This window comes from Callospermophilus lateralis, chromosome 2 (assembly GCF_048772815.1).
Source record: "Callospermophilus lateralis isolate mCalLat2 chromosome 2, mCalLat2.hap1, whole genome shotgun sequence".
Classification (NCBI taxonomy): domain Eukaryota; kingdom Metazoa; phylum Chordata; class Mammalia; order Rodentia; family Sciuridae; genus Callospermophilus; species Callospermophilus lateralis.
Window position 1 is genome coordinate 199,951,560 of NC_135306.1, and position 60,948 is coordinate 200,012,507.

General features: G+C 38.8%; 2 protein-coding genes and 1 pseudogene across 3 annotated transcripts in view; 1 reads left to right on the forward strand and 2 right to left on the reverse strand.

Annotated features, from left to right (window-relative positions):
• Positions 1-781, reverse strand: part of LOC143391886 (membrane-spanning 4-domains subfamily A member 6B-like) — an 11,315-nt gene extending 10,534 nt beyond the window's left edge. The window contains exons 1-2 of the mRNA XM_076844657.2: positions 693-781; positions 1-63 (exon numbers count right to left, since the gene is read on the reverse strand). The exon at positions 1-63 is cut by the window's left edge and continues 100 nt beyond it. Of these exons, the coding sequence (XP_076700772.1) occupies positions 1-47 (47 nt within the window). The 5' untranslated portion in view covers positions 48-63; positions 693-781. The remainder of the gene's footprint in view (positions 64-692) is intronic.
• Positions 782-10,786: 10,005 nt separating this feature from the next.
• Positions 10,787-36,883, reverse strand: LOC143391887 (membrane-spanning 4-domains subfamily A member 4A-like). 2 transcript variants are annotated; one of them, XM_076844658.2, is made up of 7 exons: positions 36,714-36,883; positions 24,730-24,889; positions 18,733-18,852; positions 16,336-16,392; positions 13,882-14,037; positions 13,099-13,200; positions 10,787-11,082 (listed from the first exon to the last, which is right to left on the reverse strand). In XM_076844658.2, the coding sequence occupies exons 1-7, from the start codon at positions 36,731-36,733 to the stop codon at positions 11,011-11,013; spliced, it is 687 nt and encodes a 228-aa protein (XP_076700773.1). In that variant the 5' UTR covers positions 36,734-36,883; the 3' UTR covers positions 10,787-11,010. The 2 variants fall into 2 exon arrangements, with proteins under 2 accessions (XP_076700773.1, XP_076700774.1); XM_076844659.2 differs by having other exon boundaries at positions 24,730-24,920.
• An 813-nt stretch (positions 36,884-37,696) lies between these two features.
• Positions 37,697-37,912, forward strand: LOC143391888 (protein kish-A pseudogene; annotated as a pseudogene).
• The last annotated feature ends 23,036 nt before the right edge of the window (positions 37,913-60,948 follow it).

Sequence of the window (60,948 nt, forward strand, 5' to 3'; positions counted from 1 at the left end):
GATGTGAGCACAGCCACATTTGCACTGGGCACAGGTTGTGAAATCATGATGGTGTTGCTGACACTGGAAAAGAAAACAAGGCAGCTCTTGCAAGCGCTGGACTCCCAGGTTCTGTCTCCCAAAACTATAGGAGAGGACTTGCCCCTTTGTCCAGATTTGGACCCTCCTGCCCTTTTTTTTAGGGAAAGAAACTGATAGTACTGAGCAGTGAAAACACAAAGCCTTGGTTTCCTAAGGGTTTTCCTGTCATGTTTGACACTGATTGTACATAATCAACACATCAAGGAAGGCATGAGCATGAATCATGAGAGAGGTCCCCATGTTCAGAAGCAAATGTTCACAGAAAGCATTCAATATGTAGCCATCTCCCTTTCCCCTAGTCCTACCAACAACAACTGCATCGCTCGCTGTGTGATGAATTTCAACCCCAATCTACCCTGCCGGTCATGATTTATTAGGATTCAGCCTTCTACCTTTATGCCATTCTTTGCCCATGGGTTGCACAAGTTACCAATGGCCTGATAGCATTTGAAGAGAAAAATGTTCGGCTTCCATTTATCATCATGTGACCTCAGCTAAGTGCCTCACCAAGATCATGCAGTCAGAAAATAGCAGAAAGAGTTAAAATCCCCTGTGCCCATAATGTCACAGCAAGAGCGCTGGGTTGAGAAGAGTCTTCCTGCATTGCCTACCTGTGCCCGTGGACCAGTGCCTTGGTCCCAGCTGACTCTCAGAAACCCCCAGGACGTGGTAACTCCGGGTTCTCCAAGTCTGATCAACAGTTCCTACTTGTCGCCTTCTGAAAGTCACCAGCCCTTCCTGAGCCCAGCGTTTACAGCTGCACAGGATGTGATACTTGCAGCGCGGAGATTTGTGAAATGCATCTGCACTTTCTGACTTGTGAACTTCTGGTAACTTCAGAAAAATCACTAATTGAATTACCAACGTTGGGAGTGGGTAGGCATCACAGAGCTTTCTGTGTGAACTGCCACTTGAATACTTACCAGCTCCACACTGTTAGACAGGTCTATGTTCTTGAAGTTGCATTTTTTTCTAATCCATACCAAAAGTTAGGTCCTTGTCCCTGATGCTGATCCAATAAGAAGGACAAGATTTTGAGAAAAAGGAAAAAGAAATTTTATTGCTTTACTAGCAAAGGAGACTTCATAGTGCACATCACACCCAAGAGGCTGAGAGTCTAACTGCCTGGGGGAACAGTAACCTTTTATAGAGGAGATTCAAAGGTTACTGATGTGCCCTGTCAGGGAACATCATTCATGTGTAGCCTTAAGAGATACACCTGCAAGTGCCAGCCCCAAAGTTTGGATTCTTTCATTCCTGTGGTCTGTGAACCAAAGCTCAGATAACTTGGGCTAAGATAAGAATAAATTTCACCTTGTTCTCCCCATGGTTAGGGACGGGCAGAGGAACAAGAGGAAAGAAAAAAGAAGCCTATCACTTTTAAAAGAAGCCATAGTGGCCGAGCAGCAAGGGTTATATTCAAAGCATGAAGTGGACCCCTGTTACATAAACTGTTAGAAAACAATACTAGAAAATTGTTATAGAGAAGATATAAAATATTTATGAAAGGCCTATACTGCTTCTAAGCAGCATTCAATAATATGTAGCCAGTTCTTTTTTTTTTAAATAAAAATTGATTTTAATTGAAAAACAAGAAGACACAAAGGAAACTTCTGATAAGAAGGAATTCTTTTAGAAAATACAACAGGAAAAAAAGTGGTTCAAGGAAGCAGATGATAAGAAGCACTCAGGAGGGCTGTCCTTGATGTCTAAAAGATAGATTCCAGAGTGGGTAGTGAACATGGCTAGGATGCTCATCCATTTCATCTTCCTGCTCACTTGAAAGCCTGACCCAGAGACATTGTACCTTACGTTACATACCCTTGTTTTTTAAGTACAGTTGACCCTCCATCTCTGCAGACTGTGCATCGGTTAATTCAATCAATTGTGGATCAAAAATATTTGGAAAAAGTGCCTCTATACTCAACATATACAGATGACTTTTCTTGTCATTATTCCCTAAAAAATACAGTATAACAACTATTTACATAGCATTTACATAGTATTAGAAATTATAAGTAATCTAGAAATGATTTGATTTGTATTAGAGGATGAGTATAAGTTAAATTCAAATACTTCACCAAGGACTGAGCATCCTTGGATTTTTTTATCCATGGGGGTCGCAGAACCAATCTCTAGTGGATACCAATGGTCGACTATATATATATTTATACTGCCTTCTTCTTCAGAGATCAGCTATTATCTACTAAACCTCAAAATATGAGGCAGTTCCAGTCTCTCACATTGTACTGATATCTTGATGCTTAGAAGGAGATGGATTAGCCTGCCCACTTTACTAAGACTCAGCCCAGAGGGGTCAAAGACTGGGAGATAGATGTCATTTGCTTGACATTTAGTCTTCTTCCTGTTTCCTCATCTGTTGTGGAGAAAATCTCTCTGGATTATTTTGCTGTAGTCCTTCTCCTGACCATGATTTCCCTTCATTTTCCTCAGAGCATGTCTTCCCCAACATCTTTAAACTCATCTTCAAATGAAAATCTTTCTTCCAGAAGTCCTTCATAGCCAGCTTCATCTCCTTCTAAAACTTTTCCTAACTCTCCCCAGACCCTCTCCCAGTCTCATTTAATTTTCCCCTGATCTTTCCCTTTAGGTGTAGCCAGTTCTAATAATAATATTACTAGTAATAGAAGGATGATAAATAATAAAGTATTTTATATTATGTAGCTAACCATATAATAATAGTAATAATGCCTATGTAGCTTTCAAGGCACATTCAATAACATGTGGCCAAAAATAGTAACAATAGAACATAGAAAAATATTTTTTTGTTATTTTGCTATCTAAACATATACATATTTATATTTATATATTTGTTGTTTATAAATAAATTATATATATATATATATATATATATATATATATATATATATATATATATTTTTTTCCCCCCCCAATTCCACAACTAGAAGCAGACTTTCAGGTCTTGTTGCCTACTTGCTGCCTATTCTAAAGCCACCTTCCTCCCCTGGCCACTTTCTCTACTAATGGACTTCAGGAAAGGTTGGGGACTTCTATGGAAGTAGTGAAACTGGAAGAGGTACCGATGGGGAAGATTGAGGAAGACCTGAACCCGCTCAGCAAACACATGCTTAGAGGGGAGTGGTCTCCTGAGGGCAGAGGTCCCTGAGACCCTGCCGCCCTGGAGGGGGCTCTTCTCTGGAGCTGACTTTGATGCACCGGGCAGGGGAACCCAAGCCAGCTGCAGACACAGCTGCACAGCTTCCTTCCTGCTTTCCTTGGGTGGGGGGTGCTGCCAGAAGGAACCCAGGAACACAGCATGAGCCACCATTGTCCCCAGGGAGCAGTGGGCTCTGCATGAAGGAACCCCATTTAGAAGGTTGTCTTTGCCTTCAGGGCCAGAAGGACAAGAGGTTACTGGCTAGATAATTCCTTGTGGTAGGGGACTGTTCTGTGCTCCAGTAGATTGTTTAGCAGATTCCCTGTCCGCTACTCTCTAGATGCCAGCAGCAATCCCACCTCAGGTATGCCAAAGGTCCTCCAACAGAGGGGGAGCAAAATCCCTTCACCCCATGTTGATAACCATTAATCTGGAGATGGGTCTGAGAGAGAGGATGGATTCTCCCAGAAGTCTGTGGCAGGGGGCAGAACAGCCTCCACCCTCACCCTCCTGTCCACCCTCACCCTCCTGGTCTCCTGGTGCCCCTTCCACTTTCTCAGGTGCCCGCTGTCATTTCCTCATCACATCCTGCCCCCTTATTGCTATGGAACAATTCAGTGAGTTAGTGGGGTGCAGCTTTCCTCCTGAGCTTGACCAAGAAGTGGGTGGGCCTCTTAAGGGACAACCACAGCCACTTCCCTTCCAGGAAATTCATCAATAAACCAGTTGAATCTGCCCACCCTAGCAAAACCTCCCTCTTCCATCTGTTTCCTCTTTAGCATAAATTTAAAAGAAAACTTAGAGAAGTTTGAAGGATTCAAACACATGTAATGTGCTCAGCACAGAATCCTGCAGAGTGGCCCAAAGTGGTCCATGTACTGCCTTCCCTTCTTATCTGTCCCACTTCTTCCTCCCACCCACCTCCCCCTCTGTCCCCTCCCCCACCCCTCCCCATCTCCCTCCCCCTCCCCTTCCTTCACCCTCTCCTGTTTATTTTTTTCTTTTTGGGCTTCATCAACCTCTGAACAAGGCTCCGCTCTCTAGTGTCTCAGCTGAGTTCCATTCAGTGTTTATATTATCAGTTGTTTACAGAGTCTGAACCCCACCAACCTAATCAGGAGGGGAAAGACTGATATAATGATAACACATGCTGATTAATAGTCTAGGACAGGGTTTCTCAAAAGAAGCTCCTAATAATCACACATTGGCTAGATAATTCCTTATTGTAGGGGACTGTTCTGTGTTCCAGTAGATTGTTTAGCAGATATCCTATCCGCTACTCTCTAGATGCCAGCAGCAATCCCACCTCAGGTATGCCACCCAGGAATGTCACCAAACATTGCCAACGGTCCTCCAACAGAGGAGGAGCAAAATCCCTTCACCCCATGTTGATAACCATTAATCTAGGAGCAAAAGGGTTTTCTATGACTTCTGTGTATAGGTGGGTATGTAAAAATCCAGATATTTTTTTCTTTAAAACAATTTCTTGATTTTGGCTTTTTAAACTTTTAGTTATAATTAAAAACTCACGTAATTCACCATCTTAACCATTTCAAGTGTAGAGTTTGGTAGTATTCATTATAGTCAAATTGTGGCACAGCAGATCTCTAGGGCTTTTTCTCTACTGAAACAAAACCTTTGTAGCCATTGAACAAACCACAGGCTCTTTTTCCCTTTCTCCCTGACCCTGGCAACTACTTTCTGCTTCCTGTGACCTCTAGGATGACTTGAGACACCTCTTGTGATCACAGCATTTATTTCAATGTTTTTGGCAACTGACTTGCTTCACTTAAAACGATGCCCTTGAGTTTCGTCTATATTGTAGCATTTCTTTCTTTCACGTACATGCCACATTTTCTTTTTTTTACCCATCAACAGATGCTTGGGTTATTCCACCTCTTGGCTTTTGTGAAGAACGCTGAAAAAAAAAAAAAAAACCTACAAGTATGCAAACATCTTTACAAAGTCATATAATTTATAGATCTCTGGGCATTTTTTTCTTATTTTTTAAATTAATGTATTTTTATTAGAGCTTTATGGTTACACACAGTAATTGGGTTTCATCCCGACAAATTCATACTTGCATGAAAATGGATTTGGGTTCATGATGCTCCCCTTTTCAAACCTCCTGGCCTCCCTCCCTGCTCCCCTTTCCTTCTTCTGCTCTACTAGGCTTCCTTTCACTCAAGACATCTGTTTTTTAGGGTTGATTTCTGAAGATTTATTTTATTCCTTTGAAATAGATGTTTTTCTGTTCCTCTGTATGCTTGGTGCTCTTTTGCTGAGATTTACGTATTTTTAAAAAAACAAAAAACTTTTCCAGTCATTACAGATTGGCCAATCATATAAAGAGGAAGACTTCAGCAATCAACATAGCTAGAGATTTCAGAGGCCCTCAAAACTTTGAGGCCGGGGTGTTCAACCCTGGGATTAAATGTGTAATTGTCCAGTTAAAGAGATTTGCCGGCTTATTCTCTGGGCTTGTTTTCTCTTTCTCCTGCTGGTGTCTGGCTGAGGTGCTACAATCTCTCTAGAACTGAAACCAGGGTGCTCACCTGTATTCTTGGTACCCTACCACGGTACCCAAATTGTGCCAGTTCATGTCAGCACTTGGAGTCAGGTGAGATAGAAACCAGGCCCCCAGATGACACCCCCAGAACGCAGAATGCTGGACGCGTGGTCCACTCATCTTGCCCTTCTGATGTAAATGTTTGGAGTTGGGTGCCAGGGTGACAAAGAGGCAAGGATTGGTAAAAGTGCCATGAACTTCACCGCCCACCTCGATGGGTGTCTTCCTGGCTGCACTCCCCACCTGGGCGCTCGCTCCTTTGCCTCCTCCCTGAGTTCTTGCAAAGGCAGTTTGGTCAATATGTTGTTAAGTGAGAAACTTCAGGAGGAATGAAGGCTGGCGCTTCCTATTCCACGTCCTGCAGATGGCACTCAAGTTAATTTCTTGCTACTAGATCCCGTTTGACTTAGCTGGGAACCACCATGTTCCTTTGGCAAAGCCTAAGAGCAGATGTTTATATGTGGCAATGAGGGAGTTAGGACTAATTTTACTGATCATTTAACTCTTCATACAACTCTGTGCACAGACTCCAAAAATAATACGCCTTATTCCTGCTGGTCCATGGGTTGTTCTTTTCCACCCTGACCTTTCTTGGGCTAAGGATCTCTACTTGGAAAATAAGACGGCCCTAACTTTTGGACCCAAAATGACCACTTGCCTAGTTTGTTTGTTGGTTTTCTACCTAGATCCTGTTTCCCAGGTCCCTTCTGCATCTCAGCTTTTATCATCTACCCTTTAAACTTGCTTCTTCAAAACCACAGGAATCTTTTTGAACTTTTTTTTCTTTTTTTACACATCCCCAGTCCAATTTAGTATTTTATTTAGAGACGGGGTTTTCACTGAGTTGCTTAGCACCTTGTTTTTGCCGAAGCTGGCTTTGAGTTCGCCATCCTCCTGCCTCAGACACCCACCCAAGCTGCTGGGATTGGTTGCAATTTTGAGGATATCTGCCCTTTTCCTAGTTATCATCATCAGCTCCTCTATTCCAGGTCACTCTCCTAGGCCTACAGTAGGAACTCTTTTCTACTGATTTTCTGTTTCTGTTTCTATTTCTATTGATTTCCATTGAAGCACTTGCCATAATCTTTTTAGTGGAATATTCTTATTATTCTTTGGAGTTTTGCAAAACTCCAAAGTAGCTACTAGACCACGTCTCCTTTTCCTTCATCCATTTGTTTTCCTCTTCCCTTCCACTTTATATGCATTCTTAGGAAAGAACTTGAAAAGTCCTATATGCTTGAAAGAGAGAAGAAAACAAATGCATTGTTTCGCAAGAAGTTGCGTTTTTCATAATGTCTTGTGGATAAATTGCGGTTGGGAGAATGGGGAGTCTGCCTGTAAACATAGCCTGGCCATCTTCTCCAGGATTCAGCGACCTCAGAGAAGACGGGAAGGTCATCACCAGCTGTTTCACAAAACTTTCTGGAACTTCTCAGAGAAGTGAAAAACTTCTTCCCGTTGTGGAGAAGAAAAGGGAAGTGTCGCACAGAGCAAAGAGAAAACATTGTCCTACAGCTGAGATTTAAGCAAAGTAAAGTAAGCAGTAGGTTCTCTCTACATGGGAAAAACTAACAGCTAGGAGCAGGTCTCTGGCTGTTTGATCTCTGAGAGTATGTGGATCGTTATAGTTAAAGCAACGTCCTGGGGTTTCATAAATTGACTTCCAGACCACTCACATGTAATCGAATCAAGCCTTTATTGAAGCACACCCTCGGCAACTGACGGGGAACATAAAGTCTGTTCCGGATCAGCCCCGAACAATTGTAAGGGCGTTCCTTTTAAGCTTGAAAACCACAAAAGAAATGTTTGGGGGTTTAGCTAATGCAAGCAAGCCAGGTTACAGAAGCGGGAGATTGCAGTTAGGTGGCGGGAAGCTTAGCCAATCACAATTAGCCCAGTCATCCCAGTTACAGAAACAGAGCCCAGTTAGATAGTTCTGTGTTCTTGAGGATTTTCACAACCAAAAGAAAACCAACCCGTCCCAGTCATGACCTTCCTAGTTGACATGGCTGTTTTACAAAATGGAGATACTAGACAACATGGAGTCACTACAGTCAAGACTTCTGTCTCATCACAGGATAAACCCAAATGAGGAAAAAAACCAAAACCATTCTTATATGTAGAAGTAATAGCCTCACGTCAATTGATTCCTATTTGTGCCTCAGACATATTATTTGAGCATTCTCTGGCTCACAGGTGGGGGTCCTCCTGCTGTGTCCTCCCCTGGTGGAAAGGAGAAAGAAAGTTCCCCCTGGTCTCTTCCAAGGGCACTAATATATTCAGGAGAGCTCCACCCCCAGGACCTGATCCCCTGCCCAAGGCCCCATCTCATAGTGACAGCCCACTGGAAGTTAAGATTTTAGCCTACAAATCTGGGAGGGACAAAAACTCAGTCCATAACACCACTTTCACCATGTGCTCAAAGTGGTTAAAGTGGTGTTAGCATTAGCAAAAAATGGAATAAACTGATAGTATATACCTCCTTATCTGGTAAAATAGAAAATTAACAAGTAAATTACTTCACCTATGTAGGGCTCTTGCTAAAAATGTTAACATGAACCTGTGGGGGGGCGGGGACAACAAAAACAACCAAAAATTTCCAGGATGTGAGACATTTTATAAAGTAACTAATACAGACTTTAAAAACATAGATTAATGCAATAAAAGACCAACACATATAAAATCAAACAAGCTAACAGGGTGGGAACTGATCTAAAAGTCTAGATTATAGGAATCTTAAGAGACAAAGTAATTGTCATAACAACGTTTCTGTGTCCTTAATTTACTAAGTGTTAAGTTCCAGAAATGGAAGGTGTTGGCCAGGTGACCAGTAGTGGGAATTTGTCGATTATGAAATGGAGGAATAATGTCAAGGTAGTCTGGGGGGTAATGACAAAGTTTTAGTGGTGAATTTCTATGTTTGGTATGTACATTCACCTTTAAAACCAAAAAGTCACATGTTAACCTGGTACAAAGTATTGTCTCAGCTTTATGCTCCAATTAAAAAGAAAAATAGTTGAGTTTGAATTGTTACTCTATAATGTACTGTTATAAATACTTTTCTTTTAGAAAGGGTTAATTATAATTACTCTTTAAAACTTCCTTTGGATATTTATAAGTTCAAATTATATAATAGAATCATCACCAATGAAACATGAAAAAATGTATAATTAATTCTAAAAAAATCGTTGAGAAGTTTATTCAAAATGCTTTCATTTGAGCAAATTGTGCTTATAATTTCTTAATTTACCAATATTATTACTAAAATCTACAAATAAACTTGAATTGCTTGAGAAAAAAATATGTGTGTGTATGTATATGTTTTTGTGTGTATATATATATTCACTTGTATATTTGGCTACTTTGTTTCTTTTTCCCAGAAAAGTAATTATTTTTTTTGCTAATATATACATATATATATTTGGGAACAATGGAGGGCATTTTAATAGAAACTATGTAGTATATTAGTATGTAACTACATTTTTTATGTTCATTTTTCATTTTATATTCTTTTTTCCCATTTAACTTTTTAATTGCTTTTATTTTTTAAATACATGAGAGCAGAATGCATTACAATTCTTATTACACATATACAGCACAATTTTTCATATCTCTGCTTTACATAAAGTATATTCACACCAATTCATGTCTTCATACGTGAACTTTGGATAATTATGTCCATCACATTCCACCATCATTGCTAACCCTCTGCCCCCTCCTTCCCCTCCCACCCCTCTGCCCTATCTAGAGTTCATTTATTCCTCCCATGCTCCCTCTCCCTACCCCACTATGAGTCAGTTACCTTATATCAGAGAAAACATTCACCATTTGTTTTTTGGGGATTGGATAACTTTACTTACCATTATCTTCTCCAACTGCATCCATTTACCTGCAAATGCCATGATTTTATTTTCTTTAATTGCTGAGTAATATTCCATTGTGTATATATGTAACTACATTTTTAGGACACAATATAGTATTCAGGTTGTATAGTAGAATGTTATTCCTAGGAAACATATACTAAGGGACTTAGGGATCAATTATCATGAAGTCAAATACTTTTCTTTTTTTATAAATTTCACTGTACATATTTGTTATACAATGTGATATTATGAGATACATAAAACAAAAATGATTACTACAGTGAAACAAATTTATATGACTATCATCTTACAATTACCTGTGTGTGTGTCTGTAGAACAGATGAAATCTACCCAAATACGAAGTCTTCATATTGTACATCTCTACATATCTACTATGTTGTATCCTTTGATCTTTATCTCCCCACCTCATTCCTTCTCCCCTCCCTCCACCCCAAATAACTACTGTTTGGTTTTCTGCCTTCAACATTTTTCTCCTAAATGAGATCATATACTTTTTTCCTTTCTTTGCCTGGCTTAGACACGTAGCAAATAAAAGAGATAAGATTTTCAAGATAAAAACCCTAGGTTGATAGTGGAGAAAGCTCACATTCTTTAGCACATTACTCTTTTTTCTGACCTCAATACTAAAGTCTCTTGTCACAAGTATGGGCATCTGAATGGGAAACAGGTAACACATGAATGAACTGCTTTTAATTTTATTTATTTTTGCTCTGTAATAACAAAATCAAGTATATTTGATGAATATTTATTAAAAATAGTGTATTGTATAATTCTGTGTATGGAACTGGAAACAAATCTCATTAAAATTTAATCCTGCCTAGTAGGAAATAGCAGGAGAGAGGGAGAGAAAATATGAGTTGTATCTGATCCACACGTACTTATGCTCAATACTCAGGCACATGCAAGGACTGGTTGTGCTATCCCATGGCACTTTTCATGGGAAAAAAGAAAGAAAAAGTGGGGAGACACATGTATTCAAATTTCTTGAAGGAAAAATAATCTGTGTCCCAGCTGTCTCATTTCGGCAGCAATCACAGTTTCTTTGCCTGTTTAATCCCTATATGTCAAGTCTTGAGAATAAATGAAAACGTCCAAGTTCTGCTGACCCTTAAATGCATGCTTTATTTATTTAATTTCAAATATTCTGATAAAGATACAGAGGATTGAGTTGTCAAGTTCCTGGAGAAAAATGAGCACATGATTCTGAATTTATAAACACACACACACACACACACACACACACACACACACACACACATCAGAGTGGGATTCTAAATTGCGTTCTTGAGTTAAAGTAAGAATAGATTTTCTGGAACATTTTTCTCTTGATGGTGGCATTACACCTCCTTAAAAGGTGCACAAGCCGCTGTCTCTGTCACAGGAGGATTTGGTGGCAGAATTACCAGGGCCTGTGAAATAAATGAGAATGCCACAGGTGAGCGACCAAACCACCTCAGGTCTCCCTTCCCCACCCACTTATGTCATCTGCAGTGTCTACACCACCCTCTCTGAATTCCATCCAGAGCAGCCTGGTGGACTCTCAGGCGTTCCTCAGACCAGGCTAGATCCAGGAGCCTCACCCAGGGATGCTCTGGGCCTGAGATGCTGATGGCTGGGAGCCTTAGGTTTAATCCATCTTATGCAAGAACAATGGTCCCTGAGGAGTTACCCCTAACCAAGGTGCTATGGGAAATGCAGGGCTGCTCCTCCAAACCAGGTTACTCGTGCTGATGACAGTGCACATCCAAATCAGGATCTGCTGCCACAATAAAGCCCCACTGAACCCACACTGGCCCAGGGTGGCAGGAATTATCAGGAAACTCACACTACTTGGGCCTTAATAAGGCAAAACCCACTATGAGACTTCAGGTGATTTAGCTCCTGTCTCTTCTGTGGGGGAGTTTGCTGTGGTGTTACCTTGGAGCCTCGAAAGAAGGCAAAGAGGCACAAACAACAGAAATGAGAACCACAAGAGCAGTCTCGTTAAACTGTTGTTCTATATTTGTCTGTGAGTTTTGCTGCCCCAGGGCCTTTGTATAATGAAGCTAATGAGCAGCTGCTGGGTTTCATTTGTTTACTTATTTATTTTTTATTTGTTCTTTTTAGTGATACATGACAGTAGAATATATTTTGACATATTATACATACATGGAGTACAACTGCCTCTTCTGGTTGTACATGATGTGGAATTACATCAGTTGTGTGTTCATATATGAACATAGGAAAGTAATGCTTGATCCATTCTACTGGCTTTCTATTCCCATTCCCCCTAACTTCCCTCCAATCCTCTTTGTCTAATCCAAAGTACTTCTATTCTTCCCTACTCACCCCCCTTCGCTTATTGTGAGTTAGCATCTCCATATCAGGGAGAGCATTCAACCTTTGATTTTGAGGAATTTGCTTATTTCACTTAGATGATATTCTCCACTTCCATCCATTTACCAGCAAATGACATAATTTCATTCTTCTTTTTGTCTGAGTAATATTACGTTGTGTATATGTACCACATTTTCTTTATCCATTCATTTGTTGAAGGGCACCTTGGTTGGTTCCAATAGCTTAGCTCTTGTGAATTGAGTTGCTATAATGTGGCTGTACCACTACAGTATGCTAATTTCAAGTCTTTGGGGTATATGCTGAGGAGTGGAATAACTGGGTTAAATAGTGGTTCCATTCTTAGTTTTCTGAGGAATCTCCATACCGCTTTCCAGAGTGGTTGCACCAATTTGCAGTCCCACCAGCTGCTAGGGTTTTACTAGCCACTTTCTTTCTGGAACCCTCAATGTTTAGAGGAAACCCCCGATCAACCTGATGGCTGGATCTGGAGCATCTCCCCAAAGGCTCAAATATTGAAAGCTTGGTCCTCAGTACAGCAATATTCACAGGTAGATGTTTTAGGAAGTGATGAGATCCAGGGAGCTCCAACCTTATCAGTGGATTAGGCTACTGATACATTCATCATTTGAGTGGACTATAGGGAGATGGTGGAAACTACCGGAGGTGAGATCTAGTTGAAGGGAGTAGGTCTTTGAGGGTGTGTCCTTGAAGACTATACCTTGTCCCCAGCCCCTGTCACCAGCCCCTGTCACCACCCTATTCTTTTTAGGACCTCTTTCCTGGTCTCTTCTCTCCATTTCTTGCCTTACTCTCTGTGTGAGTCATTATTTTCTGGGAGAGCCGAAGACAGAATCTACTGCAGGTCTCAAAAATGGATAAAGAAGTTTAATCCCTGGAATTTCTTCAGTAGTCTAGGGAAGGTTTCTGTAAATGACTAATGAAACAAAATCTGGCATTCTTGGAGGACCTCTCCATTGTGAAGAAGTGTCTGATCTAGACGCAGGATACCCTACTAGCAGGTCTGTGAAGTCAATCACACAGCAATAGAAAACTGGTAGAGACACCTTCAAAGGAAGGCCAATTCTCACCTCACCGGGGCTGCAGCAGATCACTTTGCATCCAAAAGCAGAGAGGGACACAGCAATGCAGAATTCCAGCACACTCAGAATAAGCACCACACACTCCAGACCCTAAAACAAAGCACAACAAAGGAACACAGGAATGGAGATGAGAGGGTCCGAGCTTATTTGCCCCAAATCCATTGTAAGTGGTAAAAAAAAAAAAAGTAGTCAAGATAGACAACCAAGATGGAGAATTTGCCGGGAGCTGGATGTGGAGGCTAAAATGTCCTCAGAAGGATATTTGAACATTGGGAATAATGTCAAGAGATGTCAAGAAGGTTGCTGGATTTATCACCACCTGTAGGATAACGTTCAAGACAATTTTCAAATATTACTAGAGGACCATGGAACTTCATCAGGCTCCCTCAGGAAGCCCGAGGACCTATAGAAACTGACATCCGCCCTCCTTTTTTTTTTTTTTTTTTAAGTGGACATAATAGTATACACTGATCCGTGCTTTAAAATTAAACAGGAAAAATGGTGCAAACATGCTCATCTCAGTAGCTATTTAATGAGTATGTGCTCTATCTATCGATATTGCTTTCTACTCGTTTGGCCTCATGCTATGTAGAGGAAGAACAAAGAGCAATGAGAGGTGAACCTGGTGGCTAAATAAAAGACCGTTCTATTTCTCAGTCACATCCAAATTCCCGAAGTGCCTCACTCATTAATGGAGGTTGCTTTTGCCAAGGTCAGAGCCCTGCGTACTTCCTTCCACCCTGGTATCCCAGGAAAAGAGGAAGCACTTACCATTAAAGTTTTCATGGTCCCACAACGATCTGAAATCTCATTGTAGTTACAGTAATAGTAAAATCTGGTAAAAATAACCACATTAATTACAGTGATGATCATCCCTGTGGAAGACAACACAGAGCTGACAATGTTCAGGCCTAGACTGCTTCGGACCTAGGAAGCAATGAAAATCAATTAAACAACCCACAACATCCCCAGATAGATCTCCATCAATCTCTTTCAACCTCCACCTCTTTCCCATCCCATTTCATCCTCTCAATCTTCATTAATAATCTCTTAAATCGATTCTTTTCCCTCAGGACTTTCAATTCTAAATTTTTGCCAAAACAAAAATATGATCTTGTTCTTCCCAAGAATAAATCCTTCATAGATAAAGAACTTGAAACACTTAACACCAAAAACCCCAAATAACCCAATCAATAAATGGACTAAGGAACCAAACAGACACTACACAGAAGAAGAAATACAATCGACCAAAAAAATATGGAAAAAACTTTCATCATCTCTACTAATTAGAGAAATGCAAATCAACACTACTCTGATTTTCTCTCACTCCAGTCAGAATGGCAGTTATCAAGAATACGAGCAAAAATAAGTGTTGGCGAGGATGTGGGGGAAAAGGTACACTCATACATTTTGGTTGGACTGCAAATTTGTGCAACCATTTTGGAAAGCAGTCTGGAGATTCTTCAGAAAACTTGGAGTGGAACCACCATTTGACCCAGTTATGTGGGTCAAATGGGTTTATAATCAAAGGACTTAAATTCAGCATACACAGTGACGCAGTGACACAGCCACATCAGTGTTCATAGCAGCTCACTTCACAATAGCTAAACTATGGTACCAACCTAGGTGCTCTTCAACAGAAGAATGGATAAATAAAATGTGGTACAAATGCACAATAGAATATTACTCAGCCTTAAATAAAAATGAAATTATAACATCTGCAGGTAAATGGAAGGAACTAGACAACATCATACTAAGTGAAGTAAACCAATCCCCAAAAACAAAAGGCCAAATGTGTTCTCTGTTAAGTGGATGCTGAACCATATTGAGGGGAGGGGGCCTTGTAGGGGAAGAATGAAGAAACTTTGGATTGTGCAGAGGGGTGTGAGGGGAGGGGTGGGGCTGTGGGGATGAGATGGAGGGTAGAATGAGACAGACATTATTACCATATATATGACTACACTACTGGGGTGACTCTGCATCATATACAGACAGAGGATGAGAAGTTGTGCTCCATTTGTATACAATGTGTCAAAATGCATTCTACTGTCATCTATAACTAATTAGAACTAATTTTTTAAAAATAGAAGGGAGACCAGTAGAATAGAAACAGGGAACCAGGGGGGAGGGAGGGGAGGAAAGGGGGAGGTATTAGGGAATGAAATTGATCAAATTATACTGTTTTATTGGTGTGCATGTATGAATATATCATAAAAAATCCCACTGTTATGTATAACTATAATGTGCCAATCAAAAGGAAAAACAGATTAAATCCTTCAGATAACTCCTATGGGCACAAGAGACGAACTCTCAATCCCCCAGGAGAGATTTCAAAGTCCCTTATACCGTTCCTGCGTCCATTTACTCCCCTGCTCTGCTACAGATGAGTGACCTCTCATCATTTCTAACTGATTCTCAACTCTCATGCCTCTATTCTCATATTATGTCTCTCTTCTGTGTATGCTTTTGTTCGTATTCTCTTCTCATGGAGAAGGTATGGAAGCTTTTTATAGAAATAGAAATTGCTCAGGCAAGTATGAGGTTTGGTGTGCGTGTCGTGCAAGGTACATTTTAATGGCGGTAGCTGGTAGAGAAGGTAGGAAGGTAGGTGGAGGACAAATTTGGAAAGACTGTATTTATTATGCTCCAGAATTTAAAATTTATCCTTGAGCAAAGAAAACTCAAATATGGCCCTTAGCCAGTAAAATGTTTGCTGAGATCTGGACTTTTGCTTTTTACATGCTGACCCAAGAGTTATGTTTTAAATTCACTGCTTCTTATGTAATAGTGCTTGAGGAACTTCCTTTACTGCAAACTCAAATCCTTCCTGGATACAGTTGGAATACTCATTTTCATCAGTAAGTTAATAAAGATTAGTCCACTCCAATACTTGATGTTGTCATTGTGGGCTGGATCTCAAGCTTCAAGACTTGGATGGCTGAATCCACCTGACATTTCTTTTCTAGCATTCTCTATATCCTATATCTGCATAACAATTTGTGCAGCAACTACTCTGCCAAAATATCTGGTCAATGTCAGTAACTCTATCATCAGCCAATTATTCGCCCACCATTTTTGAAAGAAAGATCTTTCTAGGTAAAATTCATAATATCTCTTGATGTTTTTAAATCAAAGAAACAAACTTTGCTTTCTGTTCTGGAAGAATGCACATTTGACTAAATCCTTCCCCTTTCAATGCTGAAGTAAAATGAAAAGAAATATTACCATTCCTTTTGTAGTTCTTTTTCCTGCTGCAATTGAAAAGGAGCCTGAAATAATAAACTAGGAATAAGAGGGAAAACGTGGTTAAAAAAACTTTAAAGATATATCAGAAATTATAACTTACTATAACTTATTAATTTATTAAATTTGTGGTATTAAGGGAAAAATCACATTAATTGCTACTGTTATTTACAATGTTGATAAGGCATTTAATACAATTCAAAATTACTATTGACTTAAACATGGTTAATAGAATGTGAAGAACTGTATTTTCTATAATATGATAGAATGTCTGTTTTCACCTAAAAGTTTTTATCATGTTCAGTGGGGAAATACTAGGGTGTCCTCCTTAAAATGAAAATCAAGATAATGATATGGATTATTATATAATAGTATTCTGAGTACAGTAACCAAAATACTTAGGTGAGAAAATATTTGAATAATTTGTTAGACTTATTCACATATGAATATGATTTATATTTGAAACATCCAAGAATATCATCTAAAAACTAATACTAACTATTGAAAGTTCAGTCAGGCACATGGAAAACATTATATATTATATATGTTGTACACAATATCAGATATGCTGTGCCAGAAATTATATATGATTTATAAATATTTGTCTATTTGTACGTTAAAAGATAAGACTTAATGAGAAAATGTCATGAAGCACAGCAAAAATTATATATAGCATCTCAGAAGACTAGACTTAACAAGGAATGCAAAAGATATACATGAGTAAAACACGACAGTGTTCCAAAGGAAATAAAAGCAAGCTTGAATAAATAGACCAAAGTGGGGATAATGCTCCAAGATTCTCATCAAGATCCATAGCTGTACTGGAGACCTAAGAAAACTGTACAATTGGTCTTTGAACTTGTACCATATAAAGGAGAAAAGGGAGGCACTTTTCAACTGAAATTTGGAAGTAAGGGTGAGAAAATAATTGAAGGTATCAGCAAAAATGTTTCTCATGACCAAGCAAAGGCTTGTCAGGTGGCAAACACCTGCAGTCCTCTGATGACAGATCCTGTAGGTCCCAGTGAACCAATGAACATGCGGAGAAGTCATGAACTGGGTAAGGTGGTTTCCACCCTGGTCTTGCAAAAAAAAAAAATGAAAGTGGAAGTGTAAAACTAGAGTGGTTAGAGTGGTATGTGATTCTAGAACTGGACTGATGCTTTTCAAGTCATGATTCCGATACCAAAAAGATCTTGGGAAATTTCCTTAAACCCTGTAAGTCACGATTGCTTCATCCATGCTATGAAGACAGATCCTCCCTCAGAAGTTGGTGGTGATTACTTGGGACAGGACTGTGCCACTCAGCAGGGAGCCCAGATTTGTGGAAGAGTTTCATAAAAGCTCTTTTGGCCTTGGTATTATTAAATAAAGTGTAGCTCAGCTTCCAAAAGATCTGCATTTGCTGTTCTTCAAATCTGGCCCTTCAGCTGTCAACAGGACAGAAAAATTAAAAAGGCAAATATCTCACAAAACTCTAAACTGTCTTATTCTCAATTTTATAGATACGTGGATATCCTTTAACACTTGAATATGTTCCCTGGTTCTAACAGAGACGCATTTTAGACAGTTTACCTTTCTCTTGTCAGTAGACAAAAAGATAATTTATACTTAGTTTACACTTTCAATTTGCTTAAAAAAACCAACCAAACAAACAAACAAACAAAAAACTCTTCTTGTAAATGTGGGTTTTTTAGGGAAATATTTCTAAATTTTCTTAAATTCTAATATAAATTATAGTTACATGTTCATTAAACTTGTGAAACAAAACTTATCTAACAGCAACTCCGTTTTCTAAGATGAGTTCGACAGTACAAATTGCCTATCAGTTACGTATTCTCTTCTTCCTTTCTAACAACACCCTCATTTTGTTTAGACTCTCATGAGCTTCAGAGCAGGGTGAACAGACACAGAAATGATTCTAGATTAGTCCAAGTTAACACTAGCAAGTGCATTATTATTGCCCACAGCTGGTTTAAGAATACACATATAACACATTTGTGAACATGAGATGTGTCAGCCAGTCAGATAAATTCTTACCCTACAGGATACCAGCTCTGGAACTGACTAGCCTTTGCACTTTTTGTGGTCTTTGCTGTCTTTTGCTGTCAATCTTTGATTTGAGCCTGTGGTTACAGGCTGGTATGCTCTATCCTAATAGATGCATACTAAATATTTGGTAGATCCAACTTTCCATGAGTTTTGTATTTTCATTGACACTTTAAATATGAAAAATCTGAGTCATCGGAAGGTTGAATATACCTTTCTCAAAGTTCTAGAACTACTAGAGAGAGTTGGGGTAGGATTCCATGCAAAGCCTGACCTTATTAACAACAGTGTTAAGATACCTCCAGTTATTCCAGAAGATATGCTACTCACCATCAGTGACCCCCAAACTGTGTACCCCGAAATTATAAGTGGTCCATAAATGAACCACTCAAGAGTCATCATTATTATCCCGAAGATGAAGATAATCAGGGCAATTATAATCTGCACAACCTAGAAATGACAAAGAAAGTTAAAAAAGATCATCCACCACCAAAATTGTGACCATGCTCTCTCATATCCAAACACTAAGTGACCCTCATTCTCCATCTTTTGATATAGTCTGATGAATTTCCAGATATTCTTATCACTTTTTTTCTCATCAAGAACTATGGATATTCTAACTTATCAAAATTATTCCTCAGAATATTTATCATTGACCCATTAATTTCAAGGTTAGAAGGAGCATGCCAAAACCTGCTCAGGGCACTTTTCTGATACTCTTATTGCTTCTTCTACCACAATGGCTGTTCTCTTTGTCACATGCTCAAACAGGAGTCATACAGGACATAGGAAGCAATCATTCTAGCAAAAAGAGGTAACCTGAAGGAAAAAAAAAAAAACTTAAATGGAGGCAGAGAACAAATGTGGCATTCTTTTGGGATCTGAGGAAAGAATTTGTGTGGGAGACCAACCTTGCACATGACTGAGTCACACTCCCCAGCTGGGTGCTGAGGTGCTCAGTCACAGAAATGTGACAGAGCTTTCCCCACCCTTCTTGGGTTCGAGGGTCGATGTCTTGTGCATGGGTGTGTCTTGCTACAGCCCCGTGGGTGGAGCTATGCTCACCTGTTCCTTTGTAATATAACCCCTTGTCCTGTTTAGGATAGAATCTTCCATGGAAGTGCCTTGTGTGTGTCCCCTTCTCTTACTGTGCCCTTGGGTGTGGCCTACCCAGGTGTCAGTCAACCTGCTGACAGTGGACATCATGAAGATAGACTCAGGCCCCTGAAACCTGACCCCTTGCCTCATTTGAATAGCTTCTCCTCAATAAAAGGGGTCAACGCATGCTCTTGCTCTCTCTCTTCCTGCGGACCCTTAAGGTCAGAGGAGCCTTCATAGCGACCCCAAACAAAAAGGTATTTGTGTCTTTTGTTGATTATTTTGCGCAGCCCAGTCAGCCCAGTTCAACTGGAGTGACCCCTGAGCCTTTTAGTTGTGAGAACAGAAACCCGACAAATTTGAGTACAGTAAATAAAAATGAGGAATTGGAGTTCAGTTGCGCAAAAGGTATTAAGAAGGAGTTGAAGAAAATGAAAATAGTATCACAACCTTGGGGATGTAGTGAAGGTAGTGTGTAAAGGGAAATTCATAGCATGTGTGCATGCATAAGAACAGATGAAAGACCTAAAACCAATCCCCTGAGCTTTCATCTTAGGAAACCAGAAAAAAAGAAGAACAAATTAAGTCCAAAGGAAACAAGAAAAAACAAAAAGCATAAGAGAAATCAATGAAACTGAAAATATGAAACCAATAGCCAAAGGCAACAAAAATAGAAAAACTGTTTTTAAAGATAAATAAAGCACCCAGAAGGAATGCTTTCAAATCAATTTCCTTTTAGCCAGTCTATGAAAGAAATAGGAGAATACCAATTAGAAATATTAGATATGAAATAAGGAATGTTATTGCAGAACCTAGGGCATAAAAAGGTTAATAAAGGAATACTATAAGAAACTCTGTACCCACAAATGAGATAACCCAGATGAAGTAATAAGTCCTCAAGGCATAATGTACCAAAACTCACAATAAGAAATAGCTGATCTGAGTAGGGTTATGTCATTAAATAAGATGACTTCATGATTTAAATATTCCAAAACAGAAAGTACCAATTACAGAAGATTTCAATAGCAAATTCTAACAAATTCTTAAAAAAGAAATGATACCAGTTCTCTATAATATCTTCCAGAAAGTATAAATAGTGGGCATGCATTCTAACTCATTCTATGAGAGAGGGCAATATCATAATAGCAAACCCAGACAGAAATTACCCCAAATAATAAACAAATAAATAAATAAGAAGAAAGAAAACTAAAAGTCAACACTTTTGAAATTCTTACTAAAATATGAATACAGATACTAAAATCCTCAACAAAACATCATTGAATTGAATCTAAGAAGGTATAAAAAGAACCATCTTCTGTAACAAGTGATATTTATCCCAGGTAGGTAAGTTCAACATTTAAAAATAAATTAATCTTAACTATCACATCAATAAACTGAAGAAAAATCATGTGATCATATCAATAGATGCAGAATAGGCATTAAAAAAAACTCCTAGTAAATTAGAAATGGGGAGGAACTTCCTCAACTTGCTAAAGAATACCTACAAAAATCCCACAGCTCCCTTCATAGTTAACAGTGAGAAACTCAAAGATTTCCCACCAAGATGAAGGGCAAGGTGCTTCTTTCAACACTGTGCTAAAGTCCTACCTAAACTAACATTAAAAAGTAAAGGAAACAAGAGAAATATATATATATAACTAGGGAAGAACTAAAAATGTTCATAAATGACATGATGGTCATGTAAAAAAGTCTGAAGGTAAAATAAAACAAAATACTCCTGGAACTAATAAAACTCATAACTGACTATAACAGGGTTTGGAGGATATATGATTCTGAATGTTTACCTCTAAATGTGACCTGACATTTTTCTCTTAAAGCTTTTATTTTTTCCTTGTTTTGTATGTTAAGCATTTTAATTATAATGGGTCTTGAAGAGCCTCTTTTTTGATCTGCTCTATTTGAGGTTCTGAATTCTTCCTGTATCTGAATGTCCACCTCATTCTGAAGGTTTGGAAATTTTTTCTATTATTATTTCCTTGAAGAGTTTATCCATTCCATTAGCTTGCACCTCAGAGCCCTCAAAATTCCAGTGTTTCTTAAATTGGGTCTTTTCATGTTATCCCAGAGTTCTTACATATTCTTACCATGTTAATTATTTTTTTCCTTTGATACTAGCTGAATATTCAAGGCTGGCCACTTTGTCTTTCAGTTCTGAGATTCTGTCTTCAGAATGGCTTACTCTACTTAAATTAGTAACCTTAAAAATTACATACTTAGGTATTGATTTGGGATTGTTATGAATAAATCTGAAAAACTTGTACAAAACCTGTAAGGAAAACTATAAAACTCTGATGGATTAGATCAAAGAATTAAGTAAACCTGAGAAGATATTCTATTCCTTGTTCATAGACAGGAAGACTTAATATTGTCAAGATTTAATTTCTTCCCAACTTCATGTAGAGATTCAATGCAATCTAAAATCCTAATAAGTCGTTTTGTAGGTATGAACAAACTGATTCTGAAGTTTATAGCAGATGTAGTATTGATGAAGAACAGAGTAAGAAGACTAACACTATACAACTTCAGTGCATATTAGAAAGCTACATTTATCAAGACACTATGGTATTGTAAAAAAATAGTAAAACAGATCAAGGAAATAGAATAGAAAGCTCAGAAACTGGCACATAAACAGCATCAACTGATCTCTGAAAAAAGCAAAAAAAAGTGATACAATGAAGAAAAGATAAGTCTGTCTTAGTTCATTGAACATAATGTTCTCTAGTTCCATCAAGTGACATAATTTGGCTCTTCTTTATGCATAAATAAAACTCCACTCTGTGTATGTGTGTGTGTGTGTACCCATAATGCAGATTTCTTTGACTTAATACACATTAAGTTTCCTCCATTTTTTTTTCCTGGCTTGATAACTTGTTTCAATTAGCATTGAAAATATTCAATATGTATGTGTACACACACACACACACACACACACACACACACACACACACACACCTATTCTTTATCCACTCATCCATTTATGGATACTTCAGTCCCCTGATTGTATTGCTCTAAACATGAGTATGCATGTATCATTATGGTATGCTGACTTTAATTCTTTTGCCTAGATCCCAAGAAGTAGAATAGCTGGGTCATATGGTGGTTCCATTCCCAGTCTTTTGAGAAATCTCCATGCTGATTTTTATATGGTTTTACTAATTTACAATTCTACAGTCTATAAGTAAATCCTTTTTCCCTACATCCTCACCAGCATTTATTATTATTTGTATTCGTGATAAAGGAATTCAGCAGTTTCTTACAAAACTGAACAAATTCTTACAATATGCTATTATTCGGATATAGTTTGTCTTCCAAAGGTTTGGGTGGTAGAGTTGAGGTGGCAGGACCCTGAAGAGGTGAGGCCTTGAGAAAGGTAATTAGTTCAGGTGTAACCATCCATGTAAGGGGCTGAGGAGAGGGGTGGCTCTCACAAAAGCAAACTGTTATAAATTCAGGTGCGGCATGTGCTTTTTCTTTATCCTCCTCCAAAATGTCTGGATGTAGCCAAGGGACTCTCACTAGAATGCAGTACACTTTTCACTTTTCATCCACCACAAGTGTAAACCCTATAAACTCATTTCTTTTTTAAGTTACCAAACCTCAGGTATTTTTTTCTAACAACACAAAATGGACTTGAACACCATATACTCCAGCAATTGTGTTCGCTCCAATGAGCTGAACATTTATGACCATTGGAAACCCAGACACAGATATTCATAGCAGCTTTATTGACGTTTGCAACCAAAATATCATTTTATAGAAGAATGTGTAAAAAGGAAATGTGGTACATTCAGAAAAAGGAATATTTCAGTGCTAAATTGAAACAAGCTATCAAGTCATAAAAAAACATGGAGGAAACAATGTATAAAGGGACAAATGGTCTGTCTACTACCGGTGAAGGAAATCTACATTAAAAGGCTAAATTATCTAATTTGCCATTTAATTAAATCATTAAATTTAAATTGATATTTAATTCCAGTAATATGAGTTTTAGAACAAGGCAAACTATAGAGGAATTAAAACAATAGCAGTTTCCAGGGGCTAGAGAGGAAGGAAGAATGAGTACACAGAACATGGGGGATTCTCAGAAAAGGGAAATTACTTTGACACTATGAAGGTGGATATGTGTATTATTCATTTGTCCAAAGAGAGAATCTTAATGTGTATCACGGACTTTGAATTATAATGATCTGTCACTGAAAGTTAATCAATTGTAAAAAATGTACTGGTGGGGGAGATTGATAATGGGAAACTATGTATGTATGGGCACAGAGTGACTATGGGATATATCTGTGTTTTCCTCTCAATTGTTCTGTCAAACTAAAATTCCTCTTTAAAAAATCTGTTTAAGAATACTTACTAAGCCTGGTGTGGTGGCACACTCCTGTAACCCCAAAACTGAAGCAGAAGGATCACAAGTTCGAAGCCAGACTCAGCAAAAGTGAGACACTAAGCCTCACTTTTGAGACCCTGTCTCTAAATAAAATACAAAGCAAGGCTGGGGAGTGGCTCAGTGCCCCTGAGTTCAATCCTTGGTACCCCCCCCAAAAAAGAACACTTTTTAATAAATTAAGAATAAACATTGCATATGTCAATATAAATAAGCATTTTCCAAAATTGAAAAAATTTGAATAAGGGGGTAGGGGAGAATATAAAGTACAATTGGTTGAGCCCAGCTGAAGTTGGGATAAAAATAAACCTCTGTATTCAGCATCCCTTAACCTGCCCTATAGTGGCAATGTTTAAACTCTCCTTTTCTTTAGCCACATCCATCTGAGATTCCAGGTAAAAGTGTTTGGAAGATAAAATATTCTTTACCATCTGAGAATCAGGCTAAGTAAAGGAACCAGAGAGACAGATAAAGAGACAAATGGTCTGTCTACTACCAGACAGGCCAGTGGCGAGGACCTCGGCTAGCCCATTAAGCCCTTTCTGCAGCTGTTCTTCCCCTGGGCTGAAATAGAACTCTCCTGGATGACCCACCACCTGGAATGGATCTGAAGTCACCATACTTTAAATGTAGCTGGATCAGAAACATGATGTGACAGAGTACCATAACAATTTTTTCAAATGATGAGACCTGAAAATTAAACACTGAAGACTCTAGGACTGGTGGGTAAACTGCAAGGTTCCTGGGACAGTATTGGGCACTGGGTTGATCAGGTGTGAGTTTACACCCCTGGTCTTCTCTCACACAGGCGACTGACTTACCCCGAGAACCAAGGGTTCACCCTTCAAGAACTTCCTCTGCATCCTTTTCCACACTTGGGAGCGTAGAGCCGTTGCCTGCTCCAGGAACTGCAGAGCAGGGCCACCCTCCCCGGAGGTCTGTTCCGGTCCTCGCATGGTTATCACGGCAGCAGAAACAGTGCTAGAATAAGAAATTGATTCAGGATAAGGACCTGGATGGGACAAGAGAGGGACATGGCAGTGTGAGTCAGCTTTCTCCCTATGGGGAAATTCTGAACTGTATTATGATAGCTATTTAAGAAAGGAAGGCATAAAAAGGAACACATTAAGAGGAGAAAAGGGGAGAGAGAGAGAGAAAATCTAAGGACCACGTGATGTCAAGATCTTAGTGTTGAAGACAAGAAAATGTGGAGAGAACCGAGGTAAATAGGTTGGACCGCCAAATTAGGAAATTTTCTTCAATTTCATATTTCAAGAGTGATTGAATTGATCTCTATCCATATTTTTCCTATTCCATTGGTTATAGCCACCTCTCCATTGAAGGATCACTTTAATATTAGTAGTTAGCTACCCAGAATCATCAGCATTACCATTTATGTATAGTATCTTATAGTCCCCTTTTTCTTATCGGAACATAGGTACACTCTCAGAACTAGAAGTCTTTCCACTGTCTGTCTTTAGTGAGTATATTTTATGGAACCTTGAATTTTGTTCTACAAACTGCAGACTTAGAGGATGGAACTTAAGACTCAGAATCATACCCTTGACACCACATTTTAAATCTCTTGTCTTATTATAGTGCCTTAAATCTCGGGCCCGGGATATGGCTCAAGCGGTAGCACACTCGCCTGGCATGCGTGCGGCCCGAGTTTGATCCTCAGCGCCACATACAAACAAAGATGTGGTGTCCACTGAAAACTAAAAAATAAATATTAAAAAAAATTCTCTCTCTCTCTCTCTCTCTCTCTCTCTCTCCCCTCCCCTCTTTAAAAAAAAAAAATCTTGACTTGCTGATGCATAGTGAAGATCCCCAACCTGTAGGTTCAAGCTGCTAGTTTGTCCCTCAGGGTCAAAGACCCCAGATTCATAGGCAATCTGCATCTACTTGTGCCTCAGTGAGAGAACATGTTCCTAAAGTTTCAAGAGACACAGTAGTTTTGTAAGATCCTGTTCAGCTCCACACAGCTGAAGCAACTGCATGAAGCCTGCAACACTACCTCCAACCAGAGCTTCTTGCCCAGCCCACCAGCTCAGACTCATGTGCAGGTGAAAATCTTGACCTTTAAGAGTACTTTGTAAAGTGTGGAGGATGTGGATGCTCCAAAAGTTGTGCAGACAGCCACACAGATACACAAGAAATGTGAAAACGCAAGGAAATACAGTACTTTCCAACGAACGCAATAATTCCTCAATAACTGACTCCAAAGAAATAGAAATACATGAGTTTCCTGAAAAGGAATTAAATAGACTTAAGGAAATTCAGAGGTACAAAATAATACAGGTAGACAATTTAGACAATTCAATGAAATCAGAAAAACAACTCATGATCTGAACAAAAAACTAAAGATATATATATAATATATGTTATATAATCTATTGTATAGATTATATAATCTAGTATATATTAATGATATATTAATCATATATTCATGTTATATATTAATATATTATTATATAATATATAACATATAATATGTTATTTTATATTTGTTATATAATATATTATATGTTATAATATATATTATCTTATATAAAACACCATATATATATATATATATATATATATATATATATATATATATATATAAAACAAAGAACCAAACAGAAACTCAAAACTGAAATCTTCAATATCAAATAAAAAATATAAGAGATTTCCATGAAATTCATTTGTAAAAACAAGAGACCCAGAATAGCCAAAGCAATCTTTATCAAGAAGAGTAAAGCAGGAGGCATCACAATACCAAACCTTAAATTATCCTACAGAGCAATAGTAGCAAAAACTGCATGGTATTGGTAACCATACAGACATGTAGACCAATGGTACAAAGCAGAAGACAGAGACAAAACCACATAAATGTGATTGTCTCATACTAGAAAAAGGCACCAAAAACATACATTGGAGAAAAGATAGTCTATTCAATAAATGGTGCTGGGAAAAGTGGAAATCCAAATGTAGCAAAATGAAATTAAACTTCTATTTCTCACAAAAATCAATTCAAAGTGGATCAAAGACTTTTGCACTAGAACAGAGATCCTGCACCTAGTAGGCCAAATGTTCCTGATGTCAGCTTAGGACATGACTTCCTTAACAAGACTCTTAAATGCAAGAAATAAAATCAAGAATCAAAAAATGGGATGGATTTAAACTAAAAAGCTTCTCTCAGAAAAGGAAAAACATCTTCACCACATGCTCCTTAGATAGAGCACTAATCACTAGAATATATAGAGAACTCAAAAAACTTAACACCAAAAAAAAATAATAATAATAACCCAATCAATAAATGGGCTAAGGAACTGAACAGACACTTCACAGAAGAAGAAATACAATCAATCAACAAACATATGAAAAAAATGTTCATTATCTCTAGCAATTAAAGAAATGCAAATCAAAACTACTCTAAGATTTCATTCACTCCAGTCAGAATGGCAATTCCAAAAAATACAAGCAATAATCAGTGTTGACGAGGATGTGGGGGAAAAGATTCATTGATATTGGTGTTGGGACTGCAAATTGGTACAACCACTCAGGAAAGCAGTATAGAAATTCCTCAGAAAACTAAGAATGGAACCACTATTTGACCCAGTTATCCCACTCCTCATTTTATATCCAAAGGACTGAAAATCAGCTTACTATAGTGCTGGGAGCCACAGCCAATTAATATGATGCATGGCATTTTTGATTGAAAGGTGATGCCAGCTAGCCATTGAGATGATATGATTATGTTAAAAATTACATTCATATGGATACCGGACTCCTGCTGCGGGACTCCTGGAGAGTTCCCATTGGTTGGGAAAGTGCAGTAGGAGGGAATTCCGGGGAGGCGCTTGCGCTAGAGTTCCGGGAAGGAACCGGCAGAACGCCGCGTGGGTGGATCGGGAAGCTTCCCGGGCGGACGTGTTATTGGCGGTTCTTTCAAATAAAGTTTGTTCCTGTTTGAGTGGCTCGTGATCTTGTGCCCAGCCAGACAGCGGCAACTGGTGGCCCTGTACGGGGAGCGCCTGAAGCTTGGAGGTGAGTAAAATTGCTCGCCCCTGAGGGAAGGCGACAGAATGGGTGACCATTTCAAAAAACAATGTGTTCTTCTTTTGATTTATTTTGTTTTTGTTTCAAGCTGCCTATCCCTAGAATTTTCTCAGGCAAACTGGGAAAAATGGTTGGCTCAAGGCTTGAAGTTGTTTGGCCCGGAGAAAGAGAAAATTGATACAACTATTCTTTGCTCCGTTTTTGTTTCATTCTGTTTCGGCTTTGTTTTATGCTACCTTACTGGGTTGCGTTACCTTTATAGTAGATTAGAAACTAGTAAAAAACAAACCGAAAAACTGTTAAGTAAATTGTTAGAGGTCCAAACTGTGGTAGAAAACATGTCAGGTCAAGCAAAAGAGAAGGTCTCTCCAGCTAGTCAGACAGAGGAAAATTTGAAGAAAGAAAGCTTAGAGGAAAAACGACCATCAGTTGGGGAGTTACAACAGGAGGCTGCTACTAACTCCGTTCTATCACCAGAGGGCGTAAGAGCTGAGCGGCCCTCAATTCCTGTAGTTAATGCACAAAATCCTAAGGCAAGATCCCAAAGACTAGCATGCCCTGTACTTGAGCAGGCAGGAGGGCAACGAATTCATCGCGCTCTAGATTTCAAAACAGTAAAGCAATTAAAAGAGGCTGTAACAACCTATGGCCCGCAAGCACCCTTCACCATAAGCATGGTTGAATCTATTACCAACTTAGACATGACACCAGCAGATTGGGCTAACATGTGTCGATCTGTGCTAAATGGAGGACAATATTTGTTATGGAAGGTTGCCAATGAGGAATTCTGCATGGAGACAGCTAGGCGAAATACAGCAGCCGGTTACCCTCAAAGAAATCTGGAGATGTTGTTAGGAAAGGGACCTTATGAGGGTCAACGGCAACAAATTGAATATGATCCTGGTGTATACGCACAAATTGCTGCAGATGCAGTTAGGGCATGGAAAACTTTACAGGGGCATGGAGATTTACAAGGACAGTTATCTAAGGTAATACAAGGAACTAACGAACCTTACGCTGAATTTGTAGATAGGCTTATTCAGACAGCTTCTAGGATATTTGGAGATGTAGAACAAGCAATGCCATTTATAAAACAACTGGCTTATGACCAAGCAAATCGTTGCTGCAGAGAGGTCATTAGACCATGGAAACATGAAGATTTAAACACATATATTAAATTATGTAGAGACATTAATGAACAAGGACAAGTCTTAGCAGCAGTACAACAGGCTTTAGATGCCAGGCCAAAAACATGCTACAATTGTGATCAGACAGGACATTTTAAAAGGAATTGTCCCATAGGAGGAGGGTTTAACAAAGCTAGGTATCAAAGAAATAGAATACCAGGTATTTGCCCACGATGCCGTAGAGGGAGACATTGGGCTAATGAATGCCGTTCTCAAACTACCATAGAGGGCACTCCGTTATCAAAAAACGGACAAGGATCAAGTGTTTACCCACGATATCGTGGAGAAAGGCATCAGGCTCCATTGCCAAAAAACGGACTGGAGGGCCCAATGCTCCGGGGCCCAAAACCACAAATATACGGGGCAATGGAGGAACCCAACAGCACCATCAAGGTAGTGCCCAGGACACATTATCCATTAAATCCCTCATCAGACAAACTAGAGGGAGCGCAGGGCTGGACATCTGCGCCTCCGCAAGAGCAGTACTAACTCCAGAGATGGGAATTCAAATTATTCCCACAGGAGTAAAAGGACCTCTTCCCCAAGGAACGGTAGGCTTATTATTGGGACGCAGTTCTTCCACACTAAAAGGACTTATGATAAGTCCCGGGGTAATTGATCCCGATTATGAAGGTGAAATAAAAATTATAGCTAGTTCTCCAAGAGGCATATCAGTTATCTCACCAGGGGATAGAATAGCACAGTTACTAATAATACCCAGCCTACATGATAAATTTTCTAGTCGTACTGTAGAAAGAGGTACCAGGGGATTGGGCTCCACAGGTGTAGATTGGGCTATGCTGTCTTTAAATTTAGATTCTCGCCCCATGCTAAAACTAAATATTCAAGGATACGACTTTAATGGGCTACTGGACACAGGTGCAGACCTTAGCATCATATCTAGTCAGGAATGGCCAAAACATTGGCCATTACAACAAGCCACTCAAACGCTTCAAGGCCTAGGAGTGGCTACTAATCCCCATAGAAGTGCAATGGTATTAGATTGGAAGGATCCTGAAGGATGTGAGGGAACTATACAGCCATATGTATTGGATCATCTTCCTATAAATTTATGGGGACGAGATGTCCTAGATCAATTAGGTTTAACGTTAACAAATAACATCAATCCTAATGCGCCCACTACTAGGGCTAAACAAGGTTTTAAAAAAGAAAAAAGATTAGGAAAACAAGGACAAAATATAGCAGCACCAATTCAAATAGATCAAGGAACAGACAGACATGGGTTGGATTTTCAGAAAGGGCCACTGAGACAATAAAAATTACTTGGAAATCAGAAAGACCAGTGTGGGTTCCTCAGTGGCCCCTGACTAAAGAAAAGATACAAGTAGCCCATGATCTGGTTAAACAACAATTAGCGAAAGGACATATACAACCTTCCATATCTCCCCATAATACTCCCATTTTTGTTATTAAAAAGAAATCTGGTAAATGGAGATTATTACAAGATTTAAGAGCCATTAATAATGAGATGGTTATTATGGGACCTGCTCAATCAGGGATTCCCCAATTGTCTGCTTTACCAAAAACCTGGTATGTTTTAGCTATAGATATTAAAGATTGTTTTTTTTCAATTCCTATTCATCCTGAGGATAGTCCACATTTTGCATTTACTATCCCTGCACTAAATCATGAAGGTCCTGATCAGAGATATGAATGGAAAGTACTCCCTCAGGGGATGGCTAATAGTCCAACTATGTGTCAAATTTATGTTAACAAAGCAATCCAACCACTTAGAAATCAAAATCCTGAACTACAAATATTTCACTATATGGATGATGTATTATTGGCACATAAAGATAAAAACATATTGCTGGAATGTTATGCCACACTTACAAACTTATTAAAAAATTATAATCTAGAGATAGCAATAGATAAAGTACAATTAAATCTTCCAATTAATTATCTAGGAGTCCTGTTATCCTCAACCATGGTCCGTCCACCAAAAATTCAAATACGAGTAGATCAACTCAAATCACTTAATGACTTTCAAAAGTTATTGGGAGACATAAATTGGATAAGGCCTTATCTAGGCATACCAACAGGAGAGCTAGGACCTTTATTTGATATCCTAAAAGGTCCATCAGATCCAAATTCACCCCGCATGCTAACGCCTGAAGCAAGAAAGGCATTAAAAATCATTGAAACATATATGGAAAATATGCACTTGGATAGAATTGATATAAGTTTGCCTTTATTATTTATTGTACTACCAACAAAAAATATTCCTACAGGAGTATTTTGGCAAGAAGGTCCATTATTGTGGATACATTTATCTTATTCTCCTAATACTATTCTTACTAGATATCCTGAGGCTGTAGGACAATTAATACTCAAAGGAATAAAAGCAGCAAAGGGAGTGTTTGGGATTTCTCCCAATAAAATTATTACTCCATATACTATGGATCAAATTGATGAGTTAGCCAATGAGTTAAATACTTGGGCAATAATCATGTGTAAATCTAATGTTTCATTTGATAATCACTTGCCATCTAATCCTTTGTTGTCTTTTTGGTCTAAGCATCCTGTAGTTTTTCCAAAAATGACAAGAAAGACCCCTATCATGAATGCTCCAAATATATTCACTGATGGGTCAAATAATGGTACAGCAGCAGTAGTTACCCCTGATCAAACTTTTACATTTTTAGTACCCAAACAATCAGCTCAAAAGGTAGAGCTTAATGCAGTATTACAAGCTTTTATGATGTTTAAAGATTCTGTATTTAATTTATTTTCTGATAGTCAATATGTAGTTAATGCTATAGTATCCCTTGAAGATGCAGGTAGGATTTCCCCTTCTTCTACTGTTTTCTCTTTGTTTTCCACTATACAAAGTCTAATCTGGGACAGAAAAGATCCATTCTTTATAGGACATATCAGGGCACATACAGGATTGCCTGGAGCCCTTAGTTTAGGCAATGAATTAGCAGATAAATCTACACATGACATACATATTTTCTCCACAATAGAAGAAGCTATAAATTTTCATAAAAGGTTTCATGTCAATGCTAATACTTTACAAAAACGTTTTAAAATAACTAAAGAACAAGCCAGACATATAATAAAACAATGTCAAAATTGTGTGACATTTTTACCACAAGTTAATCTTGGAGTCAATCCTAGAGGACTGATACCTAACCATATTTGGCAGATGGACGTCACACACTTGCCAGAATTTGGAAAATTAAAATATTTGCATGTTACAGTTGATACTTCTTCTGGATTTTTGATGGGCTCCCTTCATGCCGGAGAAAAAACTAAAGATGTTATAGCTCATTGCTTACAAAATTTTGCCACTGTGGGCGTTCCAAAACAGTTAAAAACAGATAACGGTCCCGGTTATGCTTCTACCTCTTTTAAACAATTCTGCTCATCATTTGGCATTACTCACATAACAGGAATTCCATACAATCCACAGGGACAAGGCATAGTTGAAAGAGCTCATCAAACTATTAAAATGTACTTATTAAAACAAAAGGAGGGAATTGGAAAGGGGTATATATCCCCCAAAGATAAACTTAAAATAACCCTCTTTACTCTAAACTTTTTAAATTTGGATTCATCAGGACTTAGTGCTGCGGAAAGGCATATGTATCCAAAAAATGTGCATAAGCCTAAAGTTCTTTGGAAAGATATTCTAACAGGACAATGGAAAGGTCCTGACCCAGTAATTGTCTGGAGTCGGGGCTCTGTTTGCGTGTTTCCACAGGGAGAACAGCAGCCGATTTGGATTCCAGAAAGACTAACTAAAACGATTTCTACAGATCAAAAAGAAGATAATTTGACTCAAATCCATAACAGCTGATATCCAGAACTCCAGCTTGGCCATTCTTACATCTGCGACTGATTAACCAGGATGCTTTTTTCAATATCTATTTTATTATTGCATTTTTCCATATCATAGGTTCTATTTTATTTTTGAGCTCATACAGACCTAGGTTGATGTTTTTCTGATCAGTTTTATTTTTTAACTGTGGAGTTTTTAACATTGCAATGGAGATTTCACCTAGGCGAAACTACAAGGCCTTTACTATTGTCTTATGTGTTGTATGTTATATGTGCACACTTCTGTTTTGTGTTATGTGTCTATATGTGCGTATGTCCATAGATCATATATGAGGAGTGCTCAAAAAAAAAAAAAAAAAAAAAAAAAATGGATCCAAGTACTTTTTATTATTCACGTAATTTTAATGGTTTAATTTAAATTGGGTAAACAGCTGTTAAAAATTATTTTAATATGTGTACAAATAAGCAGGTTAACAAATCTGTTTGTTTATTTTCATCTTTCCTTTTCATTATATTTAATAATTCTGTTCAAGATAATGTAAATTGTTCTAAAAAAAAAAAAAAAAAAAAAAAAAAATGTTTTCTTAGTACCTGTTAAAATGTTACATTTTTTTTTCTTTTTCTCTTTAACATCATTGTCAGAATTCTTATTTTTCATCCCAGTGCCGGTGAAGACAAAGATAAAACCAAACTACAACTTCTTCGATAATTATCACAACAAACTGTATAAACTGATATATCAATGATCTTGGGAGGAAATGGACATATTGATAGATTCCTCCACTTTGAACTGCTTACAAAACTTGCCTGGACTATGTATCACTTGTATGCACTGTGATCTATCTGTTGATACAACAAATTATGGTAATGCTGGCGTATCTTTGCTGATGTGTCACCAGTGATGCAATTTTCCCTAGGAGTCGTCAATTGATGTGGTGTTGTGGCATTTCTGTATCCTCCTCCCTTCTACTAGTGATGGTCTAATTTTGGGGGCCAACAGAGGTGAGGCAAAGAACCTCACCCCCCCACTGGCACCAAGGCCAAATCTGGGGGCCAACAGAGGTGAGGCAAAGAACCTCACCCCCCCACTGGTGCATAGGCCTATCCACAAGTATGGCTATTTGCTGGACCGGTAGTCAGTGACGGGTATGATCCAATTGCAATGGTATCAACCTAAGACAGGAGGCTGACGCCTAAAGGTCAGTTTTCCAATGACGGGTAAGAACCATATGTTGAATTGGACAAACCTAACAGGCACGGTCCCTAGCCACATTACTTGTTTCTTAATTAAACAGAAGGGGGGAGATGCTGGGAGCCACAGCCAATTAATATGATGCATGGCATTTTTGATTGAAAGGTGATGCCAGCTAGCCATTGAGATGATATGATTATGTTAAAAATTACATTCATATGGATACCGGACTCCTGCTGCGGGACTCCTGGAGAGTTCCCATTGGTTGGGAAAGTGCAGTAGGAGGGAATTCCGGGGAGGCGCTTGCGCTAGAGTTCCGGGAAGGAACCGGCAGAACGCCGCGTGGGTGGATCGGGAAGCTTCCCGGGCGGACGTGTTATTGGCGGTTCTTTCAAATAAAGTTTGTTCCTGTTTGAGTGGCTCGTGATCTTGTGCCCAGCCAGACAGCGGCACTATAGTGACTCAGCCACATCAATGTTCATAGAAACTCAATTCACAATAGCTAAACTATGGAACCAACCTAGATGTCCTTCAACAGATGAATGGATTAAAAAATGTGGTATATATACACAATGAAATATTACTCAGCCTTAAAGAAGAATGAAATTATGGTATTTGCAGGTAAATGGATGAAACTAGAGAATGTTATGCTAAGTGAAATAAGTCAATCCCCCAAAACCAAAGCCCAGATGCTTTCTCTGTTAAGAGAATGCTAATTCATATTGGGGGGTGGAAGGTAGGAAAGAATGAAGGAGCTTTGGATTGTGCATAGGGCCATGACGGGAGGGGTGGGGCTGTGGGGGTGGGAAGAATAGTGAAATAAGACAGACATTATTACTCTATATACATGTATGATTACACTACTGGTGTGACACTATACCACGTACAGCCAGAGGAATGAGAAGTTGTGCTCCATGGGTGTACAATGTGTCAAAATGCATTCCACTGTCAAAAAAATAAATAAAATTAACCACCACCACCCCCAAGTACAACAGATTTTAACAGCAGACTGGATCAAGCAAAATTTTAAACTTTGTAAACTTGAAAACATCTTGGAAAATTAGCCGTAAGGGGGAAAAGAGTGGGGGGAAGCATAAAAAATGTGAAGAAAATCTAAGGTACTGGTGGGATACCATTAACAAATTTTCACATTATGGGAGTTCCAGCAGGAGAAGAGACAGAAAGGGATAGAAAGCTCACTTAATAAAATAATTGATGAACAGTTCCCTAGTCCAGGGAGAGAAATGGACATCCAGATCCATGAAGCTCAAAGTTCCCCAAAGAGATTCAAACCAAAGACCTCCTCTCCAGGGCATATTATAAACAAAACATCAAAGTCAGAGACAAAGATAGACTCTTACAACAGCAAAAAAAAAAAGCAAGCCAAATATAAGAGAATCTTGATTACACATCAGTGAATTTCTTGACCAAAAATATCCTGAGGGCCAGAAGAGAAGAGGATGAAAAAGTCAAAGTGCTAAAATAAAGACGATAACCGCAACCCCAAAATAGTATAACCAGAAAAAACTCTCCATCAAGGAAAATAAAGATTTCCTCAGGTAAGCAAAAATAGGGAACTTATTACCGCCAGACTTATCCACAGGAAGTACTTAATGGAGCTATTCAAGCAGATATATATTAAAGGATAAATATTATCAGGAAAATATATGAAGGTATTAAAAAACCACTGACAGAGGTAGACATATAGTCACATTCAGAATAAACTATCATGGTGGTGTATACATCATTCATATCACCCATATGCTGGGTAAAAATTAAAATGGTCAAAAATAACTACGGTGATGCAAGTTGCAAAGGAACACACAATGTAGAAAAACGTCAATTGTGATATAAAAATATACATCATGGGAAGGAGGGTAAGGTTCTATTGGTCACCTTCTTCTTTAAAACACTTCCTTTGTATTACACTAGAAATAAATAGTTAAGCATTTTTAAAGTTGTTGATAAGAGAAATTCAGCTGATTCTGTCTACCTTTGTTACCCTAACCTTATTTTGAACTTCTCTTCTCATTTATGTACTTATTTATTCTGTACTTATTTATTATGTACTTATTTGTCCTGTGGCAGGACCATTGTAAGTGTATTTGGCTGAGGACTCTGCCTTGACCCCAAGCCCTCTCTCCACCAGATTCAGCATGTGGCAGATCTTTTCTTTAAATGTCACATTATAAAAATGACAAGTTTGGAGCCAGAGAATGAAAACTACAGAAGGGGAGTGGTGTTTTAAAGGTACATAAAATGATTAATCAAACATTGAAAGTATTGCTCACAGTTTTTTGAAAGCCCAGAAAGTTAGAGAACAAAAATAACTAAAACTACCAACACACACCCAGCTGTGGACTTTAGGAGGTGGTTGACTATCTTCATCTTGTGCTGCAAACCTACTCCTCAAATGCACCAGATGTACACTTCCAGGTGCACTCAACCCTCCCCGATCCACAGTACCAGTATGTGCTATGTGAGCTGTCTCATTCTTTCTCCTATTCCCAGGAGTCTAAGAACCAGTAACTGAAAATCCATCAGTCCAAAAGCCCAGGAAGGATGTCCCTGGACCTACCTTCTTCCAGCCTGCAGCATGTGCTGTGTCTGATGGGGTCCAGGCTCCAGAGAAGTGCCTCGATTCTCTGTGAAGCTAGAATCACCTCCTCCCACTTCACACCTGACTCAGATTAAATCTGCACTTTTTTTTTTCTAGTGGCTTTTCTGAATCCGAAAGGCCGTGCTGAGAATTTCTGAGAATGACAACTAGTTCCTCTTTTATTGTCCCTAATATGGGAGTGTCTATCTATTGTGCAATTTGCTGAAAAGCAATGATCACGGCTTACAGTGTCTTTCATATGAAAATAATAGTGGTGACTATTTGTGGGGGTCAGCGTGAGGATGCGTTGTGTGCCCAACTCTGTTGAAAGGTCTTAATACACACAAACGAATCTAATGGCATTTAGAAGCCTTCTGAAGGCCCATTTTCACAATTTCATACAGCTCCATGTTATTTTCAAACTATACAATTTAAATATGTTATTTACATGAAATTACACTGTTGGAGATTCATTGTGAAAGTCCATAAAATGGCAACAAGGTATCAGGGCACTATGACGCATACCTTTAACCCCAGCTACGTAGGAGGCAGAGGCAAGAGGATGGAAAGTTAAAGGTCAGCCTGGGCAATTTAGCCAAAGCCTGTCTTGAAATAAAGAGTGAAAAATAAAATAAAATAAAAAAAGTTCTGTGATAGAGTTTCCCTGCTACTTGAGAGGTTGAGGCAGGAAGATAACAAGTTTGAGGACAGCCTCAGCTATTTAACAATACTGTCTCCAAAAGAAAAAAAAAAAAGAAGTGTGAGTGTAGCTCAGTGTTAGAGTGCCCTGGGTTCAATTTGCAGTGCTCACCCCCTAATTAGAACAAGTTGGCGGCATAGCAATAATTAATACAACACCTTTCAAAGTCAAAGAAGAAACTGGAGTAAAAGAAAGAACTTGGTCTTGCTCTTCCGCCCTGGGCCTGGAAGGGTGACGTGGCTGGGGCATTGATGGCCTCACTATGTCTGCCATTTTCAATTTTCAGAGTGTGTTGACTGTAATCTTGCTGCTTATATGCACTTGTGCTTGATGGTCCTTGGCATCCAGCCTCCTGGACAGAAATAAAACTGGACTATTGGGAATACTTTGGAAGTATGCCAGAATTGGTGAATGAAAGAGTCCTTATGTTTCAGTATTCTGTGTAGCGATGGCCTTCAGCATCCTTTTCATACAGTAGCTTGGAAAAATGCCAGAATTCAATTGCCATCAGACTTCAGTATGAACAAGGACTTATCTGCAGAAAATAATGGCAAGAATGGTTAACCCTTTTATCTCTGAACAAGGAATGAGAGACATTTCCAAAAGGTGTTCTCTATTTTTATGCTATTGGACCAATGTTCTGTATAAATAACTAAGATACAACCATTTGATACACAGAGTTTCATAATCTGTTATAATCAACCTCAGTACTATGTCTACAATGTTACATTCTGTGCAAATGTCATTCTGTTGTGTCTGATATCAGTTATTAGTAGGGTATCTTTTAAGGCACATAGTAGAAAACAAAATTGGTGAATTACTCAAGTTCCTTTCACTGTGGTGTGGAAAAAATGAGTCTTTATACAAGGACTAGCTTTAATTGAGAAAATAGTTCAATTTTGTGTTAGTAAGGATTGCATTCATATTCAATAACACTTGCTTTTCCTCTGGCCACACCAGTTTGATCATTAACCAGAGTGTCTCTACTCTTAAAAATTTTATAGTTTATTACAGGTGTTTAGAATATTTAAAACAAACCCATGCAGTCCTTAATGAGGAAGATTAATGGAATGTGACTTAAAATCAGTAAATGTTCATATTTAATATAAGAGAGTTTATAGGCTACTGTTGCCATAGTAGCCTATGACATATCTGATCAAATATGCACAAGGCTTAAGCATGAGTTTGACTATCTAGCTGTTGTTCTCTGAAAAAGATAACATTCTTAGTATGAAAAGAACAAAATAAAACAATTTGTAGAATTATAATTCTGTGTTTTATATTCTTTTTAATGTTGACTCCTCAAAATGTTCATTTATTTTAGTTGTCCCCCAGATGCACTGAATTTTGTTAAATGTTTTGTTTTTTTTTTTAATACAGTACTTTAAATCCAATTTACATTTTGCCAACTCGAATTAGAATCTCTCATAGCTTTATAAGTTTATACAGATCTGTTTATACAGATCTCATATCTACTATCTACATTAATGGCATAAGTACCTTTGAGCTTTGATATCAAAGGAGGACTAAGAACTTTCTATCCCTTTCTGTCTCTTCTCCTGCTGAAACTCCCATAATGTGAAAATTTGTTAATGGTATCCCATCAGTACCTTAGATTTTCTTCACATTTTTTTATGCTTCTCCCCACTCTTTTCCCCCTTATGACTAATTTTCCAAGAAGTTTTCAAGTTTACAAAGTTTAAAATTTTGCTTGATCCAGTCTGCTGTTGAAATCTGTTGTAGTTGTCGGGGGGGGGGGGGAGTTTAATCTTATTTATTTTTTTTGACAGTAGAATGCATTTTGACACATTGTACACCCATGGAGCACAACTTCTCATTTCTCTGGCTGTACGTGGTATAGAGTCACACCAGTAGTGTAATCATACATGTATATAGGGTAATAATGTCTGTCTCATTCCACCATCCTTCCCACCCCCACAGCCCCACCCCTCCCCTCATGCCCCTATGCACAATCCAAAGTTCCTTCCTTCTTTCCTACCTCCCACCCCCCAGTATAAATCATCAGTCTCTTAACAGAGGAAACATCTGGGCTTTGGTTGTTGGGGATTGACTTATTTCACCTAGTATGACGCTAGTTCTCTCCCTTCTGCCTGGGGTGGATCTGGGTTGGTTGGCACCTTGATTAACAATTGAATTTTATACAATTTCTTTCCTACTGCCCACGCATAAGTATCTTTTTCCATAACACATGGAAGCAAATTACAATGCCAATGATATGTTAAATAGCAACAAGTTAACTTTGCGTCAGTCCCTTGGACTATTGCGCACCCCCAAGACTGAAGGTTTTCCCTTCACATGCTTGAATTTCCCAGGTGGTGGTCTAGCTTTCTCACTTGTGATTACAAGATGGCCCAGTTTCCTCCCACAGGAAGGGGTTTAAGGTTGAGTGTTATAAGGGTTTGGGGTGGAACTGAGAACCTTAAAGTGTGGTCCCTTCCCCATCGCTATCTCCTACCTAACACAAAACAAGATGGTCCTGGAAAAACATAGCTAAGAAAAACATGATTCTTAAGAAAGCACTCTTACAGTCCTAAACCCCTAACCCCAGACACTGGTTCTTATACATGTTAAAATACAAGAAATGCTTTCTTTGTGGTTCACAGGCATTTCAAAGCCCTACGATTTCATGTTGCTAATTTCACTTATTTTGAACATTGAGTTTCACTGACAATAACCATCACCAACTGTTTCTGGCAAATATTCTCTGAACACTTCCATTTTATTGAGGTATAAAGTCATGTTTATGGTACATTGAATTTGATCTTGTGACTTTGGGGCAGGAAAATAGCTTCCACAAAAGGATAAATAAAATCCTAGCAGTTCTTCAAGTCTAATTTCAGTTTACTTAATATAAAATTTTTCACAGTATCATTTTCTCCAAATTCTGAATAAAGAATCATAAGCCATTCCAAGATTCCTATAGCATGTTCAATAGTGAGGAACGAATATTATTTTTCAGTAGTCATTCAGTATCATTTGCCTTAGCAAATTAGTAGATGAAATAAAATTTTTTCTAAACATTTTGAAAGTCCAATGGACCTTGATTCAACAACATCATAGTTCTCTCTCTGCTTCCTAAGAAAAGGGTAGTAAGATTAAGCTCTAAGAAGGAGCACAATGGTCAATGGCAACGTGGGATATCAGGACAAACAGAAGCTGGAACCCTCATCACTTTAGTAAGAACTCTTTGCCATGAACACTGTCTGGGGAGCAAGGAGCCTGAAGACAATCAGGTACATTTACTGAGAATGAGACGACCCAAGTTTTAACTTCAGCTCAGCCTCTACACTCAATATGATTAGAGTGGGACTTCGGGGGTTTTCTTCATCCTCTAAGTGACAAATTGAAAGAGGTAAGTTCTAATGACCAGCCAGTCTGATCTCCAGTGATTCCACACCTGGTGGACTCTCCCCATGTGATGTTCTCACTGTCAACATGAACCAGCTCAGTTGAGACCCACCTCCCTTCCCATCAATACCACCTGCCATGGGCATCCCATGACTGTTACATATCATGACTGTTTTTGCCAGCACAAGGAGATCAGTCCACAAAGCCCAACCCTAGAGATACACTGGGCTCCATGGAACATGCTGACACTGTTACCCTGGGAGAGTTTGCGTTGAACTGTCTGTAGTACAGCAGCACATGCAGAAGAATCCCAAGGCTCAGCAGTGTCTCCTGTAACAAGATAAGAGTGGATAGTGCTGAGCCTTTATCCTTCCACATTTTGAATATTTAATTCAACTTTCTTCTTGCTGGATAATTTATGAAGAAAAGCCCAATGTAACTTTCTTCCTTTTCCTCTATAAATAAGCTCAGCTTTTTCACCCCCTTCTGTGTGGCTGGTTGGTTTGTTTTTAAGATTTTCTCTTGGTCTTTGGTTTTCTGCAGTTTGAACCTGATAAGCCTAGGTGTGAATATTTTGATATTTATTATTCATAGAAGTCTTTAAGTTTCCTACATCTGTGGTTTGGTATCTATTACAGACTTTGGAAAGATCACCATCGTTATTTAAACTTCAAATATGTCTTGCATTCCTTTCTATCTTAGAGTCTTTCATAGTATTTCCATTATATGTGTGCTATGGCTTGGATATGTGATGTCCCCCAAATGGTCACGCTGCAATACAGGATGTTCAGAGTGAAAGGATTAGATTAGAGGAACTGCGATCTAATCAGTGGATTAATCCATTTGCTGCATCAATAATTTGAATCAATTACTGAGTGGTAACTGTAGGCTGGTGGGTGTGGCTGGAAGAAGTATGTCATTGGGGACATTCCCTTAGGGCTTGTATTTTTCCCTGTCTCTTTCCTTGCTCTGTTTCTCTGCTTCCTGGCCGTCATGAGTTGAGCCTCTTACTTCCACCATCCCCTGCCACCATGATGTTCTACTGCACCTCAGGCCCAGAGACACAGAGTCAGCTGACGATGGACTGAACCTCTGAAACCATGAGCCCAAAAAAACTTTTCCTCTTCTAAGTTGTTCTTGTCAGGTATTTTGGTCACAGTGATGGAAAAATGACAAAAATGTGTGCTACAGCTTTGGCAGTTGTCCCACGGTTTTAGGGGACAGTTTTCCTTTTTTTTTTTTTTTTTTAAATTTCATTCATTTTTGCTCTTGGCTTTTCAGTTGGAGAAGTTGCTACTGACAGGTTCTTAAGCTCACTGACCATCTACTCAGCTGTGTCCAATCAACAGCACTGAAAAGCATTCTAGAACTTCCATCAATTCTGCTTTAGACATACCATCTCTCTGTTTATATTATCCATTTTTTCTGGCCCTAGAATATTCATTATGATTATTTTTGATCTGTTAACTCTAAAATTCCTCCCATATTTGAGTCTTGTTCTGTTGCTTTATGTTTCAGGATAAGGAACATATGGGATCAGGTGAACTTTGCAGATGAATTCTTTTTCTCCCTCTCTCTCCATATTCTCCTTCATCCTATATGTGCTCAGATCTTTCAGAACAGGAATAAAATTGGAGAAAGGAGAAAAGACAAGAGTACATGACAGATGAAGTCCAACAGACTCTTCTTCAATTTCTAGAATACAGAGTGGGGTGGTGGTGCAAGGCACAGACACACACACACACACACACAACACTCTTAAAGTATTATATAATTCTATCATCATAAATACATATCAGCTTAAAAATCAACTTCATGTCAAGCTTTTAATATTCAATCTCAGTTATCTCTTCTACTTTTACTTTTGGTTCTTCTTAGTTACACATGACAGTAAAATTCATTTTGATAAAATTATAGAGCCATGACATATATGTTATTCTAATTAGGACTCCATTCTTGTGGGTGGGCATGATGGTGGGATTCACTTAGGTTTTTTTATAAGTGTTCATAGGAAAATTATGTTCAAATTATTCTACTATCTTCCCTATTCCTATCCCCTCCCTTCCTTTTGTTCCCCTTTGTCTTATCTACTCAACTTCTCTTCTTCCCTTTTCCCTTTATTGTGGTTTAGTTTCCAACAGTGAAAACATTCAACCTTTGGTTTTGGGGACTGGCTTATTTCACTTAGCATGATAGTCTCCAGATCCATCCATTTACTGGCAAATGTCATAAATTCATTCTTCTTTATAGCTGAGTAATATTCCAGTGTGTGTATATACCATAATTTATTTATCTATTCATTGTGAATTGAGCTGCTATAAACATTGACATAGCTGTGTAATGATAGTATGCTGATTTTACATGCTTTGGATATGTACCAAGGAGTGGGATAATTAGGCAAATGATGGTTCCAGTCCTAGTTTTTTTGAGGAATATCCATACTGCTCTCCAAAAGGGTTGCACCAGTTTGCAGTCCCACCAACAGTGTATGAGCATCCCCTTTCCCCCATATCCTCACCAACATTTGTTGTTACTTGTATTCTTATAATTGCCATTCTGATTGGACTGAGATGAAATCTCAGTGTAGTTTTTTAAAAATTAAATTATTTATTCTAATTTGTTATACATGATGGCAGAATGCAATTCATTTCATATTACACATATAGAGCACAATTTTTCAAGTCACCGATTGTACACAAAGTATTTTGACACCCTTTGTGTCTTTATACGTGTACTTAGGGTAATGATGTCTAACTCATTCCACCATCATTCCTACCCCCTCCCTTACCCTCCCTCCCTTTACCCTTCCTCTATTCCTCCCATGCTCCCCCCGCCCGCCATTCCCCATTATGAGTCAGCATCCTCATATCAAAGAAAACATTCGGCCTTTGGTTTTTTGGGATTGGCTTTTTCACTTATCATATATTCTCCAGCTCCATCTATTTACCTGCAAATGCCATGATTTTATTCTCTTTTAATGCTGAGTAATGTTCCATTGTGTATATATACCAAAGTTTCCCTATATCCATTCATCTACCGAAGGGCATCTGAGTTGGTTCTACAATTTAGCTATTGTGAATTGTGCTGCTGCTATAAACATTGATATGGCTGTGACCCTGTAGTATGCTGTTTTTAAGTCCTTTGGGTATAAACCAAGAAGTGGGAAGGCTGGGTCAAATGGTGGTTCCATTCCAAGTTTTCCAAAGAAACTCCATACTACTTTCCATATTGGCTTCACCAATTTGCAGTCCTACCAGCAATGGATGAGCGCACCTTTTCCCCCACATCCTCGACAACACTTGTTGATTGTTTGTATTCTTGATAGCTTCCGTTCTGACTGGAGTGAGATGAAATCTTAGAGTAGTTTTGATTTGCATTTCTCTAATTGCTAGAGATGTGAAACATTTTTTTCATATATTTATTGATCATTCCTGTCTCTTTTTTTGAGAAGGTTCTGTTCAGCTCCTTTGCCCATTTATTAATCGGATTATTTTGTTTTGTTTTGGGTGTTAAGCTTTTTGAGTTCTTTGTATATCCTGGAAATTAACACTCTATCTGAGGTGCAGGTGGCAAAGACTTTCTCCCATTCTGTAGGTTCTGTCTTCATGCTCTTATCAATCTCAATTATCTTTACAAACACCTTTCAATATACCTAATAATATCTTAGCTAAAAAAAAAAAACCAAGGCTCAGAGGGATGAGTTAATTTATCTTCTATATCCCCAAATGATATGGAGTAGAAATGACATGCAGCCCAGATCTCGTACCCAATGCTAGAGGTACATTAGGACAGCTTCTCTTGATAAGCTCCCTGAAGGCACTGGGTTTAGGAGAGAATTCTGAGAACCAATTTTTTTTTGCCCACTGGCTCCCTCTTGTGGTCTTCCTATTTCAAAAATAGGAAACTATGTACAACAATCTCCAAGTTCCCCTGTCTCTAATCCTCTATATTTATACCATATATGTCACATTTCTCTGGTACAGTCAAAGTACCTTTCTATTAGGAGAACTGTGACTCATGTGTGTGTGTGTGTGTGTGTGTGTGTGTGTGTGTGTATTTACTTAACCAGCTTCTCAGTGTGAGCATCTCTATGACTTTACCCTTGCCTCTAGCATGGAAAAGAAGCTGATGTGTGCATGGTTGAGTCCATCTGGTTTATCATGCATTCACACAAGGGCAAACCAGGGCCATCTGAGGCATTGCCCAACCTCAGGAGCCTGGTTAAAAATTCCAACAAGTGCAGGAACCAGGATTTGGGTTTAGATTTTCTGGTTCCAAGCCCAGATGCATTCTTCCACTCATGTCTCTACCAGATTGAATAAACTTAACATAATGAGCATCACCAAAGACACTAAAAGGGCACGAAAGGATGGGACATAAAGGGTAGTTCAGGGGATGTGCCAGAGAGAGCACCCTGCCAGCAGTTTGCAGGTGGGTCAAGAATATCTTAAAACCCTAGTAGATGACAACAGTCAGGAGTGCTGAGCAAACAGTAGGTTCTGTCTCCATGTGCTTATCGATCTCAGTTCTCTTTACAAACACCTCTCAATCTACCTAATAATATCTGCTAAAGATGTGCTCATCTTTCTGGGCGCATGAAGGCCATGCACTCTTTTCATATGTTTGTCCCTGATGCTGCACAGGTCATGGTATGAGCGCCAGGAGAAACCCCCTGAAGCCAGGGTTTGATATTTCCATTTCTTTGCTCACTTCCTGTGGGGGCAAGGGAAGGGGTTTCAATCGGAGGGACGGGCGGGCTGCAAAATAAAAACTATGAAAGTCGTGCCACGAAATAAACACGAAAGCCTAGAAATATATTTTTCAGAACAGGGGCAGTGATGGGTTAAACCAACCAGAGGTGTATTTGTCTAACAAGAGAAAGAGCCCAAGGTAGGAGCGGTAGGAGTGGGAGCTAGGGCAAGGAGCTAGGGCAGGGCGCCACGTGAATCAGGCATTCTCCAACCAGTTGGTTCCCACTGGGAGTGCCTGAGACCACTTATGCTGCAACATTGCTCAGTTCGATGATGGCTCATGGATGGATTCCTGTGTCCATTGTTCCTCTATCCTAATTTATTCCCAAAGACATGCCACCCTTTTTATTCTTGCTGGGAAAACATCTGACTTGCATTTCTGGGACAACTTGTCCCCGAGGATTTATGACTTCAAGCTAGGTTCTGAACTGAGATTGTTACCTCCTCTAGCAATGTGAAGCTGCCTCATGACATCACAACCTCTTCCCTGTCCTAACGGTAAAGGGTGTAACTTCAGTAGCCTATTGTGCAACCGGGCCCCACCCATTGGCAACAAATATGAAGTTATAAAGACAATGCCAAAGTTTTTGGCATAAAGCCTGCTCAGAAGAGAAGGCAGGTGCAGGGGCAGGCCCTGTGCCTCATGACTCATTACTGATAGTAGAATCCAAAGTCTTTCGTTGTATTGGGAGGATCCAGGTTCATCTAGAGCAGTGGTTCGCAAAGTGTGGTCCCCACGCTAGTAGCATTGGTATCACCCAGAATGGTTGAAATACTGGGACCTACCCTCTATCTATTGTGTCAGAAACTCTGGGGCTACAATCCATGTTTTAATAAGCCCTTGAAAGTGAGTCTGAGGAACAGTCAAGTTTAATATCTATGGCTTTAGGGCAGGGACTGGCAAGTCTGAATACAAGGTAGAATCAGCTGGGACCTATGTAACATCCACAAGAATGGGCCCCTAATTAGAATCACATATGTTCCATGCATGTATAGTTTTACCCACGTGGACTCTACTGTCATGTACAACTAAAAAGAACCAATAAAATTTAATTAATTAACAAATTAATTGAATGTATTTTGACTCCCCAGTCATAATCTGGATTAATTAAATCAGAATATCTGATGATGGGTCCCATGCATTAGGACATTTTAGTTTTCTCAAATGATTCCACTATTTAGACAAGAACAAGAAACATTGTTGCGGAGGTGAAGGTAGATTTCTTGGAGTGCCCTTTTCTTCTTTCTCCACCATTTCAATTAACAAGGAAAGAACCCCAGGACTTTTTTTTCACATTCACCTCTGTTAAGTTGAATTATAGTCCCACCCCATGTTTGTGCAGGTAAGCTGGCTTTTAAACCTAAGTTTGGAACTTTAGTTTTATCAGATTGAATTGGATCTGCAGGTCAATTCTCATTGTACCATCTCTTTGGAGTCATTATTTCTTTCTATCTTTCTTTTTTTTTTTTCTAATCTGATTCTATCATTACACTTCCCACTTTTGGATTCTTTGCAAATTAGATCAGCAGTTAAGTTTTTGATGAAAAGAACTTAACTTAGCAACTGAAGATTCAAACCCATAACTTCATATAGTTTAATATAAATACTTCCTGTGTGGAATTTTTGCCAGATACAATCCACACGGCTGAGCTATATTTGAACCCTCACTTCTCCATCTTACTCTCAAACATCTTACTCTAGCTGTAACTAAAACTCTTTGGCTGAAACCAAGGCAAGCTCTGTGTAGGAAATCTTCCTGTACACTTACTATTTCCACCATTACAGAAGATTAATTCATTGTTTCAAGTACTTCTCTGTGTACAATAATTCCTTTTATTTTTAAGTGACTTATGTTAAAGAACACCTTATATTTGTCTCATGCCATTCATTTGTTTCCAAGTGTCCACAGATTACTTATTAAATATGTTGTAAAAGATATCCTCAATGTCAATATTTTTTACTCTTTTGATAACTGGGATAGAATGTGCTAATTATTAATCTCTTTGAAATTTTGCAAAGAAATCATACTTGGTTGAAAAGTAATGAAAGGCAAGAAGAGAAAGAAAGTGGTAGGATAGGTTTGAAACAGGAATTCTGAGAATGGCTTCACCATTGTCCACTTACACCACCCAAGGTATGTCAATTAATCCCACTATGTGTCTAACCATATAGAAAATGGGATCCAAAACACTTGATAGCCATTCCTTCTAGGTTCCCGTGAGGCTCACAGGATGCAGGAGTGGGAAACCACCTGGTAAATGATTCGGCAACTCTACCAATGTTCTGTCAGTAGGTTTTGTCAGGAAGCTCAACCTTGGCCTCCTAAAACGGTTTCCACTTCACATTCATATGACTTAGAGGAATGGAGTGAATTTCTGCACTCTCTCAGTGGTCTTTAGAGTAAACTGGTCATTGTGATGTTGCTGCGTACTCAGGCAGAGAAGGAAAAATTGGGGGTGAAGCGTGGGTAAGGTAGGCAGCTCTTCTGAGTTTGGCCTGGCTCTCCTCTATCTGAGAGATAGATGTGGAAACTGGCCAACTTGAATAACGTCTTCTATCACATGAACTCAGGATTCTTCACAAGGTAGCTGAGCAGTTTCTGAGAAGTAGACCAGACTTCTTAAGGCTTAGACTTGAACTTAGCATATTCAGCACAGTACACTATTTTGCCAATAAGAAAGAGAGGGAAAAAAAGTTTATCTTGGCTCACGGTTCCAGAGGTTTAGTACATGGTCAACTGAATCCATTGCTCTGGGCCCAAGATAAATCAGAACTTCATGGCAGAAGGGCATGGGGGAGAGCAGCTGCTGCCTTCATGGCAGCCCAGAAGCAGAAAAAGGGGAAGGGACCAGAGAAAGAAAGAGGCCAGAGGGAAGTGAACCCTTCCAGGGCACACTCCCAGTGACCCACCTCCTCCAGCCATGCCCTGCCTGACTGCAGTCACTATCTCATCAATTCATTCAAGATGGGATGGACTGATTAGGTTATAGATCTCATAATCTAATTGTTTTGCCTCTGAATATTCCTGCAGTAACACAGAGCTCTTGGAGACACCTCAGAGCAAGCCTGACCCATACCGTCATCTCTGCTGCATTCTGTGGTCTAGAGCAGGTGACAGGGCTAGGCACATTCCAGGGGAGGGGAAAAAGATGCCCACCTATTGATGGAAACACTGCATCCAATGGAACCACAAGCATGCGGGAGAGTGCCGCAGTCTGGCTGGGCACAATTCAGGAGCCACTTGTCAAAAGAAACTAACTTTATTTTTAGAACCACACACGACAAACAAAACAGCTCCTCAGGAAAAAACCCTCAGAGCCCAACTGCCACCACCACCTTCCCACAAGCCACTCTCCCAACCACCAGCCTCTCCACCTCCCACAATCCTCCTGCTCTTGAGGCCAATTGGCTGGGTCGCATGGGCGGAGCCAAAAAAGTCCCCCAATGAGCAGCTCCGTGACCTGAAAGGGCAGGGAAACAGCCCAATGAGCATCACCGCAGAGGAGCCAATCAGCTAGATGTTGCTGGGGCCGCTGTGAGCCAATCATCAGCTGGCAGTCTGGAAGTTTGCTGGGGCCCCTTCAGCTGTGGCTCTCAACAGGTGAGAATGGAAGACATGGCCATTTCTGTTACCTACCACCATTTTTTTTTTTTTGTCACCATTGATGTATAGAAACCTGAACAAAACACACACAGTTTGCACTATCTCCTAAGATAGCCCTATAGATTTGGGATCAAAGGGCCTCTGTCATTCTTCTACTTGAAGAAACTCTTCTGTCCTCATCGTTCTGGGAAGAAGAAGAAATGGAGTTTTCACTTGGCTCCCCTCTCTCCTTAGTTCACCTTAACTCTCCTCCCATCCCCCACATCTTTCTTTATAGCTACCCGATACCTTCTCATTTCTGATTCATCCCTCCCTTTTGGATGAAATGACACAGATGTTTGCAATTGAAACAATGATTCCCTGAATTTCTTCTCTCTTTCCTTTAAAATCACTTTCAAATGTTATAGCAAGCAAAATGAATAATTCATTTTGGAAATTCTGGCCATTGACTTAAAGTCCACACACTCGTGTGAAAACCACCACCTGAGTGACCTACTTTTCCTGGATCCCAGCAAAGATCTGTCCCTTAGCGACACTGTTCCCAGCTGTCATACATTGTGGTTGATATTCCTCTTTTTGTGATTTCATAGCCTGTCTCTTATTTTTTTTTCATAGTTCTCATAACTACATTACAAGAGGCACATGACATCGTTTCCTTTTTCTCCTCTCTATCTCCCCAGACACAAATCCTATGAGGGATAAGGACCTTGAGAACCAACTGTTACATCAATGATTCCCTAGAAATTAGCATAAGGTCTATGACTTATTGCTACTTATTGCTACTGAATAGTTATTAACTAAATAAATACATAAGACTAGCCCACAGCCTGTGCCAGGCCAGCAACTGACCCATAAGAAATAAGAAAGTAGTTATTAATAAAGGAGAAAACATTTTCAGGAGCTAAAGATAAGGAGAGAGCATCTGAACTTAAAAAATAACTGAACAAAAATCTAAATCAGGGTAAATATGCCTGAAAACAAGAGTAGATTTTAGACAATTAGACTGGCAACCTAACCTATTTTATAGATCCTTCTAAGATATAGCTAGTCTGGATCATTCCTGCACTCCCATAATCCAGCTGGAACATCTATACCAGGAACTATATCAAGTTTCTTAAATATTAACAGGGCATACTCTATGCCCATAAAACTATTTTTGGAAAAGATACGTTCATGTCAGGAGATAGGTATGTTCAGGTCAAGAGCAAGGCCAGATGAACCTGGGGTAGTAGACTCTTTGCTCCCTGCTCAGAAAACTGCAGGAGACACTTAGCTACTCAGAGAGTCAGGGAGATAAGGTCGACTCACTTTTTATTCCGAGATTCTTGAACAATCTTCAGCATAGAGATGGGCTTCAGAGTCTAATGGAAGGGACATTAGCTAGATCATCTCTCCCCAGCAGGTTGAGAAGCTTGGCTCTGGTGTTTCATGGCAGGAGGTTGGGCCACATCTGGATATGTGAGTCTGAAGTACCTTTGTGCCTCCAAAGTACCTTTGTGCCATCTGGGCCAAGTACCTCCAGTTCATGGGGTTTCCTTCGAAAAGGAGAACCCCAGGTGAGAGCCAATGGACAGACAGAACATTCCATGGTCCTCCTGAGAGTCCACCAGGGAAAGCAATCTGGATGGGCCTCATTCCCCCACCCCCAACCCAGGCTTTCAGAATTTGACTCAAATTCATTTCTTCCCAGGCTGCCAAGAAAACAAATTAAAAAACTGCCATATTTCTATCTTCTATCGATTCTCACTGAGTCTTCCTGGGAATGTGGACTCTAACTTCTTTGTGCTCATTTTGCAAAAGTTCCAATGTTGTATCTCCTGTCCCAGCTTCCTCTGTTCTAGAACTTCTACGTCTAGACTCTTCCTGGGACTTTTCTCTACCAACAACCCACTTTTGCATTTTAAGGTGCATCATTTTTTTCATTTATTTTCTTTTATAAATAATTTGGTTTTGGAAGCATTTTTATTAATAAATGCATACACATTTCTATTTCTTTTGTTGAAAATGTATGATCATGTACTCTTATCTATCTATGTATCTATCTATAACAGTACTTTATAGATTATGTACTTTATCTCTCTCTCTCTCTCTCTCTCTCTCTCTCACACACACACACATCCCTTTACCTTCTGAATATAACCCTCCTTGCTCTGAGGCTTATTTTTTAAAAGGTTTTTTTCTTTTCTCTCTCTCTCTCTCCTCCCCTATCCCCGTCCCTAGCAAGATTAGGGAGACAGTGTTATCTTTTTCTTCCCCTAGTTAATTGCCCTTGAACACACCCACTGTAGGAAGGAGAGGCCTGCTGAGAATCTGGGAAGTAAGCATCTCCCAAATTAACAAGTGGATCCTAACAAGCCATCTGGGCACCCTGGTACCCCCTACCAGAGCACACCTGGAATATAACCCTTGAAGAGTTCCTTTAAACTTCAACTCCTGCCCCTCCTGATGGCAAGAATCACTGCCTTTGGGACAGGAGTCCTTTGTGTTTCTCTTTTGCTAGCAAAGCAATAAACCTTCGTTTTCCTTTTTTCCAAAACCATGTCCTCCTTATTGGATTGGCATCTGGGACAAGGACTGAGCTTTTGATTACATATCTAATTTTTGCCTTTCTTTCTCTTATCGCTTGTTTAAAATTTTTGTCCCTTGTTATAATTTGGCTTTGCCTTTTGAATTGTTTATTAGATTTTATGTGAATTTAAAACTATTGAAATTCCTAGCCATTAAGCACATTTTTTTTTATGTTTAGAAATTGCTTTCAACTCTGAAATTACAACTAGAAAACAGATCTCTTTGTTGAAAAATTAACATTTTATGATTCTTTTCATCTGTCATCTTCTGGTGTATAGTATAAGTAGTATAGATGTAAAATACACACACACACACACACACACACACAGTGCTAACTGAATAAATGATCATGGGACCTCTGCTTACATATATGTATCTGATTATGTATATTTGCATATGAATGCAGACTATATTCAGGAGCTCTCTGTTCACATTTTCCATATACTGTGCCATGGCTGCTGTCTGGACTTTCTATTCTCATTTTCTTATCATTCAGGCTATTTCAGCACCAGTAACACATGACTTCTGCTGTTTCCTGTGTGCTTCACGTTAATGTTAATTTCTGATAGCACATTACTTACGTCAACATTTCTTTCTTAAAGTGCTTTAGGCTATTCATATTCATTGGATATGAGCATAAAACCATTAAGTCAAGTTCCAAAAGGGATTTTGTTGAAAGTAAATTACATTTAAAATAAACTGTGGAATAACTGACAACTGAAGCCAGATTTAAAGTCAGGTAGTCAGTGTAGTTAGGTAAATCAGGTCTAATATCGAGTGAGATCTAAAATGGAGGCCATGCTGGGAATGATTCCAGGAAACGCAGAACAACTCATGGAATGTTAATGAAGTTCCGGAAAGGCCCTAGGCCAAAGTCCATCCCAAAGGAATGTTAATGGAGCCCAGGAAACAGCCCCAACAGATTTGGAGATAGCCCATCCCAGAGAAGTGATAATTCCATCCCAAAGGGTGATAATAAAGCCCACCTGTGTCCCACCCCTCGGGCCTCCAACCTACATTCCATCACCAAAACTATAAAAAGGGGAAACAACCGCACTTCCACGGATTCCACCTCTTGGGTCCCCTTCTTCCTCCGGGAGAAGTCTTTTCTGCTGTCCTTTAATAAACTTCTAATTTCTACTCTGACCTTGCCTTGGCGTGCTTCTTTGGTGTTATTCTTCAACATTGGGGAAGCAAGAACTCGTCACCGGTCAACAGCGGTAACATATTAGAGGTCCCAGACGGAGATTCTACACTGAGGTAAGTGCACGCACCCCATGTCTGTCTGAGGTGCATCCTTCTTTTTCTTTCTGGAGGGTGAGGTGGGCCCCCCGACGGCTACTTAAATGCAATTAGTGCAGCCGCCACTCTTCAAGACTCGGGTGAGAGGTTTCCCGGCCTAGGCAGCTCTCAATCACCTGTTCAATACAGAGCAGGCATGTTGGGTTCTGCCAAAGCCGCTTCTAACTTTTCTGTCTGGGCCCGGAGAGCAATTGGCGTAAGTACACAGTGTCCCGAATCCCGATCTGCCTCGGATGCGTGGAGGTGGGGGAAGGAGTTTGGAACAACTGCGGAATTCCGGTCTGGGCTACTCTCAGACGTATTCCTAAGTTTCCTTTCTCTTGAGCCCCCTCCCGACAGCCCTCAGGGGTATCTAGGGTGGTCGGTAGATGAATGGCACTGAGGGAAAGCCCCAATCACATTTGCCTCCGTATGGGCTACGCAACACTCCCAACCCCGCATCCATTCCTCCTGGATGCTCCCCTTCCTTCACAGGTCAGAAATGTTAGCAATTCAGGTTGTAGGACTGAGAAAGCATGAGATAATTAGTAAAATCTGCCCAGGTTCCCTAAGGTGCATAGGTAACTTTCAATAGTCTGTTTTACCGCTCAATGTTTAAAATGAGCTGTGTTCTTCAAGCTACTAGAGAGGCATTTTTAGAATCAACTCCTCCGGTAATCTGCTACCTTATATCCCTTAACACTTAGGCGGCTCCTTTAGTCTACAGAGCAAAGGCAACAAAAGAGAGCATGTTTCTCTTTTTGCAATGGGTTTTTAGTGGCCGGGAGGATGCAGTAATGCTCTTAAGTCTGAATCCTCCCAGGGTCTCTGGCACAGGGCAAACTGAGACCCTAGCACTTTGCTAAAGGGGACCAGAAACCCCTTGGCAATGCAAGGTGAGAGACGGGTTTTCTGGACCGTTTAGGAAGCTCAAGCTTAGGGAGACGTCCCTAATGAGAACAGTTTTCTCCGGTGCGGTGTGGGCACCTGAGTCCTGTTTTCTTCTCACTCAGATGGGAGCTTCTCTCTCTCCAATACGCCAGGTGCACCACTAGCCTGTGTATTGAAAAATTGGGATAGATTTGACCCTCAGACGCTCAAGAAAAAGCACCTCATTTTCTTGGCTTGGCCTCAATACAAACTCTCTGATGGAGAAACCTGGCCACCAGAGGGAAATATCAATTTTAATACAATTTTACAGTTTGATAAAATTTACAAAAAAGGAAATGATGTGAGGTGCTGTATGTTCAGATTTTCTTTGCTCTAAGGGAAAATCCTAAATTATGCCAACAGTGTAAAGTAGACTTAGCTATGATATCTGCCATGAAGAGAAAAAAATCTTGGACTCACTGAGGAAAAAGAATCAAGAGAAAAATTTGGGCCGATCAAAGTACATACCTCCTTCCCCCTTCAAGACCTAAGGCAGATAAAAACTGACTACTGGAAAGTTAGGAGATATGCCAGATTGCCTGGATTGGACCTAACCAAAGGAGTTAATCCTATAAGTAAAAGGGGAGACTGAGGGACTCCCAGCAGCTGCCAGAGCCATTTTCGCTTTGGGTAAATTCCTCATTCCTTCCCTGCACTGTAAGGATTACTCCCTGAATGCAGTAAAGTCGGTCACACCGAGACCCTTGATTTTACACCTATAGTTGCCCCTGTGTGAAAACATCTGGTCCACTCATGGGAAATCTAAGGTGCCACTGATAGGAGTCATAATTAAATGGAAGTTCAAAACCTGAAGAGATTTTTTCTTATCTGGTCTGTTTTAAAGGTTATTATAGATTGTTTCTTGGGGATGATCTTGGCTAAATGTGTATCTAAAAGATAATTTTTTATTGTAACAATCTGGTACCTAAATGAGTTTGAAGCATTGCATAATCTTGCAGTTAAAAGTTGGGGTTAAGTAATTGTTTAGTTTGTGATTTCAGATAATTCATGCCAGAGAACTTAAATACTTAGGATAAAAAATTAAAAGAACTCTACTTCCAAGATAGCAAGTAACTCCCAATCATTCAGTTTTATTTTTTCATCAATTTTGAACTGGGTAGCCTGAAAAGATTTCACTAGGTGTACCAGTGCATTAATTTGGGCAAGGATAGTAAATTATGATTTGGTATCTGTTCCTCTCAGTGTGTAAGATTTAAGAAAAAAAAGTGATTAAATAACAACAGTCTTGGTAATTTTTAAAGCTTAATTTTGGATATACATGGTAGTATGGTTCTTTTTAAAATTTTTTCAGGCGATTTAATGTAACTTAATACTACTTTAGGAATTTAAGAACAAAGAAAGTGGCTTAATGATCCTGAAAGGATCTCTTCTGATGGTAGCTTTATATTATTAAGTAAGATCCTATTTTCAGTTTTATGTGAGCAAGTTTTTCTAGTGTAGAAAGATGTAAAGATATAAAATTTTGTGAATTATATCTTAAACTTGCATCATAATTTTCAACATCCAAACCTGAAAATTGTGACTTACGGTTAAAATGCCTTAGGCATGAGGTTTCGGCTCAGAATTCCAGTTTTCCCAGTTCCTTCCAGACCTCAGCCAGGACTTAAGTTGATATGCAAATAGAAGAAGCCTGGAGCTCAGTAGAAGACAGATCTGAGGCCCAAGAAAAAAAAAAAGAGTGAAAGTGTCTTTATGGGAACTAAAACTAGATTAAACCAAAGAGTAAATTGTATGGCATTTACTAATTACTGGCCGGTCAATTTTTTCTAGGACTTTTGCTTTTTTCTTAGATTCTGTATTTTTTTTTTTTTTTTTTTTGAGCTCATGATTTTGATCCTACAGACAAGTTAATGTTTTTCTGATAAGTTCTATTTTTGATCATCTGGAGTTTTTTTTAAATATTGCAATGAGATTTCACCTGAGAAAGCTACAAGGCCTTTATTATTGTGTTATGTGTTACATTTGCGTTACGTGTTGTATGTCAGTATGTCTGTATGTGTGTATGTCCATATATCATGCAATGATATGACAATTGACAGATGAGGAGCGCTCATGAAAAATTTTAAAAATGGATCCAAATATCTTTGATTCACATGATTCAAATGGCTCAATTTAAATATGGTAAATAGATGAAAGAAAAGATGTCTTTAAAATTAAGCTTATAAGTTTTTCTAGGTGGTCAAAAATAAAACCTAATAAAATCTTGATGTCTATGAAATAATCTGCTTAAATTAAAAAATTTACAAGAATTGTTTCAAAATGTGAACAGAAGGAGGTTAACAGATTAAAAAGAGAAACTAAAAGGTTCTAGATATGGATTTAATAGAGGGAAAGTGTGTTTCTGCATAAGAGTCTATATGATTAAGTAATTAAGAGGGTTTAAGTAAGGGATATAAAGAAGGTCTAAGTTTTTGAGCAAGTAATCTTAAAGAAATTAAACAGCTGGTTAAACAAGTGCTGTTGTTTTAGAGAATTGTGCTATGTTATTTCTTTAAAAGCTAAACTTGGTTAATATAAAAACATCAATGTAATTGGTGCTGTTAATGGTGTTCATATCTTCCAGGTATACAAGTCTGTAAGGTAGAAGCTTTAGAAGGAGCATTATATCAAGCTGGTATTCTAAAATTGCATGGTAATTTTAGGCTTAAAAGAAAAACATGTTGGAAATTTATTTATATCATTTGTGTTCTATAACTGGACTTGTTATCAATAAGTTATGTAAAGTTCCATGTTACTTTTTACACTGAGATACAATTTAAATGTATTTTTAAGTTAATGAGAGCCTAATCTATGTAAAGGTTTTATTGCAAAACACAAAAGTACTTTGCTACTTTTCTACAAAAGGTTAAAAGCTTTCAGCCTTTCTTTAATTCATGTTTTAGATGTGATATTATGTTGTGTTTGCTCAAGTTCACAACAATTTATGTAGGCTTTGTAAAATGATGTTTAAAAAGCAAAGATCAGTTTCAGAACTATAGTATTTAAGAGCTATGAAGAGCCCCGCCTTACTTGAGATAAGGCTCTATGTCCCATCTCACTACATGTGAAAGTGACTATGAAAGAAGTAGGCTAGATTTCAGTACTTTTAAAGTTGTGTCCAAAAGTTGGTTTTTGTCAAGATTACTAGGATCTCAAACAGGGGATTATAATGTATAACTCCACCAAAATTCAAGGTAGCTATTACATGAACTAAATATGTTTTTACTCTTGATAATTTTATCTTGTAGTTTTTAAAATGGCTTAAAGATTGCCTGTTAATGTTTTGCAGAGGTACTGATTTAAGAACTCACAACCTGGGTTAATTTAAGATAAGGAGTTATCACCTATAGGATAGAGAGATAGACATTAAAGCCCAGTACTCTTAATATAAGGCTGTTGAAATTTATTTGCTAGATGTTTAAGATTAAGTTTTAAAATTAGTTAAATTAAAAGGGCCAAGAAAACCAATATTTGGCTCTTGCCCTCTGAGTCAGTCTGAATCAGGGAATAGGGGACTTCTCCAAAGAGCTTTGCAACTCTGGGCCACATAACCTCCCAATCAGGGAGATTAATGAGACCAGTGGAGGACAGAAAGCCAATCGGTGCATTTGCTGTGAAGAGGAGGGTCATCAAAAAAGGGAGACATCCCTGATGCTTCCGAGGGAAGCCACATGGTCAAGCAAGGCCTGGACCCATCCTAGCACAAATGGCACTAGCGGAACTGAGAAGCTGCTGTAAATTCCCCGAGGACTCTCAGGGAAACTCAGCTGACTCTTAACAATAGATAGAAACAAAAGTCAGTTTGACTTGCTTCATCTTAAACACTTAGCAAAGACAGTCAAAGCCAAAACACAGCTATTCCTGGGCATTTTAAATGATAATAATAGTTAAATGTAACCTCCAAAAATAAGTAAACTGGAGGCTGCAAAAGAGATTCTCCGACAGGAATGCCTGATAACTATCAAAAGGAACTGCCAGAGTAGTTTTTAGTTTAAGGCCTTTATTTCTAACCTACACAGGTAGGCTTAGTGTTTGCTAGTATGGTTATCCAGCCCTAAGTAACAGAATTAAAGATTTCTCTATTAGACACAGGTCATACTAGTAAAAGGATTTTACAAGACCAGATGACATTAAATTATTAAACTATATCTTAAGGAAAAGGACATCTGTAATCCTAAAAGTTAAATGTTGTGTTTACACCCCTGACATTTCTGGCAATGTGACAAATATCCTTAAAGATTTACATGCTCAGATAGAAGCCATGTCCTTAGCAACTTTGTCATGAAAACAATATCTTAGCTCCTGGTTCTTGGTACTTCCTGGTGGGAAACATTGTTAGTCTTTGTCTTTGCCATCATACTCATTGGCATATTCCTGTGCTATGGGATTTATTGCTGCATCAATCTGGTTCCAGTACTAATGAATTCTTGTTTCTCTTATAGACCACCCATCACTCAAATGGCCTTCCAGTCTATTACTTCTCAATCAGACTTCTATCATGGACCACTCCATAGACCCAGTTTTTAAAGGGGGACTCCAAACTGCTTGCCCCACACCGTCCCTTTTCAGCCTGAAGAAGCCAGAAAGATCTTCTTCACCCCGCTTCCTTACAGCAGTAAGGAGTTCCCAAATTAGAGGGGGGAATGAAGCCAGATTTAAAGTCAGGTAGTCAGTGTAGTTAGGTAAATCGGGTCTAATATCGAGTGAGATCTAAAATGGAGGCCATGCTGAGAATGATTCCAGGAAACGTAGGACAACTCATGGAATGTCAGTGAAGTCCTGAAAAGGCCCTAGGCCAAAGTCCATCCCAAAGGAATGTTAATGGAGCCCTGGAAACAGCCCCAACAGATTTGGAGATAGCCCATCCCAGAGAAGTGATAATCCCATCCCAAAAGGTGATAATTAAGCCCACCTGTGTCCCACCCCTCGGGCCTCCAACCTACATTCCACCACCAAAACTATAAAAAGGGGAAACAACCGCACTTCCATGGATTCCACCTCTTGGGTCCCCTTCTTCCTCCGGGAGAAGTCTTTTCTGCTGTCCTTTAATAAACTTCTAATTTCTACTCTGACCTTGCCTCGGCGTGCTTCTTTGGTGTTATTCTTCAACATTGGGGAAGCAAGAACTCGTCACCGGTCAACAGCGGTAACACAACCAGAAATATGTCATTTCAGTCAAGTTTCCATTTAGGCTTCTTAATTTTAGAAAGCACATCTTTCTCTGTACAAATTCTTCAAATTTTAAGTTAAGTGAATTAGAGTGTTTTGTATTTTTGTTTCAATATGAACAAAATGTATTAGCTATACATTTTGTATTCACTATAGATTTTTGATCTTTTTAAAATTGCATTTATTCTTCGGAATATTACTCAGCTTTTAAAAAAATGATTTATGACATTTCCTTGTAAATGAATGGATCTGGAGTCTATCATGCTCAGTGAAATTAGCTAATCCAAACAAACAAAGGTCGAATATTCTCTCTGATATGTGAATGCTAGAATTTTAATCTTGTTATTAACAGTTCAAAAATCTAAATTTTCATTGAGTATGAATTTCTATTTATCATGGCAACAAATATTTGTATGATCTTTTTTTTTAGTTGTAGATGGACAATACCTTTATTTGTTTATTTTTATGTGGTTCCAGGGACCGAACCCAATGCCTCACACATGCTAAGCAAGTGCTCTGCCCCTGAGCTACAGCCCCAGTCCACAATCCCCATCTTTTTTTATATATAATTTATTCTAGTTTGTTATATATGACACAGTGTATTATCTATGTACAGCTTTATTACAATTGATCATTAAATGTGATCTAGACTGCTGTTTTTAAATTTAATGAGATTTTCTTTGAGATGAATATGTGATCAATTATTCCCAATGTACCATGTATGTGTAAAAGGAATGTTTCCATTAATTTGGTTCTGCTCAAGCATTTTATAATTTAAATCATATGTTTTTATTTACAGTTCTCAAAACCTACAAGGTATTTATTAAAAATGACTATTGTCGTTTTTGCTAGTTTCGTATATTCCTGTGAAGGTTTTTGGTTTGTATATCATGTTGTTTGGTCATAAAGATTCTTGACAATACCTCATCATTAGAAATTAGTCCTTTTGACGTATTTAATAATTTTCCTTAGATTTTTTTGTTGATATAAATATTGCATACCTTATTTTATTATTTTGCATTTCCAAATCTTTCCTTGTCTCCCCCATAGGAATCTAGAAATTCAAATGAGAGTCTGTCACTGTACTGTTTAAGTACATTGGGGACCATAGGAAATGTACCCTTCCAGGCCACACCCCTTGTGACCCACCTCCTCCAGCCATGTCTCACTTCCCTACAGTCACCACCGTTGGCAGCCCACTAGGATGGACTGATTAGGTTTCAGCTCTCACAATCCAACCTTCTCATCTCTGAAACTTCCTACATTAACATGGGAATTTTTCAGGGGGTGTGGAGAGGGATACTTCATATCCAAACCATAACAATAACTGTGGAAAAATAGAAGAAGCTCAAAATATTAATGATATCATGGATTGTGTTCATTAGTTCTATAGTCCGAGTCCTCATATTTCTTGGATAAGCATACTTTTTAATTGTTTAAGCTTTGGTATTGGAGTACATCCTCTTGGTGACTAACAGGCATTTCCAGGAGAAATAAATATTGTTTCACAAATAGTAAAATAAACCTCAAGTTATTCTAATATGAAAAGTGAAGTTCAAAATGTTTCTTCACTAATAAAATGTAGTCCTCACACATTATTGAACTCTATAGCTGGAATGATCTTAGAGAGCCTCTGATTTCATTCATTCTGAGAACATAAGGGGCGGAGAAACTGGGATGCAGAGTCACAGTTGACTTACCCGGAGTTACGTCACAGAATCAGAGTTCATATCTCCAAAACCAGTGGTTCTTGCCTACAGGGTCCATGTTAACCTGTTATTTACCATTTGTTATCAATATTCCACAGAACTTTAAGAACGTCTCAGATTGGCAATTTCAAA

Excerpts from the sequence above, each read along its gene's own strand:
- LOC143391887 (XM_076844658.2), bottom strand. The coding sequence starts at position 36,733 with ATGCTGCAGGCTGGAAGAAG. Across the intron at positions 14,038-16,335 it reads AAAGAACTACAAAAGGAATG|GTCCGAAGCAGTCTAGGCCT; the intron begins GTAATATTTCTT and ends ATTGCTTCCTAG. Across the intron at positions 11,083-13,098 it reads TCTGCTGCAGCCCCGGTGAG|GCCCTGGTAATTCTGCCACC; the intron begins GTGAGAATTGGC and ends TTTATTTCACAG.